At 36.2% G+C, this 68,479-nt stretch overlaps 2 protein-coding genes and 1 long non-coding RNA gene across 4 annotated transcripts; 1 reads left to right on the forward strand and 2 right to left on the reverse strand.

Annotated features, from left to right (window-relative positions):
• The first annotated feature begins 3,127 nt into the window (after positions 1 to 3,127).
• On the forward strand, positions 3,128 to 6,044 carry LOC141639588 (uncharacterized). The gene is made up of 3 exons (XR_012542590.1): positions 3,128 to 3,330; positions 3,422 to 3,476; positions 5,833 to 6,044. It is a non-coding gene; the product is annotated as an uncharacterized LOC141639588 (long non-coding RNA).
• Positions 6,045 to 7,350: 1,306 nt separating this feature from the next.
• LOC141639587 (WEB family protein At2g38370) lies at positions 7,351 to 10,290 on the reverse strand. The gene is made up of 3 exons (XM_074448673.1): positions 10,005 to 10,290; positions 7,933 to 9,443; positions 7,351 to 7,673 (listed from the first exon to the last, which is right to left on the reverse strand). Exons 1-3 carry the CDS (start codon positions 10,185 to 10,187, stop codon positions 7,601 to 7,603), a joined length of 1,767 nt encoding a protein of 588 aa, XP_074304774.1. The 5' UTR covers positions 10,188 to 10,290; the 3' UTR covers positions 7,351 to 7,600.
• Positions 10,291 to 37,309: 27,019 nt separating this feature from the next.
• On the reverse strand, positions 37,310 to 58,333 carry LOC141639589 (valerianol synthase TPS8-like). 2 transcript variants are annotated; one of them, XM_074448675.1, is made up of 7 exons: positions 58,046 to 58,333; positions 42,081 to 42,354; positions 38,997 to 39,315; positions 38,603 to 38,821; positions 38,254 to 38,395; positions 37,917 to 38,162; positions 37,310 to 37,807 (listed from the first exon to the last, which is right to left on the reverse strand). In XM_074448675.1, the coding sequence occupies exons 1-7, from the start codon at positions 58,163 to 58,165 to the stop codon at positions 37,499 to 37,501; spliced, it is 1,629 nt and encodes a 542-aa protein (XP_074304776.1). In that variant the 5' UTR covers positions 58,166 to 58,333; the 3' UTR covers positions 37,310 to 37,498. The 2 variants fall into 2 exon arrangements, with proteins under 2 accessions (XP_074304776.1, XP_074304775.1); XM_074448674.1 differs by having other exon boundaries at positions 38,955 to 39,315; positions 58,046 to 58,332.
• Positions 58,334 to 68,479: the final 10,146 nt, after the last annotated feature.

Raw genomic sequence — 68,479 nt, forward strand, 5'->3', positions numbered from 1 at the left:
AGTTGTGTTCTAGACTAATGCAAGCAATAAAGTAAAACAAGCAATAAAAGAGAGATGTAAACAAATGATTAAAAGTACTAGGATATCATGGGGTCATAGGGGATTCATGGTGTTGATCATACAAACATGTTTCCAAAGTTGCAAGCAATTAATGTTGTGGAGGAGTCGAGTTGGTTTATGTCTTACGGTTCTTAGGAAGAGTTGGGTCCCGGAGCCGAATCGATTAGATTGTACAACATCTACAAGTCGACTTAATTTCCTCCTAATCACTTCTATGCATGGTCTAACAAGACTCGAGTTGGTTTATATCTTACAAGTCAAGTTGAATAGATAAGAGATGGTTGTAAATGCAAGGATTCATAGGCTTAGCATTTCATCAAACATAATATGTGCATAGGTTGACATCACAACAAGCAAGCAATTTAATTATGAAAACATATTAGATTAAGCATGATTAATCCCATGTTGGTTTTCCCTAATTACCCACTAATCCTAGTTAAGAGACTACTCACTTATTATCATGGTAAACATGTCATTAATGGGGTCAATCATTACAACAAGTGTAAACATGATAATGGAATGAGGAAATAAACAATAAAGAGTAAAGAGTAAAAGGGATTATACCAAACTTGAGATGATGCAAATAACAAAGCAAGGAATAAAAGAAGAGAACTTGATTTATTGATGAAGGGATTAGTGTGTGATTTGTGGAAAGATTAAAGAGTAATCTAGTCTAATCTACTCCTAATCTAATCTAAGAAGAATTTCTAATATGGAAGCCCCCTTTGCTTATCATCAAAATGGGGTATTTATAGTAGTGCCTCATTAGGTTAACTAAGGCTAAACTAGTAATTAACATTTCTAAGTTCTAAGCAGGGAATCGCTAGTCTTTCGGAGAGATGGGCATCTTTGCTAAGGACGCCACGATCCGCTCGTCCAGGAGGTGAATCCGCTCGGATTGTTGCATAGGTGGACGAGCGTCTTAAAGGCTTGGACGCTCAAATTCAGGGCTTCTTGGACGGGCGTCTTGGCTCCTTGGACGCTCGGATTCTTCTTCAGAATCCTTCTCTTTGCAAATTCCTTATTCTCGCAATATTAGTCTTTGGTTCTTGCCCTTCCTTCAATACCCGTTCAACCAAGATCGTCAATATCCTTCCGAATAGGCTCAAGAGACGGGAATTTTCCGCCTAATTGTCTCATTTCCTATAACTCAAACACAAAGTAATAGGAAAGCAAAATAGGAAGCATTTGACGGGTAAAATGGCTATGAGACACTATAATAATATGAAAAATAGGTTCAAGTCGGGGACTAAATGTGCGCAAATAATGGTCACACCAATTCCCAATCGTCTCATAACTGACTTCACACTTGAGTGTGTAGTCCTGCCAGATCACTGCCGCAACAAATAATCAACACCGCCAGTGGGGGACCGCAACCTTGCCCATCTAAGCCCCGCTCATCGCAACGAGCAATAACCCATGTTCCTTAATGTGCACATCCCCTCTTGTGGCGCATTCTACAAGGGGCGAATCAAGGGCGTGAAGCCACTCCCGCAAGTGACTCCACTCAGCCGAGGACGCACCTCACAATCATAGTCAATCCACCACAACTCCAATACTCTATAATACAATAAACAACAATAATAATCATATCAATTAAATCACAACATCACATCTTAAATCAATTATGCAATAAACTGAGTAGGGACACTCTACCTTAGCACAGATCCGATTACGAGTCAACAATAAAAGCTAGAATCGCTCTTCTACAAATTCTCTACCTAACAACAAACACAATAATCCAATCACAACATGCAAAACATCCCTTTCCCCAATTTCAAATACTAGGATAAAACCCTAGAAGACAAAACTGACAAAAGTATAAGACTAGTGACTTACCGACGCAATCGACGCATTAGAGAAAAGAACACGGACTCACGAACAATCAATGATCTTGGGAGAGATTAGAGATGATTAGAGTACGTAGAAATGTTTTAGGTTTTGGTAAAAGTGAAAAATGAAACTGTTAATCGTAATTTATAACTCTAATCATCTTTAATCAAACCGCGGAAATAATTTCCGTCAGACCGGATACTCGGTCGAGTATTGAGAATACTCGGTCGAGTATTGAGAATACTCGCCGATAATTCTGGACGGGAGGCGACCGAAACACACGACGCATTACTCGGCCGAGTAAGCCCTATTCGGCCGAGTAACAGGATTTAGAAAAACGTGGTATTACAGTTTTCCACTTTCCCCGATTTCTAACTAATTTCAACTCATTTTCGATTCTTTTTCGGAGTTTGATGTTACATTTTCAAAAGCTTGACCCCTTTTAGAGTTTTAAAATGGACACTTTACTTTCAGTTTGGCTTTTCCAAAAAAAAAGGTGGATTATCTTTTTCTTTCGGTTTTAACGTTGATGGGATGTTAGGATTCGTTATTAAAGACGTCTAATAACTTGTCCTACGCTTATCGACGAATGATTTTGTTTTGAGCCGGTTTTTGACTTGGAAAGTTGGCGCTCTTGTGTGCACAGCAAGAGCAATTTCGTTCCATGGAAGGAGACTTATACTTTTGAAAACTCTCCATTAATGTTTTTGGAAGAATTTTGATTTTGGGTTTCTACAAATGATTTTGGTACTTGACCTTGTCTTCTATTGGAATGTTAATGTTCTTGAATGCGCAACGAGAACACTTTCGTTCCTCTGACGAGAAACTTATGCGTTTGGAAAGTTCTCCTTGAAACTTTTTGAAGGACTTTAATTTTTATGATATCAGACCTTGTAAATGTTTTGGGTTGTTGTTTTCGAAAAGCCCGGCTTTATCTTTATTACTTTTGTTTCTGCTTTCAAGTTTCGAGGACGAAACTTTTTAAAAGGAGGGATGTTTGTAACACCCACTCTTTTTGCGAAACTGCTTTAAAATACGTTTACCGCTTTATTTAATTAATTATATTTGTAAAGCATAATTTCTATAAAAATATGTATTTTAGTAGTATAATAATAATAATAATAATGATGATAATAATAATATTTTCCCGTCTTGAGTTTATAGTAGACTCGAGATGTAAATTCTAGCAAAAAAGACTCAAAAAGCAGGTTTTGACCAAGTTTGACTAAGGCAACCTACCCACTCATCCTCCTCCACCTACCCCCTTCATTTCCAACCCTAATTCCACCATTTTCCACCAACATTTCAGCTCTCCAACTTCTCTCTACCTCCATTTTCTTTCAATTACTTCAAATTCACAAAAAAAAACTCGTTTCTTGTCCGATTCAAGTGTTTTTCGCGCCTACTTCTTTCTCTCATCGCCCTCCATCTAAGCAGGTAAGAAAAATATCAACTTTCCTCGTCCCTACCTTATGACCGTGCCATTTATGGCACGTTTTCTCATGCTAAACCGCCTCTTTGTATGTAGGTGTTATTTTGGACGACCAGGAGTAATTTTGAGTCGAAAATGTGAAGAACAAAAGGTAACGGTGATGGGTTACTCAGTATTATGTCAATTTGTTTGTTAGTATGGTGTATTTATGTGTTGTGTTTCATTCTCATATGTTATAAATGGAATTTTAGTGAATGTGTTAATGTTGTGTTGATTTTGAGACGACTTTTCTACTAGTTTTACTTGACGATTTTGAGTAAAGATGGTACTTTTGTGTTCATGGTGAAGTGGGTAAATAAGTTGGGTAAATTATTTGGGTGAATACTACTATTTTCTTGTTCAAAATTTCGTCTCAAGACGGTCAAAAAATGACCAAAAACTGTGTATATGGAGCTGGACAGCCGTGTTTTGTACTCGAATTTTGTGTTGATTTTGTTGTCGGTTTGAGCCAATTTATTAGCTTCTATATTGTATACATATCCAATGAATTGGGTCACTTGTTTGGGCGAATTCCGTCTCGTATCATGCTTAAATTTTCATCTTATGACGGTATAACGAATTGTTTATACATGTTGTGTTGGGTTGTTTTCCTCTGGCTTTTGAGTTGCTTTTCGTTACTAATTTGAGTCAATTTGACAACTTCCGTCTCATTTGTATATACGTGGATGTATTGGGTTGCCTACATGTTCGAATTTCGTCTTGTTTACGCTTAGAAACCCGCCTTAATTTGGCCACGAAGTGGACTGTTTTGAGCTGCTGGAAACCCGTGTTTTGACTGACCAGCTTTCATAGAATGGCTATAACTTCCTCGTTTCTTGCTTGTTTTGGGCTTATGACCTACCGTTAGAACCGTAAGAGGATAAGCTATCACCTCCAATTGGGTTCACCTCATTATCATTTCTAGAACTCGAGTTATAATCGTTTGAAGTTGACCCTTGTTGTAGCCAAGTTCTAAACTTGTTGTTTTGAATTGGGATTTTGGTCCCCTGTTTTCCCCCTTGTTGGCCGGCACCACCACCTCCCTTGGCCGTTCCTGGACTTCCCTAGCAGTGGGTGGCTTGGGTGGGGTGGTCCATGGTTGTTTATGGGGTAGTTTTGAGCCGTATATGGGCCGATTTGGAGCATGTATGTATTACTTGTTTGGCGCCATGTATTAGTGTTTGAATTGATTAAATTCCGTCTCGTGTTTTATATAACGTAATTCATTATTTATCGTTATTTATATGTTTCTCACATGAATCGTAATTCGTTACTTATCGTTTATTTATGTATATTTCACATGACTTGTATTTGGATTATATACGTCTTGCTCCAGATTTTATATGAAGTAATTTATCTCTTATTGGCTATTTCTACGCTTTTCATATGTCATGTTAATGTGGAATTTATTATTTAAATTACGGTAAAATCATATGAAATGTCTAAGTTTATTCATAATATGTACTTTAATTAATTCATTCTCATTTATTTACCGTATTTCAATTATGGGTGATTTAATTTACTTGAATTATTGCATGAGCCGTATCCATGTGAAATTGCCACTATACTATACTTTTGCTTGACTTATAATTATACCTCACTTGTGTTGTTCTGGCAAGTGCGAGTCTAACCTATTTGTGCTGTTCTGGCAAGTATAGTTTATCTCTTTCCTTTTTCGCCTCACTTGTGCTGTTCTGGCAAGTGTGGGTTATCTCATTTTATTTCCGCCACTTTCGTGCTGTTCTGACGATTGGGGTACTCGATTTCCGTTCTGTCATCGAGTCTTGGATACGGGCTGTTCTGCCGCATGTCGAATCGAAAGTGTACAGTCCGAGAGCCTTGCCAGATTTATACTAGGACCGTATTATTATTGTAGTCCTACTAGGGAAATCTGAGTTTTAGAGAGTAAAAGTCTTGCATAGTTATGAGTCTTACATATGCCATTTACCGTGAGAATGATACCTTTTAATTGTTTGGATGGTAAGAGTCTTTTGGTCCTATTGAGCACTAGGGTTGAGATGTAAGCAACCTAGTATAGATATGATCGGCGGGATTGATGTTCTCATTCGTATTTTTGGTGAGATGCAAGCCTTAGGTACGCCTGTGACATTAGTAGCCACGTCCCGTCTTTGTATGTCAAAATGATTTCAAAGTAAATGGCTACAGTTTTCCTTCACGTGTATTATATTATTGGCCTCTTGTTATCCATATCACACGATATCTATGATTGACTTACAGTTGTGTCACCATTTATGCTGCATTGGTCGGTTTGTCTCACACGTATGTCTCATATGCCATTGTTCTTGTTTAACCTCACATGTATTGGATATTATTTACATGTATTGAATATTGACTATGCCTCATATGCTATAATATGTTTTTGTTCATCTGTGTTTTGATATAATATGGCTGGGAGGACCCTGAGTTACTCCCCACTGACCGTGGCATTCATTTTAATGAATGAACAGGTTGCAGGTTGATGCTTATTTGGGGTTTACGACGAGTGAGCTAGCGAGTGTTGTACTTACAACGATTGGCCCTACACGTAGTAGTTTCTAGTAATGTATAGTACCGTATTTGTGTGTTATCAAGGAATAGGAATCCCTTGCATTCATTTAATTAAGTTAATATTTGTATAAAAGCCTTTTTTTAACCTTCTGTTTCTTTATGTTTCATTGAACCCGCGCCTTATACTTTAAAAAGTTTTAAAAATTTCATAAGTTTCGCTGCTTTCTACTTGTTTTATATTATGTTTATCGCGGGGGTTCACAAAACCGCTTGAACTTCTTCGAACTAGGTGACAAATCACCAGATCTACCACTCTCAATAAAAAGCCCTTTTTCCGTCAGCACATGCAGCAACATCATCAACACACTTACCAAGTTTCTCATCAAAATATGAGACTTCCTCAATCAACGAATAAGAAACAATGGTATTTTGATCAGCATTATACGGCAATGTAACCACTGTGTCATCGTCAACATTAGAATCAAGTATTGACCCATAACCTGAGTAGGTATCAGCGGCCACATGACCAACACCTTGTATATATAAACAATAATCTAGAGATTTATGGTATGAAGTCTGAGATTTGGGAAGCAATTTCTAAATTTTTTTTATACATTAACACAAATTAAGGTTATAAAGTGAGAATAAATGGTGAGAAAGATGAAGGCGGTGAATATATGGTGAGAAAGATGAAGACAATGCGAATGAACAGCGACGTAGATCTAGAGAGAGGTTGATCGTAGATGAAGATGGAGAACGACGGAGATTAGAAGAGTTTTTAGGGTTTTTTGTATAGAAAGTTCTAGAGAGATGAAACGGTTGGGTGGTGTTGAATATAGAGAGAGAGAGGGGTATATGGGTATTGAATATGGAGAGATGATATTATATGAAAATATGGTGGGAAACGAAAAAAAGGGAGGGAGTAATTAGTTTATTGGTTGATGTTAATATAGATTATAAGAAAATTAGATGGTTAAGTAGTGACATTTTTTTTGTAAATATAGAAAAGCAATGAGGACACGTTGGTCATTTTTTATAGCCAAGAATAGAAAGAAATAAAATGGGTAGATCAAAGTAAAATGGCACAAGAAAAATGGGTAGATTGTTGTAGAATGGGGGGAAGTACATAAATGGGTAGAGGATGGATAAGATGATCCTTTCTAACGTGGACAAAAATATAGAGAGGAGGATAAACATGGTTGAAATGCATGTGGATCATAGAAAAGATGATATATCAAAAAACGAGAGAGTGAAGGAACAAATAAGAGGATTATACTATCCTCATTCCTCTGTATTGCTCATGCTCTTAGGATCGAATTAAAAAAAATTACTACTTTGGATTCTATTACTTTACTTTGCCTTCCTTTCGTTGTATCCCCCACCACCCTCACTTCTAATATCCTATGGAACTCAGTCATGGAAGCAACATCTTATTTTCGAAAAAAAGTAGAACATTGCCCTGATATCTCCAACAATAAAGAAGTTTGATTTACAAAAATAGAAAATTTTAAGTTGAGCTATTACGACAATTGCTATGAACTTACACATGCATACAATAATCAAACAGTCTCTAAAGCAACCTTGTCAATGATATCTTAAACAAAGAAAATTTGTGCACGGTGGTGCACCCAAGTAAGAACGTTACAGATGAATAATTTATAGATCATTTCTTAAGTCTAATAGTGCACATATCAACATGACAATCTTTTCTTCAGCATGCTCCAAGGGTTATATTTTAGGCGCAGCTAACTGCTCGACTTCTTGCAACATTCCTTTGCATCCGGAAGCGAGGAAGTTCAACCTGTTGCATAAGAATAGTAACAGATAAAATGATGAACGCCACAGTTACATTTTTCGCTACAACATTTACAAGTCTCACAAAATATAAGACACTAAAACACACTGACTCACAATTTAGCAATCCACACATTAAATTTACAACATCCTGAGATTAATTAGGACAACAAAGTAAAAGGGTTAACTACTACGCAGTTTACTATTAGAGACATCAGCGATCAGTTCACGTCATCAAGCAATATCCTCCAACAGATTACATTTACCTTGCAACTTTCTTTGGCTTCTGTTTCTGGCTTTTCTTAGGCAAGAGCACCGAAAATCGAGGAAAACCTAACTTCTTCCTTTTCACAAGAAGTTTCTTAGGATCTCCATCCCCTTTCTCCATCTTCCATGCAGATGATAGTTCAACATTCGGTTTTCCAAGCATTTGGCCCAATGACACCTTACTTTTTCTGGAGCTTTTTCCAGATTCGAACTCTTGAGTTATCAGAAGTTTATTGCTAAGTATTTGCCCAATTGACAAATTAGGCTTCAAAACCGGAGTATTGGATTCCCCTACAAGCGTGATACCATTCAGATCAAGCATCCAAGAGTCTCTCCTACGATTGGATGGGCATGGGTTTTTGAATTTGGTGTTATTTTGTATAGAGCGTCTTCTCTCCCCATTCTCGGATCTCCATTTCCTAAGTGCCTCCTCAACGGCTAGCTTAGCACTATTTGCAGCTTCGACTCGATCGAGAGCGTCTTCTAAAGCCTGCTTGGAAGTCTTCACTTCTTCCATGGCTTCATCTACTCGCTTCATGATATCCACTTTACACACATTTTCTTCATGTACTTGATGCATGGCCTCAAGGACTCTAAGATTAGAAGACTGTTCAGCATCAGAAGCCTTGCCCTTTAAGAAAGTATACTGTTCAAGAGTAAGAGTAACGTTTTCATTTCGTTCCTCGAGAACACCCAATGAAGAATTACTGCTCTTCTCTAAAGCCTTGATTTCTCCTATGGCAACAGATTCCGCTGCCCTAGCAGCTTCTTTCATTTTTCGGGCAGCAACCAATCTGAGTTCCGCTGTTTTTATCTTTGCCTTTGTCTGCTCAATTTGTAACATGACCTTCATGACTTGGGATTTGGCAGCCTCTCCTATTTTTTTATATTTTTCTGCCTCGGTATTTAACCGTTGCAGCTCCAACATAACATCTTTGCCGCCATGTGGACCTTCTTTAATACTAGCACTGTCAGATTCTTGTAGCGCTGACTTGGTTTGGCTAATCTCGTCTTCAAGAGATGAAATTTTCGATGTACTTGATCTCAACCTTTCACGGGTTTTCTCAAGAGCAGTCCTTTCCCTCTCAATCTTTTTGTTGTATAGTTCAACAGATGCTCGAATTTCAGCCAGATCGTTTGTTGTTTTAGTAAGGTTCCACTTGGCCTGCTTAAGTTCGATTAAGACCAAACTTGGGGGCGAAGCCAACCCAGGGTTTGAACTCCCTGGTAACTTCTGAAATGAAAGATTAGGATTATTCTCCTTTTCCTCTTCTTTTTCATCTCCTTGGGCAAAGGGCAGTTTCTCATAAGATACGTCAGTCATAATGTTCAGTTTGGCAGTAGCTTCTTCCTTTTGTAGCTTCAACCTAAGTTCCTCAACCATTAACTTGGTTGACTCAAGTTCCTTTAGCACCTCAAGTGTATCCCTTTCTTTTAATTTTAGCTCTTGGGCTAATTCCGCTGCCTGCTCCTCTACTCTTGCAACATCCATCTCTTCAGCATCACTTGACTGGCATCAAACGCAATTTAGACATGATATATAAATAACAAGCAAGTAAGAAATCAGGGATGGAGTTGGAGGATCATATTTTGCACAGGGTCAGCCGAACCTTTGAGACGGGACTGATTATCCAGGTTTCTGATCATAATCGAGTTTTTCTATTTGGATTTATTGCTAGAGCTATGCCAGGCACATTTTCAACCAAATTAACTCAACTCAAGACCTAATGCAACAAGTATATAATCCCTTTGTGCCACTCAATAGTTGGTCATCTTTGTATGAAATTTGTGACCGGAATTTTATACAATTATAACAATAATCCGAGACGGAGTGGGTCCAACAAGTTTCATACATATCAAATACTCCCTCCGTCTCAATCAATCATTTGTTTAATTTGTATTCCATCATGAAAGATATTTTAATGAAAGTTAAACAAATGATCTGAGAATAGAGGGAGAGTAATAAAAGTTTACATTTAAGTCTAACCAGTAATTAAAACTTCCCAAACAAAAACTCATTTAATTACAAGTTATAACAATTAGGAGTAGTAAAAGCAAGAAAAAGAATTACCAGTAGTTGGGAAATAGAGTTTTGAGAGTGAAGAGGTTTCCAAAAGCCAAGAGCACCAAACATAGAAACAGCTTGTTTAACAGACTGAAATGGTGCAGAAGTGTCAATCTCCGCCCTCGACAACATCCCAATTTCTTCAACTTGAGATTTCCCAATTTCTAGGGTTTCCCCTTCTTCTGCCATTATTAACCAGCAACCAGAGTATAATAACTTTCAAAAATTAAAAGGGAGATTAATTAATATATAAGCAGCAATGTATACTGTATAGTAGTGGTTGTTCAAGTAGTAAGAACTAGTATAGATCCCGCGCAAATGTGCGGTTTTTTAGATAAGAATATAGAGAATATAATAATTATACTATTGGTATTTAACTCCATTTGAAATTTAATTATAAAATTTATTATTAGTAATTTTGTGTTAAGGGTTAGAAAAGAGATTGTTCAACACTTTCCACTCTGTATAAGATTGTCGGTTTTACTAAAATTATTTTATTAACTTTGTTTTAATAAAACGTTGTTTTTAATTATATCACTATATCCTGAAGACGTTATATAAATAATTAAAAAAAAGTAATCAAAATTTAAGTTTTCATATAGTATGGAGCAAAGATGGATATTAAGTTAAAGTGTAAAAAAAATATATCATAAATAAAAATATTTATATCACATTGTACATATAATTAGTGCAATTTCATGTATGTAACAAAATAAGAATATCCGTTAATATGTCTATGCAAATTAAAAGAATATTATCCCTTTTTTAAATGGTATATAGAAATTATTTATTGTGTGAAATTAAACAGCATAGTCCAGTTATAAATATGATATTATGAAGCCCATTTATAACTTAAGTCAAAATTAATCAAGATGGCCCGGTTGTAGATATGATGTTATGAAGCCCATTTATAGCCTAATTCATTTAGGCGGGAAAACTTTAGAGATTTCTTATTCTTTTAGTTTAAGGGAGATGAATACTTGTTTCGAAGAATTTAATGAGAGTAGTGAGAAAGTGTCAAGTGTTGGGAATGGGAAAGGAGACATTAAAGTACAGTAAACAAAACAGTGTGTCGGGACGTGTTATGCTTTGTTAATTGTATTGTAACGTTCGATTTTATGAGTCAACGGTCGGTTTTCGTGGCATCTTTATTTGAATGTTTGTGAATTTCTCGTGTGGGCTTACAAACTGGAATCCTTTCCTATTTAGTGAAATCTCTTTTAAATTTTGATTGCATTAATTGTAGTCGTGGAGGAATTTGCATTTATTAAAGTTCTTCTCCCTACTATTACGAGAATAAAAATTCTTTTAGGGGTGTTTGGTTGGCTACTTTGGAATGGAATGGAATGGATTGAGTCCATTTAAGTGTTTAGTTGGGTGATTTTGGAATGGAGTTAGATACCCAATGGATTCTAACTTCACCCTAATCCCTTGGATTCCAACTCCATTCCTTCATGCTTATTATTAAAATGAACCAAACAAGTTTTTAAAGGAATGGAATTAGAATCTCATACTACTATGGTTTCTCTTCACATTCCATTCCATTCCTACCCGCTGAACCAAACGACCCCTTAGTTTTTCCGCTTAAAAGACTTCTTAGTTGAGCGTATTTTTCTGGATACTTCTAACATTACAAGATTTGATGGATTGTAAATTGTGGATCTTATATGTAGCCCATAATTTTGGACTCTACATGTCATATTACAAGCTAGATGAGTGAACTTGATTTCTTATAATTTAAATTTACGTAATTTATTTTCGTAGTACAATTTTTACTTATTATAGTACTTTTTACGCAATATTTTCCATTTGTGTAACCCTAACTAAAAAAAACTCAACCAAATTCTCTCAAGGCTGTAACAATGCGTCAATGCCTCTCAAACTAATCAAATACAAAATCTCAAATTATTCAAATACAATATCTCAAATCAATCAAATTGTTTCAATTATAAATGACAGTTAGTTTTGCTGAAGACGGGTCGGAGCAAGTGACGGGTAATGCCACTCACAAAACGGATAGGGGGGACAAGGTGGGGGCACCCCCATGTGCTTCCCTCTCTCTTCTATTTGGGTCATTTGTGAGAGCAAATGGTATCCGTAACTCCAAAGTGACGGATACGTGTCGTCTTCAATGAGATTTTATGTATAAATGATATTTATCATTAATTACAAACCATTGATCAGTTTAAGTTTTTTTTGGGATTTTTTGTTCTATTAATTTATTAGGGTTCATGTTTAATTGAAAATTGTAAATCAAGTATGTTGAAGAAAGCTTGGTGGTTGGCTGGCGGCGAGGATGGATGTTGGACGGGGGAAGGGGCGAGTTCGACGGGACAGAGGGTGGTGTCGCCGACGATGCGAGATGGTGGGGTCATTGGCAGATGGTAGTTGGTATGGAAGACATGCCGTTCGAGGATAGGCGTAGATTGGCCGGCAACAGGCCGAGGGGTTGTCGTTGCAGGAGCGCCGCTGAGGGAGGTTAGGTGGACGACGGTGGTAGGAAACGTTGGTAGTGTGGTAGTTGCACCGGTTTTGCATATTGTTTTTTTCTCCCATGCATAATATCGAGTAGGATGGCGGCAATGTGGGCGAAAAACTCTGGCGAGTAGTGGTGGCTGCAACTACTAGTGATGGTTATCGCCTATCGGTAGTTAACCCAGTACAATGATTATTTCTCACAAGTCATAAACTACTTTACATTGTTTATCATTTTGCAATACCGTAGATTAATCTTGAATTACACAGTACATTAGAAGAAGATATAAGAGAGATAGAAAGAGGTGAGAGAAGGAAAGGATTTGAACGGATGGAAATGAGAGGGGTAATTTCGTCAAAAGTGTACTGTAATGAGTAAAATGTGTACTGCGAAAATCAGGACCCTAAATTTATACTCCCTCCTATTCTATATTTTCTTCTCTATTTCCTAAAACGGATTATTCAGGTTTTCTTCCCTTTCTTATTTTGGATATTTTACTCTTATTTTATTCATCTCTCTCTCCTATCATTAAACCCCACCCAACTCTTTTACTCATATTTTATTACTTTCCTTAATGTTTTGGCCCCACAATTCATTATTTAACTCCTAATTATTCATCCTTTTCTCCTATCACCAACCCCACCCAACTCTTTTACTCTTATTTTATTTTTCTCCTTAATAACCGTGCCCACAAACAAGGGGAAGAAAATATGGAATTGGAGGGAGTATTATATTTATATGTTACCTCTTTTGTAAAAAATCTGTTGGAGCTGGTGTCCTCCACAAATTAGTGTGATAACATTTGTAAATCTCTTACAGGTTCACAAGGGTATACTTCGTATATTTAATCAGTTGATTAACGTTTACCTAATAACGGCTGGCTTGCTAGAAAGTTTGACGTTATTATCATACGAATGGCGGTGATCAATTTGGTCCCTAAAGGTCACACCTATAGGACGTATTTGAGAAATGTGGTTATAGAAATATAATTACATTGATGCCCAAAATGACTAAAAAGTTAGTCAATGTATTGATGAGATAATTATTTAATGAAAATTAAATAATATTAAGTTGAGACGAATTAACTGTCAATTCGTAAATTAAATATAATAAGTTATATTTAATTAAATATATATAAAGTTAGTTTGAAAGAATTAATCTGTTAAATCGTAGTTAAATATAATCAGTTGTATTTAATATCAACAAGTTGAATGTGTCATAGTGGTAATAGTGAGGGTACACAAGCCAAGAGGTCATGGGTTCGATCCTCACTAGATGACAATTTAACACACTTTATATATTTTTGGAAAGACCAAAAATAAGGAAATTCTATTCCTTATTTCGGTCAATGTTAGCCGAAATTAGGAGATATAAATCTTTCCTAATTGATTTCGAATTTCGGTCTATATAAAAAGAAAGGTGGAGAATTATTTCTAACCTAATTCTTTTTCTGACCTAGCCTCCTCTTTCTCATCACAAAAAAAACACAAAGACAATAAAATTTTACAGAAAATTTTAGATTGATTTCTAGCATAATCAAAGGGTATATCTTAGATCGTCTTGGGTGCAACTAATAGGTAAATATCAATTTTGATATTGTTCTTAGGCCAATTTTGCAAGGATCCGAGGTTAATTCTAAATCTTTTTACTTATGCTTATGTATTTTATTTTATGAACATAGATCAGCTTTATTATATCGTTATAATCCTTCATGTTAAAGGGAAGTATACAGATTATTTCCCACAAGTGGTATCAGAGCCTTTAGCTACGATTTTAATTTTGATGATTTTCATAAAATTTGTATGTAAACGATAAGATTTTTGAGAAGAAAAAAAAATTAGGGTTTCGATTTTTGGATCGAAATTTTTTATGCCGTTTTTTTTTTCCTGTTTGATGATTGTTTTTCATTCTATTTTTCATATTATAGTTTATAATCAGTTAAAATTATCATATGAAGAATTGGTAGTTTTTGATTTAATGCAGATTAAGTTAAAACCAAATGGAATCATCATGTTTATGATTAAAAGATTGTTTTTGCTATATAGTTTTTGGCATATAAATTAATCATGTTTATTATTTCATATGCTAATCATGTTCTAATAGCAAAGGTAAACAATTGATCATCAAATCTTGTTTTAGGGCATAATTGCCGCAAAAGGAAAAAAAAAAAGGCTGTTTTTTGTTAGGGTTTACGGAAAAAAAAAAATCCGTTTCATCTTGTTCACGTCTGACAAAAAAAAAAAAAAAAAAAAAAAAAAAATTCCGTTTTCTGTACTGTTCACGTACAGCAATAAAAAAAAAAAAAAATTTGGAAAGTTTTTTTTTCCCTTGTTTTTCCTATTTACCTAATTAGAATAGGAAAGGAGTTGTTTTTTTTATTTTTTTTTTCAGCCGTGTCAAATAAAAAAAAAAGGGACTTTTCGTTTTTTGGCCGAGTAAAATTTAGAGAATTGGATTTTTTTTCTTTATTTTGGCCAATTAGTTATTGTGAATCGGTTCACAATTTAATGATACCGAGTTATTTTAAAGCAGTTTAAAATTTTTGACGGATAGAATTCATATTACAAGTATAATATGGATTAAGTATGAAATTAATGTGATTAAATTGCGGAATTGTCACTTAATTCAATTTAAATAGGTGGTTTGGATAAATTAATCAACATAATTTATTTATTGTATTATGTATGTTTAATTTAATTTTAGTTGATGCTTTTAATAATGTTGAATGAATCGAATGAATGAATTTTATTTACGTATTTAATTTTGCAATCGGTTGTAATTTGTAATACTTAGTGTGGCCTTAGTCAATTATGTTTTCGTAATGAAGGAAACATAATTTTTATGTAATTATGAGATCTCGAATCTCCTTTATTTTAGTTTTGGGTTTTGAAATTAGAATGTAATAAATAGGTCAATTATGTAATTTTATTTAATGTAATTTCAAAGAAGACTAAAGATGAAGATTCAAGCTCACTCCCGCTACATGGATCAAGATGGAACATCAAGACAAGCTTCTCGGGTCCAAGGATGGATTCCAAACTTGTATTTATTGTTCATTTTGATAGGATAGGCCACACTAGGACTTTTACTGTTTTTTTTACGTTTTTCATTTTATTGCTTTTCATTCACATGCTAGTAATTGCATCATATTCCGCCTAAAACCAAACCACCTACTACTAAAATGCATGAAAATTGACTCATATAGGTTGTATGTTAGTTTTCATGGACATGCGAGATGTCACAGATCTTTAAGCCATCACCTTAGTTTAAATCATTCTCGCATGCTAGATTATAGTTCACTTAAAATGAATTAAAAAGTTGATGGGATCTTCCTCTAAAACGGAAATTGAGATTAGTCTTTATAAGGGCAAACATCTATGAATCCCTTCTTCGTCGGTAGGCCTAATATGACCCCTTCTACGTTGGGTAAGTAGTTGTGTTGACTTAGTTTACCTCAACATTGTAGTTCGAAGAGTTTCTCGTGATTATGATGGACTAAAGATAGTATTTACAGAAATTTATCGACCAAGAATTCTAACGGTAGAATTAGCTAAAAGGTTAGCTTATCAATTTACAGAGAATTGAGTCTTGGGGTCATTTATATAATTCTTGAGGGAGGTCAATTGTATAAATGTTTTTGAGTATTCGCGTTATGACATTAGTTCATTAGACTTAAAATAAAAACGATGCATACTTATTATTTTATTCTTCTTTCGCGATGTAGAACACGCTTATTATCAATAATCTTTGTTACAACAAATGGTGGAAATAACGCAATCCCAATGCCTAGTGCCACACTAGATCGTTCGTCCTGGCTAAAAATGTTTATGGACCAAATGAATCGGTCCACTCGATCGAAGAATGATGGGTCCAATTTTGCGGACTGGGAGGCGGCACTACGGAATGCGCCCGCTGCGCGACGGTAAGCTCGGGTATTTAATCGAGCCAATACCGGTCAACCAGGCCCAAATGCGGAGCCGACGAGTCATTTGCTTATAGTGACTTCGTTATGGAAGCGGGTGCGATAAAGAACGTACTCATCTTTGCAATGGAAACCAATTTGCAGAGACGCTTCATTGCCCAAGGTGCAAACAAGATTTTCACCACGCTCACTAACGAATTCTCAAAGGCACCGAGAATCGTTACATATGAGCATACCTGTCGCTTCTTTGATGCGAAACTCCAGAAGGGTCAACCGGTTAGCCCACACATTCTTCACATGATTGAGAATGTCGAGAAACTGAGTCTTGAATTGTAGAATGAGTGAGAGCATTGTCATTGACCGAATGCTTCATTCTCTTCACGATGGTTTTGCCCTTTTCAGGCGAACTACTACATGAATGACTTGAAAAAGAGTCCTCATGAGCTACACTCCCTTCTCGTACAGACCGAGAAGGATATGAAATTGAGTGGGAGCATGAAGCAGGATGTTCTCACGATTCACAACAAGAGTAAAGGTAAGGGCAAGGCTCATGGCGACCTAGCTGTAGGTAAGCCAAAGTTTAAAAAGCCAGGAAACGGTAAGAGTGCGCCCGGTGAGACTAGTGGCTCACAGGGCAAGACAAAGAGCAAGGGCGGTGACATAGAGTGCCACCATTGTCACAAGACTGGACATTGGAGGAGGAACTGTCCCGTCTACCGTGAGAACATCAAAGCAGGCCGTGTCGCTCCTGTTGGTATGTCATCTTATATTCATATGATTGAGATTAACCATGCAAGTTTCGGAACTTGGGTACTAGATACTGGTTGTGGTTCTCATCTGTGTAATCATTTGCAGGGCCTAAAGAACATCATACCTCTCGAAAAAGGTGATGTGGACCTGCGAGTCGGGAATGGAGCACGAGTTGCTGCTGCCTCGAAGGGGACATATGTAATCCAACTCCCTAGTGGTTTTGAGTTATCTTTAAATAACTGTTACTATGTACCCAGTTTATCTAAGAACATTATTTCTGTTTCCGTACTTGCTAAAGACGGTTTTACATTTTCAATAAAGGATAATAGTTGTATTTTCTCTTTTAATGAAATGATTTATGGCAAAAGCGATTTCCATGAATGGAATTTATATCTTAGATCAAACCACGGAAGTATTACACATGAATAATAAGAAATTAAAGGTTGGTGACAAAGATCAAACCTATCTATGGCATTGTCGAATGGGACACATAAATGAGAAACGCGTAAAGAAACTCGTCGATAATGGGACTATTCCCTCATTCGGATTTTCTGCATATGGCACGTGTGAATCATGTCTCATTGGCAAGATGACTCGAATTTCCTTCAAAGGTGTTGGAATGCGCGCTAGTGACCTATTAGGACTCATACATACGGACGTATGTGGACCTATGTCAATTACCGCTAGAGATGGCTATGTTGGGAAATGTGTCCTCAACAATAGTGCGATCACATGATTTAAATATCATTATTAAATCTCATTTTAAGAATACATGTGGGATGTAATATTTTACAAGTCAACTGGTCCACACATATCGGTAATGATTGGCTGACTAGAGTTTGACATTACTGTCGTGCGACGGTGGTGATCAGTTGATCCCCTTAGGTCATACGACTCATACCTATAGAGAAATACTCTTAATTGATTATTTAATTAATCGTATACCGATACGAGTTAATTAAATTGCTTAAAATTGACGGATAATTTTGTGAGTATAATTTACGTATCTTATTGTAAATATGATTAAATAAGACACGGTCTAAGTAATTGAATTGTTTTATTACTTAGATGAAATTATTGTTTACAGAAACAATTGAAACGAAATGAATAAATTATTATAAATACAGAATGTTGTAGTTTATAATTTGGAAACTTTTGGTACAAGTAATTACGAATTACTAGTCGATTTTATAAATGACATATTTTATGAGTATGTTGATTTTTAATATGTTAAAAATACATTACAATTTCATATGTCAAGTAACATGTCACATATGTTACAATTGACAAATGACAAAATAAAATGGAGCATCCATTTTATGTTGTATATGCCGAAATAATGGAGGGAGTATATGATATACATTGTGTTTTTATCTTGAGTGGAAAACACAATAATTATACCTAAAGGAGTAGCCATGCACACCTATGCTTTTGAGAAGAGCAAAAATAAAAGGTATTGGGCTACCTACCCAAGGCCCCCCCTCTCTTCTCTTTTTCGGCCCTATCAAAAGAAAGAGAGCAATTTTTCCTCTCTAATTATTCATTCATTTTTGTGATACAAAATACAATTTTCTAGTGTAAGAAAATGGATAATCTCTACAATATATGATTTTTCTAGAGAAATAAACTCACAAAAATTACTCCTCTCTTGACCGAAATATTCAAGAGTAAAATTACAATTTATATTGTGTCAATTTTATAGTAAAACTAATATTATTACTAGATCTAAATAATATTAGTTATGATGAGTATTCCTTGGGTATATGCTTTTGGGAGGGATTCTATACTTGAATCCTTGTTCTTCCATTTGGAGAGCTCAAGAACAAGTGAGTAGGAGAACTCACTTGTGCCCATAAGAACCGAAATTACAATGTAAGGGTGATTTCTTCTTTATTTTGCTACCTTGTTTGCATGCATAAGACCTTTATTTAATTTTATGACAAATTAATTTATAACATATATGAGTATGTTTATGTATATAGATCTACATTTCCTTCAGGCTATAGATATTTTATCACTTTCACGGACGATTTGAGTAGATACGGATATGTCTACTTAATGAAGCATAAAAGTGAGTCCTTTGAGAAATTCAAGGAATACCGAGAATAGGGGCAGAACCAAACGGGTAGAAAGATTAAAGCACTCCGTTCAGATCGGGGTGGCGAATATCTTTCAAATGAGTTTGATCAACACCTGAAAGACTGTGGAATCGCTCTACAGTTAACTCCACCTGGAACACCTCAATTAAATGGTGTATCCGAACGGAGAAATCGAACCTTACTTGATATGGTTCGATCCATGATGAGTCACACAAGTAGTGCTGAATCATTATGGGGTTATGCTCTTTGTCAGCCGCTCTTATACTTAACCGAAGTCCGTCTAAAGCTGTCGACAAGACTCCATATGAAATGTGGAAGGGAACGGTACCTAACTTGTCCTTTATTCGGGTTTGGGGCTGCGAGGCTTATGTCAAGTGGAGACACGAGGATAAGCTCGGCCCGCGATCGGTCAAGACATACTTTATAGGTTATCCAAAAGGAACATTTGGTCATTACTTCTATTCGCCAACCGAACATCGGGTATTTGTTGCGGCTAGTGCGACGTTCTTAGAGAAAGAATTTCTCGAGAACAAGTCGAGTAATAGAACCTTCGAGCTGTCGGAGATTCCAGAACCAACGACCGAGGAACAGATGGTGGAAGCTGTACCTCCAGCGATGATACGGTTAATATTCTGAGGGACCTAGGAGGTCGGGTAGAGACTCTCATCCTCGGACGAGATACATTGGTATGGTCGAGGAGAATGATGTTTTACTTCTAGAAAGTAATGAACCCGCAACCTATAAAGGTGCTATGGCCTGTTCCGACTCAAAGCTATGGCTCGAAGCCATGCAATCCGAAATGGACTCCATGTATGAGAATAACGTATGGGATCTAGTTGATTTACCTAATAAGGTAAAACCTCTACATTGCAAATGGCTTTACAAAATAAAGCGTTCTTTAGACGCGCAACCAGATATCTATAAGGCACGACTTGTGGCAAAAGGTTTCATTCAAGTGCAAGGATTGCATTATGATGAGATTTTTGCACCTGTAATCATGCTACGTTCCATTCGGATAATCTTAGCGATTGCCGCATTTCATGATTATGAGATTTGGCAAATGGATGTGAAAACCGCCTTCTTAAACGGTTATTTGGAGGAAGAGTTGTACATGGTGCAACCCGAAGGTTTCATAGATCCTAAACATCCTAAGAAAGTATGCAAGCTTAAGCGTTCCATTTATGGACTTAAGCAAGCTTCTTGGAGTTGGAATCATCGTTTCGACCAAGTGATAAAAGAGTATGGTTTCACTCGATCGGTCGAAGAACCATGCTTATATATCAAGTCGAGTGGGAGCATGATTGTATTCTTGATATTGTATGTCGATGACATACTCTTGATTGGGAATGACATTCCTCTCCTATCTTCGGTTAAAGAATGGTTGAAGAACCATTTCCAGATGAAAGATCTGGGTGAGGCACAGCGTATATTGGGAATCCGTATCTACCGAGATAGATCACGACGGACGTTATCACTTAGTCAAGAGTCTTATTTGGATAAGGTTCTTGAGAGGTTCAGCATGACCAACTCCAAGAAGGGGAACCTTCCTATGACGACCGGGATGCGATTGAGCAAGTCTCGATCACCCACACGCCTTTGAAGGTATTGAGCGCATGAGTCGTGTTCCTTATGCTTCGGCAATAGGATCGATCATGTATGCCATGATATGCACACGTCCAGGCGTGGCATATGCATTGAGTATGACGAGTCGGTACCAAAAGACTCCGGTGAAACACTTTGGATAATAGTCAAAAATATCCTCAAGTACCTACGGAGGACTAAGGATTGGGCATTGACTTATGGAGGCGATACTAAGCTATGCGCAACCGATTCTGTGAGATGCTAGCTTCCAAACGGATCGAGATGATTCATAATCTCAGTCCGGGTTCGTCTTCACTCTTAATGGTGCTGCGGTCATTTGGAATAGTTCCAAAAGGAAGTTGTAGCGATTCTACTCCGAGCTATTGAAATATGATAAGCATGTAAGGCACGTTATTTCCATGGGAATTAAACGTGTACCTGAGTTATAGTAGTTGATTATGAATTCGATACGTTATCTTTTTCATATACTATAACTTCATCGTTTTATATATAATATTATGTTTTTCATGTGGATTGTACTGACAACATTGAACGCCACAAAGCGAATGAATTACATTATATTTGTTTAGGTCCGTAATCGCCAATGTGAGTTGATAACTCCGGCTATTATATTGTGCAATCGATTGATGGTGGGTTCAACGAGCCATAAGTCAAACGGTTGGTGATCGATCACGAGATGCGAGATTATGACGATACCTCGTAGGACAATTTTTATTTGTGACAACGTAATGGAGTCCTAAATGTTTAATAACATTCGGTGCCAGGTCGTGGATAGGACATCCATTGTGTTCCTAGAGTCGATTCTTTTGACTATCAACTGTCTCTTGAGATTAAGGCAGTTTTTGGGTGACTTTGGTTTCTTTCTCACGGTCTCACCGTGAATCGGGGCTAAGTAGATTTTTAAGGTCATTTCATATTGTGCTTATGTCTCAGGATTTGAGTTGAGGAAAATATCCATCCCTTATCGGTATAGTTATTTCTCGGGGCCACTCGAGGAGTTGTAAGCGAAATGCATGGCCATGCTCGAATGTTGATTCGTTTATCAGTTAAGTTACTCTCTAGTCGGGAAAACCACTCTTGATACTGATCGCTTGTAAAATACGACCTTTGTGAATTCGGATTTGCAAATTGTTTTACATTGAGCGGGAGAAATTTTAAAGGATATGAGAATCGGTTATCGCACACACACTTGTGAGGACAAGTGGGAGTTTGTTGGAGCTGGTGTCCTCCACAAATTAGTGTGATAACATTTGTAAATCTCTTACAGGTTCACAAGGGTATACTTCGTATATTTAATCAGTTGATTAACGTTTACCTAATAACGGTTGGCTTTCTAGAAAGTTTGACGTTATTATCATACGAATGGCGGTGATCAATGGTCCCTAAAGGTCACACCTATAGGACGTATTTGAGAAATGTGGTTATAGAAATATAATTACATTGATGCCCAAAATGACTAAAAAGTTAGTCAATGTATTGATGAGATAATTATTTAATGAAAATTAAATAATATTAAGTTGAGACGAATTAACTGTCAATTCGTAAATTAAATATAATAAGTTATATTTAATTAAATATATATAAAGTTAGTTTGAAAGAATTAATCTGTTAAATCGTAGTTAAATATAATCAGTTGTATTTAATATCAACAAGTTGAATGTGTCATAGTGGTAATAGTGAGGGTACACAAGCCACGAGGTCATGGGTTCGATCCTCACTAGATGACAATTTAACACACTTTATATATTTTTGGAAAGACCAAAAATAAGAAAATTCTATTCCTTATTTCGGTCAATGTTAGCCGAAATTAGGAGATATAAATCTTTCCTAATTGATTTCGAATTTCGGTCTATATAAAAAGAAAGGTGGAGAATTATTTCTAACCTAATTCCTTTTCTGACCTAGCCTCCTCTTTCTCATCACAAAAAAACACAAAGACAATAAAATTTTACAGAAAATTTTACAGAAAATTTCGAATCTGGTCATAGAAAATTAATATGTTGTCACATGCAATTTTACAATATGTGTGTAAAATAATTGGCTATAAAGAAGTCTTTTTGCATGATTTATGGATTTTTGAAGAAAAATAGCATAAATAGTGACATTATTAGTGAAAAATTAATAAAACATAATCTATGACTTAGGAAAAACGTCTAATGTTACTTTTTATTATCTTTTTCAGATCTAAAATTGAAAAGTTAATGAATATAATTTTTCCATGTTTTTATGATTATTTTATTAAAAATCGATAAACCGCAACATTGTTTTTCCGGAAAATTTTCGAAATTTTTAACCTAAGATTTTGAACATTATGAGTGTCATGGTAATTTTCCAGAATGTTCATGAGTTTAAATTTCAAATTTCGAATTTATTTGAAATTTTGTGATTTATTTGAAGTTTATAGCTTATTTTTGTAATTTTTGGTCCATTTATGAACAATTTTATAAAATATGGGTTAATTATGGTCAAATTATTAGTGAAGACTAAATTTTGAGTCCTAAGAGGTTAGGGTAATTAACTTATGCATAAATATGAGTTTATGTATTTTTGTGATTATAAATATGTTAAAATCACGCAAATCCGTAAAAACCGAGTAATATACGATATTGGCTAATTAAAGGCGATTTAGCATAAAATTGAGCATGTCCATACATATTATAATGCTGCATTTTTCTTTATGATTGTCATAATTTTAATTTATGTAATTTTGAATTATGTAATTTTTACTTAGTATGGCCTTAGATTTTAATTGATATTGCCTGAAATGTATGGGAATATCGATTCGGTTGTAATTTTATTGTGATCTCGTATCACCGTTTTGTAATTTAATAGATTTATTTTATTTTAGTTACAAATGTATAATAGGAAATTATGTAATTTATTATGTAATTTTATTCATTCCGGAGTTCCCAAAGACGGATTTCTTCAAGAATGGCGATACATAAAGACGGTGTTACCTCGAGATGCGTGCCACAACCGAAGTTCAAGGGACCAATGGAGTTGGTTTCCGAATATGTAATAGTTAAATAGTTTTTCTATTTTAGGAAAGGCCATACTAGGATTTATTTATTTTTATGCTTGCATTTTATTTTATGTCGCATGCATCGCTAAATCGCCATAACTAAAACATGCATCCTATTTTATCGAGTTCATCGACCGTGTCAATTAAAATTATCGTAGTTCACCGCTTTAGTTCACTTAAAACGTGATAGATAATAAATTGACATGACCTCTCGCTAAAACAATCAATTGAGACATAGCCTTACCAAATAGTAGAAACCATGAAAACCTATTTCGCGAGGGAGTGCGCTCGGCCCCACCGGGGTACAAACCTTGTTACGTAGGGGAAGTGGGTGATAAATGTCTATCCACCGAATTCATGTTGATAAGGGATGTATCGGCCACACCGTGACCAAGTTAATGTGGGTTTGGATCATGGACACATTTATTCGAAATTTGGATTGAACTCAACAAAAGTTTTTGATAAGGGATGTATCGGCCCCACCGTGCCCTTGTCGAATGTGTTTTGGGCTAAAGATAAATGTTAATGTAATATTATCGACCAAGAGTTCTAAAAGTAGAATCGATTAAACGTTAATCCACCGAGTTATATTGACACTACTACAGATACAGGCTATAACAACGGTTGAAAACCGTTGTTATATAAAAAAGCGGACGTTGTTAAAGCGTCCGTTGTAAAAGGTTTTAACAACGGTTGGTTTTCTTAAGGAACCCGTTGTTAAAACTATTTAACAACGGTTTTAAGTATAAAAACCCGTTGTGGAAAGTGTGACTCAATTTTGGAGGGAAAGTTATAACAACGGTTAATTAACAAGGAACCGTTGTTATAACTAAAGACAACGGGTTGTATCTACATAACCGTTGTTGTTTGTTTTTACAAAATAAAAAAAAATTAAATATTACTAGATGCATGCATAATTACGGGGCCCGTTATAATTCCGATGCATGCATTATTCGCCATCCTCAGTATCTTGTGTGCATATGAATGGACAATATATGGAATGAGAAGGGTTTACATTAGATTTGAAGCAGGGAGATATGATGATTATGGCACAACTTCCTAAACATGCATATATTATATTAATTAAAAACCAACTCAAAGGACACATTACTTAGTATAAATACATACATTATCTCAACTATCACCATTCCATTATCTCACTATATTCAAACCCTAACTGCTAAAACAATCTCCAACCCCTAATTAATCTTTCAAACTAACAACTCCAAAGTTCATCAACAAAATGAACGATTACATCCTTAAAACTCTTACTATGACCGAGAAAAATACTAGCTTCATCCGCCGGTTGCTCCACATCGAGGACAGTTTTAGGAGCTATCTTGTGGATGCTCAAGCCGCACTCAAGGACGCCAAAAGAAATGGCTTGACAGAGCAGCAGTTGTTGCAGCTATATGACGATATAGCAAGCTTGAACGAAACCTCCAAATAGCTAAGGAGGAGAGGAGGGATATCATAGAAGAGAATAAGACTCTCTATGAAAATATAAGAATTGCATTTTTAGAAATGTAATTCTTTTTTTTAATTTATGTATTTATATATATATATATATATATATATATATATATATATATATATATATATATATTAATGAATTATTAATTAAGTTTATCATGCATTCCTCTCTATCATCTTACTTCTTCTTTGTTTTATTTTATTTAATTTGTTTTACGAGCTAATTAAGCGAATAATAACATAATAATGATCGATAAAAACCCATCATATATACATGCAAATGAAATAATTAAAAAAAGAAAACAATGACGATGAAAGACGATGAAACCAACAGTGACGGCGAGATTTACCTGATAATTAGAGAAAGTAAGAGACGATGAAATGAAACCAACGATGTGGCGAGATGATAAGTCGGCGATGAGAAAGAGAGAAAGAGAGGATGAGAAAGAGAGAAAGAGACGATGAGAAAGTGTGTTTCCTGTGTTTGTGTTTGTGTTTGTGTTTGTCCTGTGTTTGTGTTTGTGTTAGGTTATGTATGTGTTTTGTGGTCTGTAGTCGATCTGTGTTTGTGTGGTTTATAGTATGGAAAGTTTTAACAACGGTTGTAAATCAACAACCGTTGTCAAATAAGTTTTAAAAACGGGTTTAAAAATACCCGTTGTGATTACTTTTCACTAACTTTGCGCCAATTTTGCGCCAAATTATTAACAACGGTTGTTCAAATTTAACCCGTTGTTAAAACGTATAACAACGGTTATATAACCACACCCGTTGTAATTAAGTATAGTAAAAATCGCGCCATACATTCTACAACGTCTATTGTGATTTTTGTGCATAAACGTTGTTAAAGGGGCGTTGTAGTTGCCTGGATTTGTAGTAGTGTGATAAAGGATGTATCGGCCCCACCGTGCCTAAGTCAATATGAATTTGGGTCTTGGAATCATTTATCATAGTTGGGTAGAGGTCACTATGTAAATGCTATACTTGTTTTTCAAGTATTAATAAAACGACAAATGTTAAGTTTTCCACTATTCCGTTTTTTATATTGTTCTATTTCTTTACCACAATTCATATACGATATCACTTCGATTTTGATAACGAATCTCCATTAAAACATCGTAACTAAAGACAAAATTTGAATTTGCTTCTAAAACCTCAAACGAACCATTGCTAAGGATCTCTTGTAAAGAGTATAGATTAAAGTTATTCATTATCAAACAGGTTTTTGATTCTTGACTAACACTTCTACTTACAATGGACTATGTTTCATATGCTTAATTGAATTAAGTACCTTGAAGCGATAAATTGTTTTGGTGATTAGATTTTCAGAATTCGTAATTGACCAAAATAACGCAACCACTTCAATGAAAGTTTTAAGACTAAAACGAACAAATGAAGAGTAATCTTCACGAATTCAATTTTGTTTCTCAAAGCAAAGACTCATTGAAATGAGTGGGAGCATTCTCTTAAACCGTTAAGATGAGGACGAGGTTCAAGAAGTAAAGATAATAATGGAATTGATACAAGGTAATGTTAAAAGTAAAGTCATTGAGGAATGACGATACTAAACCTATCAATCCCGACCAATAAAGTTTCCATTGTCTTAAATGTTGGACACAAGAAAGGAAACTGCCCCAAATTATTGAAGAATCAACAAGTTAGTTGTGGGACATCTAATGGGACCTTCTTCTTTAAATGTTTATTTGATTAAACATAAATTTTGCTAGTACCACTTCGTCAATATTAGAAACCAGTGGAGGTTTTCATCATTGTACTTGATACATAGGATGATTAGAATATGACGACTAGCAACAATAATGTCGAGAGATAGAGTAATTGTGTACTCAATCTAGTTTTTGGATTTAAAGTTGTACTTAATTGTGACTATTAAGTGCATAAACTCTAAATAAGAATATAAACTTGTTAAGATCTAAAAAGGGTTTTCACTTTTGTGACCCTATACACCACGATTTGATGTATGGCTAGCCCATTATCAAGGTGATTATATTCTAAAACAAACTAGAATGATATATCATGTAGATGATGTAAGATTCAAATTGGTAACCCAAGATTAAACCTTAAATTTTGGAATGATGAACGTAAAGAGTTATCGAGTACTCTTGAAACCATTAGATTGTTAATGGTATATGCGTATCTTGTATTCAAAGCAAGATGTCTCATGCCTTTTGGTTGAAAAGGAGATCGAGGTTGTAAATCATCTATCCGAAATAGGTTGATCATTATCTTTTACCAACGATTTAAGTTGACACTAATATGTTCACTTAATAAGGTAAATAGAGAAATCTTTGAAGAATTTCAAAGAGTTCAAGGAATCACGATTTAGTCGTGATGGGATTATCAAAGTGAAGACTTTGATATAAGCCAAATGAATTGTGATATAGTATCACAAATTAATCTCTCTTAACACGCATTATGGGATAATGTATGATTGGATAAGAATTCAAACGCTATTCGATAAGGTTTGGACTTCGATCAAGTTATTTTGAGTTACTTGATTCTTTTGGGGATTTTATCATTTTGTCTAAATTATTTTTCCACTAAATCGAATCATATAAGATATGAAATGGTAAGGGTACCATGTTTGTAAGTTTTCACAAGAAACAAATGCTCATTTTTCCCTCTTCAATTATCACGAGTACGACGGGTTTGCGGCTCGTGAAGCTGTCTTTCTAAAATACAAGTTTATTTTTTAGAAGACAGAGTGGGAGAAATTATTCAAGAGCCACAAAGAATGCCACAAAAATTTTATGTCGCAAGAAACTGGTCTTTCTTGGCTACATGAGACGTTTTGTGTAAGACGTTGTTTCTTCAAAACCTAGGAGGTTAAATTCGTCACTTGTTAAAAATGATGAATTCATGCTACTTTTAAGAAAGTAAAGAGCTTATAACTTACAAAAGAAATTGTTTGATTCAAGTTGATTACTTCTGGAAAGTAATCGACAAAGGACTTACATAAGAGTGTTTAAGTCACAACTCAATACAAGGCTTAGAGCCATGAAAATCCGAAATAAAAGGCTTGATTAGTGACAAAGGGTTTAGCACTAATAAAGAGATATTTCATAGCAAAATTAGTTGCAAAGGGTTTTGCACTAATTGAAATGCTTAAGTCTATTTGGATCTTCTTAGGGATTGTGTTTCATTATAAGGTTATGAAATACACAGCAAGTGAATCTAAAACCCACTTCTTCAATAGAAGCAATGTATTCAATACATGTCATAAGTTTTATAGATTCTTGCAATCCTAAGATAATGTGAAACTTAAGAGAGGATCTTAAGTAGGACATCAATGAGTTAGAATCAACATTTTGATCATGTGATAAAACATTTCTCGATAAGTCGAGAAGTTGTGTTTATACATGGAGTTTAGTGGGAGTTACGGAATTTTTAATTAGTCCGATATGTGGATGACATATTGATCATTGAGAATGATTTAAGACTTTTGGAGTATTATAATACATCTTGAATATCCGGATTTATGAAGATAAATCCACATGATATTAGCGCCGATAAGGAGTCTTATGTTGATAAGATTCATGACTAGTTCAATTAAATTGAACATATTTGATTGATTTCATTTTTTGCTTCGCTGCCGAATCAATTAAAAAGAAATGATGTATAACACTTCATATGCTTTGAGTATGATGAATTGTTTTCAAAAATCGAATTTAAGTAATCTTTACCAAGTAAGTTGTAAAGATTACCCTTAAATATGCTTGAGAAGCATTAAAGAAGTAAAGCAAAGTGTTTATGATGCAATTTTGTGTAAGGGTGTTACACAAGTGACAATTGACAATTGACAATTGAGATTGCGCATGGTTTCCGACAAAACCATAATCAAAACACATTAAGATGGTTAAGATACCATTGTGGCTATGTTAATTAAGAAGTAGATTTTCTAGAATCGTTCTAGGCAATAAAGAACAATGAGAGATATTTATAACGGAAATTGAGTACACTTGCAATCATGAGATGTGCAAGAAGGATGAGTCCCGCACACTGTGAAAACAGTGTGAGCTATTCTTAGGCTAGAGGGCCTATGTCTTGATTGGATTTCGACACGTACTCAGAAAGTTTTGTAATGCAAATGTATACATTACAAAGGAAAACGAGTATGTAGTAAGGTTGAGTAAGGTACAAGAAATTGATAAAACCTACTAACCAAAGCCTTCTCAAAGGCTAAACATGATGAGTCATGTCATTTCAATTGAATTGAAATGAACAACTACGTACAAGATCAAATTAGATTATAGAACTTGAAATAGTAATCAGGCATTGACTATTCATGTGTGATAATCGCATTTGTCGTTCGAGTTTTATTTTAAAACTCTTTTATTATACTTTGTTACATCCAAACGGGTTGTGGAGACAATTGAACCCCATTAAAGTGAACACGGATTAACATTGTATTTGCCCATAGTTACTTGTATGAGGTGACGTCTCGAAGTGACTAGAGTGTGATGCGATTGATGGCAAGTTCAAGTGCCATAGAGTCATGTGAGATGACTAGTCGATCACATAGTCAGACTGTTAGGATCATTTTGTCGGGCCCTATGACCGCTTATAGAGTTCTGGCAATTTATATAGCCTGGTCGTGGCGAGAGCTACTATAGTATTCAAATGAGTCGATTTTTTGACTAAAGACTATTCGCCTAAGATGGCACAGTTTCAGATTAACTTTGATTTGTGTTACTACGACCTTCGTAAATGGGGTCAAATGGGCATATTTTGGGTTATGATGGCTGTGGCTAGTCGAAGAGAATGAGTGCGATAAGAATTGTCCATCCCCTTGTCAGGGTTAAAACAATATCTCAGGGCCACTCGAGGAGTAATGAACTGGAAATGCGTGGCCACGGTCGGAAGGTATCTATGATAGATAAATCCGGTCAAACAGTTATTCTCCAGATCGAGGAAACCACTCTCGATATGATCACTTGCAAGTATGACCTGAAAGACACCTTGCATTGAGTGGGAGATAGTAATAGGATAAGAGAATTGGTGACGCACACTTGTCGAGGATAAGTGGGAGATTGTTAAGAAATGTGTCCTCAACAATAGTGCGATCACATGATTTAAATATCATTATTAAATCTCATTTTAAGAATACATGTGGGATGTAATATTTTACAAGTCAACTGGTCCACACATATCGGTAATGATTGGCTGACTAGAGTTTGACATTACTGTCGTGCGACGGTGGTGATCAGTTGATCCCCTTAGGTCATACCTATAGGGAAATACTCTTAATTGATTATTTAATTAATCGTATACCGATACGAGTTAATTAAATTGCTTAAAATTGACGGATAATTTTGTGAGTATAATTTACGTATCTTATTGTAAATATGATTAAATAAGACACTGTCTAAGTAATTGAATTGTTTTATTACTTAGATGAAATTATTGTTTACAGAAACAATTGAAACGAAATGAATAAATTATTATAAATACAGAATGTTGTAGTTTATAATTTGGAAACTTTTGGTACAAGTAATTACGAATTACTAGTCGATTTTATAAATGCCATATTTTATGAGTATGTTGATTTTTAATATGTTAAAAATACATTACAATTTCATATGTCAAGTAACATGTCACATATGTTACAATTGACAAATGACAAAATAAAATGGAGCATCCATTTTATGTTGTATATGCCGAAATAATGGGGGGAGTATATGATATACATTGTGTTTTTATCTTGAGTGGAAAACACAATAATTATACCTAAAGGAGTAGCCATGCACACCTATGCTTTTGAGAAGAGCAAAAATAAAAGGTATTGGGCTACCTACCCAAGGCCCCCTCTCTCTTCTCTTTTTCGGCCCTATCAAAAGAAAGAGAGCAATTTTTCCTCTCTAATTATTCATTCATTTTTGTGATACAAAATACAGTTTTCTAGTGTAAGAAAATGGATAATCTCTACAATATATGATTTTTCTAGAGAAATAAACTCACAAAAATTACTCCTCTCTTGACCGAAATATTCAAGAGTAAAATTACAATTTATATTGTGTCAATTTTATAGTAAAACTAATATTATTACTAGATCTAAATAATATTAGTTATGATGAGTATTCCTTGGGTATATGCTTTTGGGAGGGATTCTATACTTGAATCCTTGTTCTTCCATTTGGAGAGCTCAAGAACAAGTGAGTAGGAGAACTCACTTGTGCCCATAAGAACCGAAATTACAATGTAAGGGTGATTTCTTCTTTATTTTGCTACCTTGTTTGCATGCATAAGACCTTTATTTAATTTTATGACAAATTAATTTATAACATATATGAGTATGTTTATGTATATAGATCTACATTTCCTTCAGGCTATAGATATTTTATCACTTTCATGGACGATTTGAGTAGATACGGATATGTCTACTTAATGAAGCATAAAAGTGAGTCCTTTGAGAAATTCAAGGAATACCAGAATAGGGTACAGAACCAACTGGGTAGAAAGATTAAAGCACTCCGTTCAGATCGGGGTGGCGAATATCTTTCAAATGAGTTTGATCAACACCTGAAAGACTGTGGAATCGCTCTACTGATTAACTCCACCGGAACACCTCAATTAAATGTCCGAACGGAGAAATCGAACCTTACTTGATATGGTTCGATCCATGATGAGTCACACGGTAGTGCCCGATTCATTATGGGGTTATGCTCTTTGTCGGCCCGTTCTTATACTTAACCGAAGTCCGTCTAAAGTCATCGACAAGACTCCATATGAAATGTGGAAGGAACAGTACCTAACTTGTCCTTTATTCGGGTTTGGGGCTGCGAGGCTTATGTCAAGTGGAGACACGAGGATAAGCTCGGCCCGCGATCGGTCAAGACATACTTTATAGGTTATCCAAAAGGAACATTTGGTCATTACTTCTATTCGCCAACCGAACATCGAGTATTTGTTGCGGCTAGTGCGACGTTCTTAGAGAAAGAATTTCTCGAGAACAAGTCGAGTAATAGAACCTTCGAGCTGTCGGAGATTCCAGAACCAACGACCGAGGAACAGATGGTGGAAGCTGTACCTCCAACTGATGATACGGTTAATATTCCTGAGGGATCTAGGAGGTCGGGTAGAGACTCTCATCCTCCGGACAGATACATTGGTATGGTCGAGGAGAATGATGTTTTACTTCTAGAAAGTAATGAACCCGCAACCTATAAAGGTGCTATGGCCTGTTCCGACTCAAAGCTATGGCTCGAAGCCATGCAATCCGAAATGGACTCCATGTATGAGAATAACGTATGGGATCTAGTTGATTTACCTAATAAGGTAAAACCTCTACAGTGCAAATGGCTTTACAAAATAAAGCGTTCTTTAGACGCGCAACCAGATATCTATAAGGCACGACTTGTGGCAAAAGGTTTCACTCAAGTGCAAGGATTGCATTATGATGAGATTTTTGCACCTGTAGTCATGCTACGTTCCATTCGGATAATCTTAGCGATTGCCGCATTTCATGATTATGAGATTTGGCAAATGGATGTGAAAACCGCCTTCTTAAACGGTTATTTGGAGGAAGAGTTGTACATGGTGCAACCCGAAGGTTTCATAGATCCTAAACATCCTAAGAAAGTATGCAAGCTTAAGCGTTCCATTTATGGACTTAAGCAAGCTTCTTGGAGTTGGAATCATCGTTTCGACCAAGTGATAAAAGAGTATGGTTTCACTCGATCGGTCGAAGAACCATGCTTATATATCAAGTCGAGTGGGAGCAAGATTGTATTCTTGATAATGTATGTCGATGACATGCTCTTGATTGGGAATGACATTCCTCTCCTATCTTCGGTTAAAGAATGGTTGAAGAACCATTTCCAGATGAAAGATCTGGGTGAGGCACATCGTATATTGGGAATCCGTATCTACCGAGATAGATCACGACGGACGTTATCACTTAGTCAAGAGTCTTATTTGGATAAGGTTCTTGAGAGGTTCAGCATGACCAACTCCAAGAAGGGGAACCTTCCTATGACGACTGGGATGCAGTTGAGCAAGTCTCGATCACCCACGGCCTTTGAAGGTATTGAGCGCATGAGTCGTGTTCCTTATGCTTCTGCAATAGGATCGATCATGTATGCCATGATATGCACACGTCCAGACGTGGCATATGCATTGAGTATGACGAGTCGGTACCAAAAGACTCCAGGTGAAACACACTGGATAACAGTAAAAAATATCCTCAAGTACCTACGGAGGACTAAGGATTGGGCATTGACTTATGGAGGCGATACTAAGCTATGCGCAACCGGTTACGCAGATGCTAGCTTCCAAACGGATCGAGATGATTCATAATCTCAGTCCGGGTTCGTCTTCACTCTTAATGGTGCTGCGGTCAGCTGGAATAGTTCCAAATAGGAAGTTGTAGCAGATTCTACTACTGAGCTATTGAAATATGATAAGCATGTAAGGCACGTTATTTCCATGGGAATTAAACGTGTACCTGAGTTATAGTAGTTGATTATGAATTCGATACGTTATCTTTTTCATATACTATAACTTCATCGTTTTATATATAATATTATGTTTTTCATGTGGATTGTACTGACAACATTGAACGCCACAAAGTGAACTGAATTACATTATATTTGTTTAGGTCCGTAATCGCCAATGTGAGCTGATAACTCCGGCTATTATATTGTGCAGTCGATTGATGGTGGGTTCAACGAGCCATAAGTCAAACGGTTGACTGATCGATCACAGATGCGAGATTATGACGATACCTCGTAGGACAATTTTTATTTGTGACAACGTAATGGAGTCCTAAATGTTTAATAACATTCGGTGCCAGGTCGTGGATAGGACATCCATTGTGTTCCTAGAGTCGATTCTTTTGACTATCAACTGTCTCTTGAGATTAAGGCAGTTTTTGGGTGACTTTGGTTTCTTTCTCACGGTCTGCAATGAATCGGGGCTAAGTAGATTTTTTCGGGTCATTTCATACGTGCTTATGTCTGCAGGATTTGAGTTGAGGAAAATATCCATCCCTTATCAGGTATAGTTATTTCTCTGGGCCACTCGAGGAGTTGAATCGAAATGCATGGCCATGCTCGAATGTTGATTCGTTTATCAGTTAAGTTACTCTCTAGTCGGGAAAACCACTCTTGATACTGATCGCTTGTAAAATACGACCTTTGTGAATTCGGATTTGCAAATTGTTTTACATTGAGCGGGAGAAATTTTAAAGGATATGAGAATCGGTTATCGCACACACACTTGTGAGGACAAGTGGGAGTTTGTTGGAGCTGGTGTCCTCCACAAATTAGTGTGATAACATTTGTAAATCTCTTACAGGTTCACAAGGGTATACTTCGTATATTTAATCAGTTGATTAACGTTTACCTAATAACGGTTGGCTTTCTAGAAAGTTTGACGTTATTATCATACAGATGGCGGTGATCAACTGGTCCCTAAAGGTCACACCTATAGGACGTATTTGAGAAATGTGGTTATAGAAATATAATTACATTGATGCCCAAAATGACTAAAAAGTTAGTCAATGTATTGATGAGATAATTATTTAATGAAAATTAAATAATATTAAGTTGAGACGAATTAACTGTCAATTCGTAAATTAAATATAATAAGTTATATTTAATTAAATATATATAAAGTTAGTTTGAAAGAATTAATCTGTTAAATCGTAGTTAAATATAATCAGTTGTATTTAATATCAACAAGTTGAATGTGTCATAGTGGTAATAGTGAGGGTACACAAGCCACGAGGTCATGGGTTCGATCCTCACTAGATGACAATTTAACACACTTTATATATTTTTGGAAAGACCAAAAATAAGAAAATTATATTCCTTATTTCGGTCAATGTTAGCCGAAATTAGGAGATATAAATCTTTCCTAATTGATTTCGAATTTCGGTCTATATAAAAAGAAAGGTGGAGAATTATTTCTAACCTAATTCCTTTTCTGACCTAGCCTCCTCTTTCTCATCACAAAAAAACACAAAGACAATAAAATTTTACAGAAAATTTTAGATTGATTTCTAGCATAATCAATGGGTATATCTTAGATCGTCTTGGGTGCAACTAATAGGTGAATATCAATTTTGATATTGTTCTTAGGCCAATTTTGCAAGGACCCGAGGTTAATTCTAAATCTTTTTACTTATGCTTATGTATTTTATTTTATGACCATAGATCATCTTTATTATATCGTTATAATCCTTCATGTTAAAGGGAAGTATACAGATTATTTCCCACAAAATCATCATTTATTTATTATGTAAATTTTTGTTTTAGCAATACGGACTATTTTTTTAAGGATGTAAAATCAATTACGTATTTTTTTATTAGAAATAAAAAAGTGAAAACATTATTTTAATAATTCGTAAATCGTCTTTTTAGATGCGCGGAATATTGTTTTTACCGCTTTTTTTTAAGGTTAATACGCGTTTTAAAAAGATTATACAACTAACTTAATAATCCCCCTACTACTAAGAGAATAAAAATTCTCGTAGTTTTCCCGCTTAAAAGACTTCTTCTTAGTTGGGCCTATTTTTCTGGATACTGCTAACATTACAAGATTTGGTGGATTGTAAATTATGGATCTTATACGTAACCCACTTTTTTCTATCTCATATATCAAAATAAAAGCTATTAATATCCCACAATTTTGGACTCTACATGCCATATTACAAGTTAGATGAGTGAACTTGATTTCTTATAAATTTAAATTTATATTATATTTATATATTACCTCTTTTGTACGAAATCATCATTTATTTATTATGTAAATTTTTGTTTTAGCAATATGGACTATTTTTTTTAAGGATGTAAAACCAATTATGTATTTTTGTATTAGAAATAAAAAAAGTGAAAACATTATTTTAATAATTCGTAAATCGTCTTTTTAGATGCACGGAATATTGTTTTTACCGCTTTTTATTTTAAGGTTAATACGCGTTTTAAAAAGATTATACAACTAACTTAATAATTGTACTATTAATGTCATAAATTAGTTGTATGCGACGGTATAAAATTATTGTGTTATTTTTAATAGTAATAAAATAACTTAACTTAAAACGTCTTCTTATGGTAGTAAACTTTTTTTTTTTCTACCTCTTATTAATATTATATTTAATAAATTATAACATTAAATTAAAAGCACACTTCATTTATGCAAATAGTTTAATTGACAATGTCTCTTTATAAAAGAAATCTAAAAAGTACCGTGCTATAGTACGGGAACTACACTAGTTCCTGATTAACTAGTAAGGTTGGCAGTGGGTCCAAAAGCCGACCTGGATTCGCCAGGTTAGACAACGACGTGGGTTTGGGTCTCATCTTTTCAGACCCAACCGGGTTTGGGCCTAGGTTACAGGACCTGGACCCGAATCCGATCCGTAGACCGTATGTAGTGTTGGTTGCTTGAGGCGGTTTTTGGCGACGTGGCCATCTGGCAAGCCCAAAGAGGCGCGAGCCTGTTGGCGACACAAGAAGGTGTCCTGTCATTTTCGCAAATTTGGATTTTGCTCTTTGTTCTATCCTAGGTTTTGTTAGGATATGTTTTGTGGTTCATACCACTGCACCGTGTACAATAGCATGTGGGTGTTATGTGGGGTGGCTATTTTGTGTGCTTGACTCGTGTTGAGTCGGGATTTGAATTTTGAGTCGGTTTTGGGTCCGGTGTCGGTTTAGACTATAATTAGTGTCATTACGACCCCGTCGTCGTGCATAAAACGCTTTAGGTATTTTTTAAATGTTTTAAAGTGTTCCTCATTTTCGAAATCGTTAAACAAGTTTTCCGACGCATTGCCATACAAACTGTCGGTTAAAGCAGCGATTTTCGAAACATGATATAATCCGAAAACCATCGGGTGTTTGTTGGATTCTGCAGATACAGGTATCTACATAGTAATAATAGAACGTATAGCCAACCAAATTAGCCATAGAGCTCATCCCGGTGAAATAGTTTATGAAGTAGTCTCTTTTATTTAAAATTTTGCCCAAACATTCGAGAAATAAATAAAACATCTTAAAATAGAAGAGTTTGTTGCAATCATATGCGCTACACAATTGTTACCCAAGCAAATACGCACTTCCACACACAAAACGCGAAGTTAAACAGCGCAAGGAGGTACAATATCGCAAATACATTTTTTAGTAAGTCACACTGTCACAGTTAAACGACAATTGGACGAAGATAAGTTGTAATTATGTCTTCCTTGATAAGCTTCTCTGAATAAGTATAGCCATCAATAACCTTGTAGAGCGCGTCGACCACACGCGCAAGGTTGAGAATTCGTTTAAGCACGGGCCTTGGGAGATCGTCCTCAGTTGGATTAGCCTTGATTAGGAATTCCTCATTAAGCTCTTTCCATGCATCTTCAATCATTTTGTTAAATATTTTAACCACTTGTTCTCTACTCATATTATGGTCCTTCATGTAGCACTCTACACCGGAGGCAACGTGCCCTCTTGCTTGCTCCTCCTGCTCGATTAAATGGATTTAGTAACAAAATTGCAGGTTCCGACTTAAAATCCTGTTATAACGGTTTCTAAAAGCGACAGAATTAACGAAAATGTAATGAATATTGTACCTCATGACTAACAATGTCATCCATAATGCCAATGACCTCACAAGCTCTAATAGCCTTGGGAGCTCGTGGAATGATTTGAAATGGTTTTTCATCAACAATTTCATCCATTCCCATAATAGATGAGGTACTAAGAATTTGAGCAACCCCAGTTATTCTAGCATTCACCATGTATTCCTCAAATGTTGGTACATATTTTGCCTTAAGCCACTTCGCCTCTGTATAGTAGCTTCTTATCAAATCCAGAACCTGAATGTATATATAGATCTAGTAAGTTTACAGTAATCTCTTCATGATAGAATTAAGTAATCAACTACAGCCTACAGGCAGCAAGGCTTACGCGATTTTTGGCATATTCAGCAGCATATGGCTTTCCTTTCTTGGTCATCTCCTTTGCAAAATGTTCATAATTGTCATACACAAATTGGAACACTAATTTCATGTATTCTTTCGGCAATTGGTTCATTGCACTCAAGTCCCACCTGTTCCTCGCATTGTAATCATTAAGCCGAAAATGAGCAAGTGAAAAGGTACAAATACATTAAATTACGAAAAAAATACGTGTCTGATCCTTTTCTTTTAAGGTAATTAGTTTCAGTACCACAGGATGACACTATCTCAAATTATTTCCAAACATAAGCATGACAATACATAAAGATGTGTATGAATTAAAATTGCATCATTTGTACCTTTGAAATGCCTCGGTGAGTAGCTGGATTTCCTCAAAGGTAGCAAAGGCATCGTACGTATCATCTAATATAGAGATGACAAGAAGAACTCTTACAAGTAGCATCCTTGCTTCAGAGTATTGAGGTTCAAAGTACATTGCTGTCGCCCAGAAATGACATTCAACACATCTCTGTCTCGCATAAGAAAGCTTTGTTTTGAAATCGAACTTGTGCCACCACCTGTAGTTTAGATGTGTATGAATTAAAATCGAATTCGGAAAAACACATGGATACACCATAGAAAATCCCAAAACATATATAATTAAAAGAAAACAAAAAATGAAGAAAGAAAGAAAGAAACAAACAAACAAACTTGAGAATTTGGGTCAATTCCTTGCGATACAAAAGTTGCAACCTATTGAACTCGAGCTTAGCAAGCTTGAGAAGAGCTTCATTACGATGTTCATCATCCTCATAAAAAGAAATATAATGTCGGCTTTCGACTCTTTGAATACCAAAATGAGAAACTTGGTGTAATGCATGGCGTGCTTGGTCCGACATTGTTGCAACAGATTCAAGAAAATGAGTAGTAAAAGTAAGAGCTTCATCAAGGATAGGTTCCCCATTTAACCTCAAATGGCATGCTTCATATAAGCTCACCATTCCTTTTATATCACTCTTTAAGCTTTCTTTCATCTTCCCGCCTTCATTATCAGTGAACTTCTTCAACACATCTGATTATTTTAGCAAACCTTAGTATCATTGCATTAGTAACCAAATGTAAACAATTACGGAGTACGATAATTGATCGGAATTAACTACGGAGTAGGGTCAACTGATTAAAATGTGAGTGAATAATTATAGGTCTCATGTTAGAAATTTTAAAAGTTATATCTCATTTGTCTCAATCATTTGTTTACCTTTAATTAAAATATCTCTTACAAAGAATAAAAGGAGTAAAAAAATGAATGTAACGAGAGGAGTATATAGCTTCCAGAGTCAAATTATATAATTTTTATTAGTTATTATCTCTCAAATAAATAACATCAATTGGTCTCCCTTGTGACGGGTTACCATTTGTGGCGGATATTTTGTGAGATAAAATGGTAACAAAATGGGTTAGTGGAGAAAGGGGACCACATGAATAGTGTTGCAGAGAGAGAAAAAGTGGGTACATTGTGAGGTAAAATGGTATCCGTCTTCAGCTTGTGACGGATATGTCATGTCTTCAATGAGAATTTGTGAATAAATAATACTCCCTCGATTCCAGAGTCAAATTCTCATATTTGAAATTTAATTTGGCATTATAGCTTCGGCCTTCCAGTTCTAAGTATGCGAACACATATGACCAAGGTTTACCAAATACTCCCTCCATTCAACTCCACTTTGCATATATGCTTTATGCACAGATATTAAGAAAACTATATTATAGTATTAAAAGTACAACAAATGGATAGAAAGTGTTAGGATTTTGTGTAATTTGTGGGCCTTAATAGTGGAATTATAGTATTATAGTAATAAAAGTATAACCAAATAAGGAAAGGTGCAATGTGGAGTTGAATGGACGGAAAAGGAATACATGCAATGTGAAATTGAATGGAGGGAGTACACAACGGGTAAAACAGTCGCTTTATAGATTCGCTCGTTATTAAATAAAGAATATTAAATATCATTATTATCATCATGTGGTAGTATTTAACCTGATAATACCCGTGTTAAGCAAAACTTACTACTTATAACCCCATCTTTTTAAAGTGTAGTATATCAGAATTTACACATCCCAAAAATTGCAATTCCCGTAAAATGGAGGTTGCAGCTATCTTATCCCCTAAATAATTCATCATCAATTCACATTGACAACGATAATGGACATTTTTCGTCACAAGTTGAAGACGGGCCAAATATTATGTGACCACTTATAACAGATTGTTATAGCTTAGGAAACTGATCTAATAACTTTTTATCTAAAAATAGTTATATCTTTGTCTTAAATGGGTCACATTTTACCGATCTTCCGATTGTAATGAAATGTCACAGTTTTACGCAAGACTTACCGATAATCTACCTAGTATAAAAGCTAGGTTCTTTCCTGAATTCCTATTGGTTGCTTAAATTCAGCATTGGTGGGCCCCTACTAAATTTTGGGGAATTAATTACCCTCTCTCCACATTTGCTGATATTTTGGTGTTTAATTTCCGTCTTGAACAATAGTTGTTATTATTTCCGTCTTGAATAATAGTTGTTATTTATTCCGTGTAAATATTCTACCGACTAAAAAAAATCTACATACAAAATCGATTTAAAAAACAAAATTACAATAAATTTCTATGATAGCTTGACAAAAGATTAGAAATTATAAGTTATGTCGACCCCTACCAAAATTTCACGAATGAATCGATTTAAAAAACAAAATTACAATAAATTTCACGAATGAATCGCTCTCTACATTAATTAATTAACATAAAAATAACAAAAATATGAGAAAGATCAACACTTTTATTGGGTTTTCACTGATGATCATCAAACAAGCTTCCTCCATTTCTTTTTACCCCTCTTTTGCATTAAAGATTTAAAGGGTAAAAAATCCACCAGAAACTTAAGTTAAAGAAAATAAGAAAAAGTAGTGAAAAATGAAAGACAAAAAGACTAAAAAGGTGTTTTAACAACTTAGATTAAATTTGGGGGCTAATTGATTTGGGAAAAATGAGTTATATTGTTTAGAAGAAGTCAGATTAGAGTTTTTGTTGTGGAAAATGTATCATTTTGTTTGTTGCTGGAGAGAAAAAAAGAGAGACAATTGAAGAGAGAAATAATGTTGTAAATTCTTTAGGTTTACGGAGGGAGTAGATGAGTTAATTTATGGGTCTAGGTTTACTATGATTTTATATAAATTTTGGGCTATTAAGTTATTGGATCATTTACTAAAATGGATTTATGAAGATGGATGGTTATTTTTCTTAACTCTTTTTAAATATTTGGGCCTTATATTTTTTAATGTTAGAAAATGTTATACGGAGTATATCTATTTTCACTTCCGTTTATATTTATTGTAAAACATAAATAATATACTTCGTGTCTTGCATTATATCATATGAGTGCATCACTATCTGATGTGTTATTATTTATTTTTAATATTATATTTGAGTTATATTAATCTTATTTTAAATTATAGTTATGTGCAACTTTAATTTTATATTTATGCATTTCGTTAAATATTGGATAATTCAATCCCGTGCAATTTTTGCACGGGAATAAAACTAGTTCATTGGAAATGAGGGCTTTTTTGTTGCCTGACCACATAGAAACATTTTTGGCAAATTGTAATTATAATGACACATAAAGTAACAACATTTATTAACTGTTTATTAAATTGTGAACATTTGAAATTTCCATTACAAGCCAAGAAATACTTTAAAAATTCAAACACATACGATTAAATTATGGTGTCAAATATCGCAAAATGTCAAACAAAAGGGGAAAAAGGAAGTATGGGCATTACCACAAGGCAATTTGTATCCATGTTGTCTGAAGATCCGGAAATATGAAGCAGTTGTGCGCAAATCATAGTCAATGTCGAAATCATTTCTACGAAGTTCTTCAAAAATTTGACTAATTGATTCATTGATTTCATTCTCATAGAAATAATAAACTCCTAAACGTTCAACCGCGTCAATCAACTTCATTTTCTTCTCTAAATCACTTCCATTTTCAAGTAGCATTTTTCTCACTTCTTCCTTCACTGCCTCCATTTCTTGTTCATAATTTTCCATCATCTATATTATAGCAACACACAAATAATGACGATGGGATTAAAATACCTAATCTCTTCCTTCATATCCAATCACACCATACTTTGTTTTTTAATACGGAGTATAATTCATTAGCGAAAAAAAATTTCAGAATTTTTCGCAATGTATATGAGAAAACATAGTCATGAAATACCATGTTTAATTCACCATCATGAGTACAGTGTAAAAATTATACTCTGTAAATATTAAAAAGCATTGACATGTGCTTAAAAAGCAAACGAGTATTTCAAATTGAATGAAGGAAATGTTAAGAAGTACGGAGTATTGAACATTTTCCTATTTAGACGCATGGTTTACATTAGAACTTTGTACACATACGATATCGGTAATATCCTTTGTAGTATTTCTTTTGCGACAGACCAAAACAGTACTCCCTCTAATTCAGGGTTTTCTTTCTCTTTGATGTGGGCACAAGATTTTAGGAGATGATTAAAGAATTAATAAAGAAAGATGGTGAGGTTTGTGAATTTGAAAGGAATGAATAATTAGGAATTAAATAAGGAATTGTGAGTTAGGTGGGTTTGGTGATAGGAGAGAAGGATGAATAAAATAAGAGTAAAAGTTGGGTGGGGTTTGGTAATAGGAGAGAGGGATGAATAAAATAAGAGTAAAATTTTCCAAAATAAGAAAGGGGACGAAAACCTGAATAATCGTTTAAGGAAATAGGGAAGAAAATAGTGAATAAGAGGGAGTATTTATTAAAAAAATGATTTTATTTTGAGAAGTAAAACAAAAAAGTTTTAAAAAAGAAAAAATACTCCGTTGTTCTAGCCCGTCGCAAAAGAGAATATCTGTTCGCCCCGTTTGGCGGATATGGCAATGACAATCTAGCGCAAGGAATGTCGCAAATGTGACATTTGTAAGTAAGTGATAAGATGATTTTAACAAGTGTTAAGGATGGATGGATATATAGGTGATTTGGAGCGTAGTAAAGGAGGGTTTTAAGTGGTAATTATTGGATATTATGCCCTTGAGTGAAGCCCCAAGCCATGCAATCAATGAATCAAGAATCGAGTCGAGTCTAAAATCCATTCTTACTTTAGAGTCAAGTTAAGTGGTGACGACTTGACATACAAAAACAAGAAGAAAATGAAGAATTGAAGTCTTAATTAGTTTCACAAGGTTGACTTCAAAAGCATATCTAAAATTCTAGAGCTTTGACTAACGGAAGGCTAATTGGAGGTGAAAAGCTCATGTTCTTAGCTTTTCAACAGCAAGTCGCATGCCTCATTCAAATAAGAAACGAGAGATATGACTCTTACAAGTTGGTCGCCTACAGTTTAGACGTAGAGTTGGCAAATAGGTCATTCAGGGTTTTGGTCACGCCAATTTAGGCAGGTTATTTTGGGCCTGCCACACATTTCGTTTTGGGTCGAGTCGGGCCAGGTCATTTCGAGCTCGAATGAATTTCGAATGTCAAGTTGTTGGGTCATCTTGGGTTTGTATTACTTCGGGTCGAGTCGCTTCGATCGGGTCATTTTCGGGTCTGGATCTTTTTGGTCGGGTTATTTTTGGGTCAATGGTTAAATCACTTAAATTAGTATTAATTTAACTCACGTAAAGTATTTTACAAATTATTAATTTATTATGTAACGTTGAAACTAATAAACCCTTTATTTTGGTATCTGTTACATTAATATGACTTATTACTAATAGTTTTTGGTAACTTTAGGTCCTTCGGATCACTTCGGATCGGGCCAATTATTGAGTTGGTATAAACATTGAAAAAGACTTTATGTGACAATGTGACATGTACGTTTTTACCAATAACAAATTTTGTCGCAAAGGTTTTTGTACATACTAAATAGAATGAAGTTCATACCACGAGTTCTAGTGGGTATAAACAATATAGTAACGAGAATGTATGTGCCATATCGTATGACATCCACATGAATATTCACTACAGAAATAATGATATTAAACATTTGCATAATAAAATACATGAGAAAGAAAAGAAAAGATGCTTCTTTTTTTTAATTATTATCTCTCAAATAATTATTGTATACTTATTTATAGAACATTGGTCCATGCATAACTAACTATGGCCTATTACTTATATTTAAAATTAGGGTTTTTTTATAATTACTACCTTTGTACTATACTGTTTTAAGAACTACTACCAAAATAATTTTCGTTTAAAAACTACTACCAATAAGTTTGATTTTTTTTTTTTTTAAAAAAAACGCTGCAAATCTCATCCAAACCCAATAAAACATAATCTGAGCTATTTATTTTTGAATTTCCATCTTAAGTAGTAAATTTTATCCTTTAAACCATTTACTTTGATGAAGTTTAAGCAACTTTTTTACCTTGATTATGTTAGACATGTGAATTAGATGAAGTTATGTTATAGTGATTTTGCCCCAAAATGATTGGCAAACGGTAGTGTTAAAGGATTAGATTTATAACTTAAGATAGAAATTCAAAAATAATAAATGGCTGATATTGTGTTTTATTGGGTTTGAATGATATTTGGTAGTGTTTTTTAAAAAAAAAAATCAAACTTACTAGTAGTAATTTTTAAATGAAAATTATTTTGGTAGTAGTTTTTAAAGCTGGGTAGTAAAAAGGTAGTATTTATAAAAAAAAACCCTTAAAATTGTATGTATTTTATTTGAAAGTTTTAAAGTTAAACCTAAAATACTAATATTTGAAAAAGATTAATCTAATCCCCCTTATATATTAAAAGAATAAGAGCTTACTAAAATTTTTCCGTCTAAATGAATTATTCTATAATTAGACTTTATCATATCTACAAGTGGGTCATACTATTCCATACAATAAATAACTCTATTCCATTTAAAAAGGGTATAATGTTTTTTCATTTTGCATAGACATATTAATAAGATATTTTGATTTTGTTACACAAATAAAATTGCACTAATTAAACGTATGATGTGATAGAAATATTACACTATTATTATTTGTAAAACTAAATATGGTGGCCACGAACACTTTTTAGCAAATATTTTCTAAATAATTCTACTATTCCGTCTTTTAATACAAACTTATGTACTAAAAATTAATAGTATTCATAGATATTTTACTTCTAAAACGTAAAAACTTACGAATTATATATTTTTTCTTATTTCTAACTTAATATCTATCCCTACTCCATATTATGTGAACATTAAATTTTGGTTAGTTTTTTAAATGTTTTATATAACATATACGGAGTACATAAGTGTATTTATTACAACGCAAATCGTATCTGATTGTATTACATATATCATTATTTCAAGTTTATATTGCGCCTTTAGCAGAGATAATGATATAACAACAATATTTTTAAAAATAAAGTTAATAATATAATTTCAGTAAAACTGACAATCTTATTTATTAGGAGTAAAAGTGTTAAACCTTCTATTTTCTACCTCTTAATACCAAACATTGCTAATATTAAATTTTATGATTAAATCCAAATGGAGTTATACCAGTGGATTAATTATTAAAGTCTCTGATATCTCTATCTAAAAAACCGCGCATTAGCGCGAGATCTATGCTAGTTTTATTTATAACTAAAAATATTAATTAAAACGTATCAATGAGGGCTGTCGATCGAAAAGGGTGCTTAATGAAAGGAAGAGATTGCTGAAGGAAATAGCCGGCTTGTTGCGGCAAGAGGAGATTTTTTGGCGTCAGAGGTCGAGGGCATTATGGCTTAAGGATGGTGACAAAAATACCAATTTCTTTCATCGTAAAGCTGATCAAAGGAAAAAGAAGAATCATATTGCTAGACTTTTGGATGACCACGGTGGTCTTCATGAAGGTACTGTAGCTGTTGCTAATGTTGCGAAGGGCTATTTTGAGCAGCTGTTCTCGTCAGGTGGTGCTAGGGTGGATGAGAGTTTTCTCGATGTGGTAGCTGATCGTGTGACACCTGAAATGAATGATATTCTGTCTGCGGATTATAGAGAGGATGAGATTGTTATGGCACTCAACCAGATGCATCCTCTTAAATCTCCGGGACTTGACGGTATGAATGCTTTATTTTATCAAACATATTGGCATATTGTTGGTCCTTTGGTGGTTAGGACGGTGTTACTTATTCTTCGGGGTCAGCCGTTTCCGCCTGGCTTGAACAGAACTCAGATTGTCTTAATACCAAAGAAGAAGGCGCCGGATAAAATTGTTGATTTTAGGCCTATTAGCCTTTGTAATGTCGTATATAAGTTGGTGTCTAAGGTTCTTGCAAATAGGATAAAAGGTTTCCTTGGTAGTATTGTTTCTGAGAATCAATCTGCTTTCACCCCGGGCAGGTTGATTTCGGATAATATTTTGGTTGCTTTTGAGCTGTTTCATCAGATGAAGAATAATAGGAATGGTGATGGGCATATGGCATTAAAGTTGGATATGGCAAAGGCGTATGATAGAGTTGAGTGGTATTTCTTAGAGCGGGTGTTACGCCGGATGGGGTTTGCGTCTGGATGGGTAGATAATGTGATGAAGTGTGTCTCAACGGTAACTTTTTCTATCAAGGTGAATGGTATGTTTACAGAAGACTTTGTGCCGAGCCGTGGGATAAGGCAAGGAGATCCTATTTCACCTTACTTATTTATTTTGTGTGCGGAGGTATTGTCGGGACAACTTCGGAAAGCAGCTGAGGATGGTTCAATTAGGGGCATTAGAGTGGCACCGGCTGCACCTACGGTTACGCATTTGCTGTTTGCAGACGATAGTATTCTGTTTGTTCGAGCGAGAGAAGCAGAGGTCCGGAAGGTTAAAGGGATTCTTGCTAAGTATGAGGAAGCGTCGGGGCAGCTTGTGAACTATAATAAAACTTCTGTTTCTTTCAGTAAATGCACCAAAGCTGCGAGGAGAGGGCAGGTGGCGGGTTGGTTAGGGGTTCGAGTAGTGGATGAGCATGATAAATATTTGGGGCTCCCGACTATTGTGGGTCACTCTAAACAGGTTATTAATCGAGTGATTAGAGATAAACTGTGTCGTAAGTTGCAGGGATGGAAAGGTATGCTGTTATCGAAGGCAGGGAAGGATGTTTTGATAAAGGCTGTCGCCCAATCAATTCCGACCTATGCTATGAGTGTCTTCAAGCTTCCTTCGAATTTTTGTGACGAGCTTCGGTCATTAGTTTCTCGATTCTGGTGGGGCTCGGAAAATGGCAAGAGGAAGATCCCATGGATTGCGTGGGATAAGTTATGCCAGCCGAAGTGTCTTGGTGGGTTGGGTTTTCGAAGTTTTACCGAATTTAATTTAGCTTTGTTGGGCAAGCAAGCACTCCGGAGAATGATCAGCGATCGAGAGTGCTTGATGGTTCGGGTTTTGGGAGGTAAGTATTTTCCTAATAAATCGTTTATGAAGTCCGAGCTTGGTACAAATCCAAGTTACACTTGGAGAGGTATCTATGAGGTAAAGGAGGCTCTTATGGTTGGATTACGAAGACGTATTGGTAATGGCCTGAGCACTCGAGTTTGGTATGACCCATGGGTCGCTAAAACGCGGACGCGGATGGTACTCTCGCCGCTGGCTGGGGCTGATGACAACCTCTTGGTTGCGGAGCTGATGAATGTGGAAGGTAGTGCGTGGGATATGGCTAAGGTGCGGAAGTTCTTTCACCCGTTTGAGCATCAACGTATTCTGAATACTAGAGTTGGTGGGAATGGGGAGGAAGACGAGTGGATGTGGGACTTGGAGAAGGATGGGGTGTATACGGTTAAGTCTGCTTATAAGGCGTTGATGGGTGATTATGGTATTGATGAGGGACAGTCGGATGGAGCTGAGTGTGGATGGTTGTGGAAGAAGATTTGGCGTTCTCGAACGCTGCCGCGGGTTAAGATGTTCTTTTGGCAGTTTTGTAGAGAGGCGATTGCTTCGAAAACGAATTTAGCTTCCCGGATGTCACAAGTCGATATCATATGCCCGGTTTGTTTGAATGCTGTCGAGGACTGCCTCCATGTTGCTGGCGGGTGCGGTTATACGGCTGGGGTGTGGGAAGGGTTAGGAGTGGACTTGAGACCGATATGGGGTTATGAGAGGGTGAAGGACTGGGTAGGGGATGTCTTGGAGGAGCTCGATGGGGAGGATGTTGAGGTGTTTATTACGGGTGTATGGGCAATTTGGGAGATGCGCAATAAGGTTGTTTTTGAGAATAGGGTGGTACGGGTGGAGGATGGAGGGGAGATGCGGGATGTGGCGGAGTCGGGGAGAACCGGGGGAATGGAGTATAGAGTGCGGGATAGTAGGGTGGTGCCTGGGGAGGTCCTTATCAGTGTGGATGCGGGTGTCAAGGAGGGTGAAGGTATGGGTTTGGGTGCGATTTGTCGGGATGAGAATGGGAGTTTGTTATGGGCATGGGAGGGGCGTCGTAGGGAGGAGTATGAGGCAAGAGTGGCGGAGGCAGAGGCTGTTCTAGTTGCGCTCCGACAAGCTCAGAGGATGAAGCATCCAAGCGTTCGTGTGGAGAGTGATTGCAAGACGGTTGTTGAAGCCCTTCAAGGTCGCTGTTCTGGGCGTAGTGATTTTCATATGGTTATTAGTAATATTTTAAATTTGTGTGTTGAATTTAATTCCGTAGCTTGGTCTTATATTCGTAGAACTTCTAACCGAGCAGCTCATATGCTCGCTCATTCTTGTACTGTGGGTAAAAGTAGGTTCATCGTTGGCGAGTCTATCCCTCGTCACATCGTTGAAGTTGCTAAAACCGATTTATCTATGAGAGTATAATCCTACCGTAGGATTTTTCAAAAAAAAAAAAAAAAAAAAATATTAATTAAATGTCGTATATCAATGACAATATTTTTCTTCAACTATAATAATAAAATATTCAAACAGGTCGCACAAATTGTGGATATTACCTAGTGATCTTGTAATAACTATATTAAAAGCATCTTCATAACAACAAGCTTCACCTCTCGTACTTTTTGGAACAAATTAGATTAGCTATGGAATTTCTAGTCCGAGTGTTCGGATGGTGGTGGTAGGGGCGTCGTTGGTGGTGAATTATGAGTGAAAATTACCCGAATTTTTTTTTTCATTAATAATGCATATGCAAGTGGATTTATTTAACTTTATATTTTTGTTTATTTAGAGGTGTGTCGTGGAAATCAAATGTCAAATAAAAAGATGAATATGATACATAATAATTCACATTATCTCTTAGGAGAAAAAAATTCTATTTTGCAATCCTTCGTTGCCGTCGTTTGTGTACTTTTATTTTATTTTATTTATTTATTTATTTTTACTTTTGGGCGTTTTAGTCTTTTGTTTACCTTCCAATTGTCATTCAATAACAATAGTTAAAAATAGCCCCTCCCTTTGTCTTGGTCTTCGTGTCAAAAATAAATTTAAACAAATAAACGGGACAAAGGAGAGTATATACTTCGTACTAATCAACGGAAGATGCTACGGTTACACTGGTGTACGGAATCTTCCGTACACTACCAATAAAATTTTGACAAGTGGTGGAATATAATATTTAGTTATGGAGGAAATTTGGAGAGACTAGGGAGAAATTATTTTCACAGTGAAGGAAATATTATTTACCAAAATTAATGATAATAATCTAAAACAAACATAATCTTTATTATCTTGCTTAATATTCCACCCCATAATAATTTCGCTTACTTTTTATTTAAAAAAAATTGTTGTGATTGAATGCCAAATTCCACAACCCAATTTTAATCCGATTAAACTCCGACACCGAAACCCTTAGACACTTCTGCCGCTTTTTTTTCGGAACATATAGGAGTTCCCTCATCTTCCCCATCGACCTATCCTTTGAGATGTTTAGTTATCTTCTCTCCCTCGAATTTTTAGAACTTAGGAATGTTAGTTGTTGCGGGAATGCGGGATGACCCCAATGGTGGTTGTCGGCGTTCGTGGTGGTGGATAAGGGTGGGCATAATCCGGTCCGGACCGGAAAAATGGACCGGTTCGGACCGGAATCTAGTGGACCGGAACCGGACTTAAAAATTCCGGTCCGGTCTCCAATTCACCATTTTCCAAGATTCCGGTTTCCGGTCCGGGACCGGTATTTTCCAGTCCGGACCGATTTGGACCGGAATGCCCGGAATTAATGTTATTTGCATTTTTTTCTTAAAATTGTATTTTTATTCCGGTCAATCGGGTCCAACGGTCCGATTCTGTCAATGGACCGAAATTTTTGGATTAGAATTTGAAAAAGTGGGTAATTCCGGTCCAACAAGTCGGTCGGTCTTGGACCGGAATTTTTCCGGACCGGTCCCGGACCGGAATTTTTTTAATCCGGTCCGGTCCCGGTCCATGAATTTTGTCGATTCCGGTTCCGGTCCAAATCAGTTCCGGTCCGGTCCGATTTTGGACCGGTGCCCAACCCTAATGGTGGACAGGGGGAGCCGGGAGGAGTGGTTACACTTGGTGTATATAATCTTCTATACACTACGAGTAAGGTATTTCGTATGTAGAAAAGTCAACAACAAAAAGAACTGGTATGACTCAAATAACAAAGTTATAGTACAAAAAAGGACGTCACATAATCTAAAGAAGAGGAAAAAGCGCGGCAACAAAAAACATCAAGCATATAGAGTCACTAGTTGTACTAGGATCTCTCTTTTATCCGTGTCGATCTTTTATTCTCGTGTATTGTCCATTCATTATTTGTACATGTTTATATACTCTTTAGCATTGCTTGTAAGACCATAATGAACTTAGCACATTCAATATATCATTAAATTCTCTCAAATTCACATCATTTCTTGTTAATGTCTTCCAATTCCTGCAGAATGTATCAATGCAATATGGTATCAGAGCCTCAGGAATGAGGAGACTGATAACCATACAAGAAGTGAATTTATCCATCTCAAGAGCATTTACTCATCTTCAACAACTTGTACGAGTATTTGTCTATTTATTCAGTGGTTCCTGCCCTTCAAACTCAGAAACAACTTGACTGCATAACCTCAACAACACAATCTCAACAAAATGGTGAACACAACCAACACAACAATTTCTGAAAATCCTCCTCACAACAATGAAATTTCCAACAACATTGTTGCTGAAAACTCTTCCAGCTCCTCCATTCACTATGGATCCAACAGATCCACTCTACCTGCATCCAGCTGAAAGTACTCACCCTATCATGGTGGATACTAAGCTGTCAGGCATTGAGAATTATCTAGAATGGAAGAGGCAAATGGAGATTGTCATATGCTCCAAAAGAAAACTAGGTTTTCTGACTGGTGTGGTCAAAAGGGCCACCAATGATGCTTTCAGAGAATCTGCTTGGGACACCTGAATCGCTTGCTCATAGCCTGGATCATGCACAATGTTGAGTGCCGATCAAGAGATCTGTCATGTACACTAAGACAAAAAGAAGATCGGGACTATCTTCAAGGTCAGTTCTCTGTAAGCAATGGAGCAAGAAAGTTCAGGCTCAACAAGGAACTTGATGAGCTTTCTCAATGTGAGAAGACTGTCAATGAATACTTCACTGAACTCAAGATTCTGTGGCAGAATCTTGAGATCATGAGTGATTGGCCACCAATCACACAAGTCACCCCTAAAGTTAATGCTTGGTTGGATGCTCAACTGAAGGAACAAGAGGAGAGAAAACTATTCCAGTTCTTGAATGGCTTGAACGCGTCCTACGCCACCATGAGAAGCCATGTGCTTATGATGTCTCCACTACCAACAATGGAAGAAGCAGCTGCAATTTTTCAGCATGAAGAAGCTCAGAGAAAGAACTACAAAGGTAGTGAAAAATTTGAAGCTGAAACCATAACATTCTATGATGGCCAGAGTCAGAAGGAACCTGATGCTCATTCTGATCAGTTACCACCTGCACCAACCTGCCCTCTATGCAAAAGGAAGGGTCACACTAGGAACAAATGTTGAAAGGTGATTGGATATCCATCTGATCACCCTGTCTCCAAGAGATATTCAGAGAAATCTCAGGCATACAAGCAGAGAGGTGGTCATCAAAGTTCAGGATCCAGAGGATTCAGGCCAGGAATGCACAAGGGAAAGTACAACTCTGGTGTTCAGCATGGAAGAGGCCAGCTAATGTTGCTATGGGAGCTGATCAGGGAGATGCTAGTGGTGACACAATTACTCTGACAACACAACAGTTTGAACAACTAATGAACAAAGGAAAGGGCACTGGTTACCCTGACTCAGATGATGAAATGGAGGTGAACTTTGCAGGTATGGTCTCACTGAACTATAATTATGCCTCCAACTCTTTACATGAATGGATCATAGACTCTGGTGCTTCAGATCACATGGTGTCTGATCTGAGCATACTGGACAAAGTAGTCGAATTAAAACACAAAGGAAAAATCAATCTACCTAATGGGAAAACAGCTACTGTTTCTCATATTGGCACATATAAATTCACTAATGACATTACTCTGAAGTCAGTATTCTTTATTCCTGACTTTACACATAATCTTATGTCTGATCAAAAACTAACAAGAGATGAACAATGCTTTGTTGTGTTTTATGCAAACCTATGTGCCATACAAGAGTCTCATTCCAGGAGGATTAAGGCACTTGGGAGAGAAAGGAAAGGTGTCTACTATCTATTAAATAATGAAAGGACATCACACCCAAACCTAGCTAATGTGTCTATCAGGTTGAAAGAACCTGAATTATGTAATGATAAATTAAGTAGTGTTTCTTCTAATCAAGGGAATGAGTCAGGGGGCATAATTTTCAGTCCTTGTAATGCACCTGACAAACTATGTACTGAATTGCCAACTATGAATGATAAGGATATTTGACACTTGAGATTGGGTCATGCGTTTGATAATAAGATTTAATTCATATCAACTGTACCACAATGTTCATTAAATTGTCAAAGAATTTGTATCACCTGCTCTATGGCCAAGCAAACAAAATTGCCTTTCCCTCTTAGAAATGAGAAGGCTGCTGGCATCTTTGATCTGGTGCACACTGATGTGTGGGGACCCTACAGGAAAGAAACAAGGGGCAAACACAAATATTTTTTTACTCTTGTAGATGATCATTCCAGAGCCACTTGGGTATATCTCATGAGACACAAGTCTGAATCAGCTCAAATTCTGGTACAATTCTACAAATTTATCAAAAGACAATTTGGGAAAGCCATTAATCCTGAGATCTGATAATGCCTTGGAATTGACAGAAGGGGACAGTAAGAAATTTCTTCTCTCCAAGGGCATCTTCCAACAAACCAGCTGCATTAATAGGCCTCAGCAAAATAGAGGTGTTGAGAGGAAGCATAGACACCTACTTGAAATCAGTAGGGCAATAAGATTCAGTTCAAGCTTACCATTATCTTTTTGGGGGGATTGTGTACTTACAGCCACTTACATTATCAACAGATTACCCATACCCTTACTGAACAATAAAACTCCACATGAAGTATTGATCAATAAGATCCCTGATTATTCCAGGCTAAGGGTCTTTGGTTGTTTGGTTATGGTGTATAATCCAATCAGAGACAAGGATAAGTTCCAGCCAAGGGGTATCCCATGTATTTTCATAGGATATCCTTTATCTCAAAAAGGTTATAAAGTTTATGACATTGTCAACAAGACTACATTTGTCTCCAGAGATGTGAAATTCCATGAGGGAGTCTTGCCTTGTAGGATTAAGAACTTCCATCAATTCCTCCCTTCATTGCAATCAGGAAGTCCTCCACCCCAGTCATCTCCAACTACAGTTGCTCCAGCTCTCTCCCTCTTTGATGCTACAACACCAGTTGACTCATCTGGTATCCTTGAACCAGAGCTGGAGTAACCCCGGGAGCGGTAGCAACTACTACACCACCACGAACAACCCACCGGACCCATCAGCAGAAGGGCACCGAGTGGTCTAAGGACTACATTGTAAATAATCTGTCATGTCACCCACAACAAGTAACCAATGTTGTGCAACCGCACCTCCATAAACCTTTTGTTGGTCATGCCGGTCTAAACACCACTCCTGCTGATTCCCTTACTTATCGGGAAGCTATTCGGGATCCAAAGTGGATTCAAGCCATGAATCTTGAATTGAAAGCATTCCGTGACAATAACACACAGGCACTCACTGACTTGCCTAAGAATAGAAAAGCCATAGGATGCAAGTGGATATACAAAACCAAGTACAATCCAGATGGATCCATAGAAAGGCATAAGGCTCGATTGGTGGTCCAAGGGTTCAGGCAAATGTATGGGATTGACTATGAGGAAACATTTGCCCCAGTGGTCAAGATGTCACAGAAGAGCCCTTCTTGCTATCATATCAATCAACAACTGGGATACTTGTCAAATGGATGTTGCAAATGCTTTCCTACATGGGGATCATACAGAAGATGTCTATATGAAGATGCCACAAGGATATTGTGATGGAACTCTCACTGTTCCGGGATAGGGGAGTGTAGACCTCAATTCTTTGAAGGAAAAGTATGCAAAGCGTTGAAGTAACTCTATGGCCTCAAACAGGCCCCAAGGCAATGGTTTTCCAAACTGTCCAATGCTCTTCTTAGCTATGGATACAGACAATCACATGCTGACCATTCTCTTTTCATCAAGCAACAAGATGGACACACCACTGTAGTCCTCATTTATGTTGGTGATATGGTAATTTTTAGAGACTCTCCATCTGAAATTCAAGCCCTCAAGCAACATCTCAGCTCATCCTTTCATATGAAAGATGTTGGTGAACTCATATACTTCCTAGGATTGGAAGTTGAAAGGAGTGAAGCTGGTATATTTGTCTCTCAAAAGAAGTACCCTCTGGACCTCCTCAAAACATTTGGGGTGGATAAATCCAGTATTCGTTCAACTCCTTATGAATCCAGTTATCAAGCTTGAACCGGGGAAGGGAACTCCTTTACCACATCCCGATATTTCTGAGATAAGCTGGTTGGCAAACTCATTTATCTCACTATATCAAGACCTGATATTGCCTTCTCTGTCCAATTGTTAAGTCAATTTCTTCAAACTCCCACATCTGATCACATGCAAGCTGCTAGAAGGGTGCTGAAATATCTCACATCCAGTCCAAGTCAGGGGATACTCTTTGGTAGCAGCTCTGCAACTCATCTCACTGCCTATTGTGACTCAGATTGGGCATCATGTGCCTACAGTAGAAGATCCACCACTGGTTACTGCATTCTTCTTGGCAACTCACCTATTTCTTGGAAATCCAAAAAACAATCAGTGGTTTCACGATCCTCTGCTGAGGCAGAATACATAGCCATGGCCATGACTACTTGTGAAGTCACATGGCTAGTTCAACTCCTTCAGGACTTAGGCCTTAAGCACCTTGGTCCTGCCCATCTCAAATGTGACAATCAAGCTGCTTTGGCCATTGCAGCAAATCCTGTCTATCATGAAAGGACCAAACACATAGAAGTGGATTGTCACTTCATCAGAGAAAAGATCCAACAAGGCCTTATGACTACTTCTTACGTCAACACAAAGGAGCAAGTGGCAGATATACTCACTAAGTCATGTCCTATTGCTCAACATAAGTACTTACTGTCCAAGATGGGAGTTTCATTTCCACTCCACTCTCATCTTGAGGGGGAGCGTAGAAAAGTCAGCAACAAAAAGAAATGTTATGACTCAAATAACAAAGCTATAGTACAAGAAAGGACATCACATAATCTAAAGAAGAGGAAAAAGCAACTGGCAGAGGAGCAAAGATCCAACAAGGCCTTATGACTACTTCTTACGTCAACACAAAGGAGCAAGTGGCAGATATACTCACTAAGTCATGTCCTATTGCTCAACATAAGTACTTACTGTCCAAGATGGGAGTTTCATTTCCACTCCACTCTCATCTTGAGGGGGAGTGTAGAAAAGTCAGCAACAAAAAGAAATGTTATGACTCAAATAACAAAGCTATAGTACAAGAAAGGACATCACATAATCTAAAGAAGAGGAAAAAGCAACTGGCAACAGCAAAGCATCAAGCATATAGAGTCAGCTAGTTGTACTAGGATCTCTCTTTTATCCGTGTCAGTCTTTTATTCTCAGTGTATTGTCCGATTCATTATTTGTACATGTTTATATACTCTTTAGCATTGCTTGTAAGACCATAATGAACTTAGCACATTCAATATATCATTAAATTCTCACAAATTCACATCACTTCTTGTTAATGTCTTCCAATTCCTGCAGAATGCATAAATGCAATATCGTATTTGCTAGTTTACTACCACTCCTCCCGGATCCCCCTGTCCACCACCACGAAACGAAAAAATAGGTGCAATGGAATACACAATCAGACTTGTTTTTTGTGAAAACTTACAAAATCATACTCCCTTCTCTCAAATTTTGTTTTTTCTATCCTACTTTTTATTTTGGGGATTCAATGAATTATTTATTTTAACCTTAAAATTAAAAGGAGTGGAGATCATAAGTGCAACGGAATACAATCAAACTTTATTTTTTGGTTAAATTTAGAAGAAATAATAATTTTAAAATAAAATTTAAGAGGAGAGAGAACAATAAAATTGAGATGTTTGAGTGTAATACGATATATCATCCGCGATTAGTCGATAAGTCGATTACATCATCCATCAATCCATCATGTACCTCACTAACTTTTGAAAAACGAAAAAAAAAACTCACACGGCAAACTAATTATGCTCGTGTAAACTAATTTCGTTATTATAAGTAAGTTCTTTTTTCCTTTTATGGCTAGAATAACAAATCATCGGAATCTCTAATACGGATGTAATAATTAGCAAGTCTCCCTTGTGAAAGTTATATCCGTTATGCTATGATGAAGTTAATCTTATTCATGTGGGTAAATAAGATAAAACAAATTGCTATTCGCTAGACACTCTGCTTTTATCTTATCTACCCCACATAATACTTGAATCTTCGAAAAATTGCGATGGATATGCCCGTCACAAATTCTCCAAATGAGAATTTGTGTATAATAATACGGAGTAAATGAGAAAAGGCTCATAAAGTAACTAAGGGCTATTGCAATGAGTTTCTTGAGTTTGTTACAAGAACTTTATTTGAGTGAATTTGTCTATTGTGACAAAATGTTTGTCCTTGATAAACTTGGTTTGAAAATAAGAATCAAGTTTATGCTATAAAAAAATGACAATGAATATATATACTTTATTTAAAGTTCTTCCATTATAAGTTAAAGTTTTAATTTTATGGAGTTTATCAAAAAAATAATATAAAAAGAAAGAATTTTATTTTAAAAATTACCATTACACTTCAAAAATAGGCCCTTCGCCAATCTAAACGATGCAACCGATATGTATGGCCGTAGGGTCACTCCCCTCGACATGTTTCAAATATTTTTTGTAACGGCCCATACCACCCCTAGACTTCCCTAGCAATGTTTTTAAAGCAAAAAATATATTTGAAGAAATATTATTTTTAAAGAAACATCTTTTAGTAAATTATTGATTTTTTTTGGGGGAAAAAGGATAATATTAATAGAATGAAGCGAGTATTGTAGTTAAGATAATCGAACCTTGTGACGGCTATATCGGTCACAAGTCACAAGCTTGTGACACGTTAAATATCACCCACATGGGTATAGATAAGACAAAAGTAGAGTATCTAGCAAGGGAGTTACAAATAATTTTTCTTTATCTATCCATGTAGGTTTTATTTGATCCGTCACAAGCTTATAAATTATGACGGATAAGTATCCGTCATAAATGAGAATTTGTGAATTAGAAAACTTGGGATAAGAAAGGAGGAGGAGAAGTTACCAGCAAGTCTTGAGGAGTGAAGCAAACGAAGTTCTCACCCCAAATATCAGGTGGGAAATGAGCTAATGGTCTCTTGCATTCAACCTCTTGAGCTTCAAGGCATTCCTCTACGGACCCCATGCAGCGTAGTTATGATATAACACTCACACACTGTGTCTCTCTGATCTGTTTTCTTTTCCAACTAAATGAATGCAAAATTGGTGCTTGTTTTACGGTGCTTATTTCATTTCATGCAACCTTTCCTATTTATAGGCCCTTCTTGCCGTGTTCCAATTTTCCTCACGCCCAATATTTTATTTATATGGAGCATTTGCTTTTCACCTTTAGAAAATATGGGAATTTAAGAGTGCTGCAAAAATATTGCATGGGTTTGCCTGTTGCTGTTCATAACTTGTCGGGATGTTTCTGATTTTACCCTACCCTAACTTGTCGTACTGTTCGTGTTGGATCGGGTCATGTCGAATATAGATCATATCATGTCATGACTATGTTGAGTCGAGTTCAAGTATTTATGGGTCGGGTTAATCGGATCAAATCTTAGCTCGAGTTCGGGTCAGGTCTTGCTCGACGCGAGTCATTGTCGGGATGGGTCACTTAGATAAATTTGTCGGATTTTGGGTTGGATTTTGACTTGATCAGGTCATTATCATTAAGTCGGGTCCTTAGTCTCCAAGCAACTTCAAACCGACCTACACCCATGCATTCCCCTATAAATTAAATACTCCTCATTGTACTCCTTTCTAGGGTACGCGAGAGTCCACCCCTTCTTTTCTCCCTTAAAACTTTATACTCAACTTCTAAAGTAAAAAACCGACACGTGTTTGGACCCACCGATCCAAAACACGAGTTTTAAACATTATTGTTTGGTACCGTCGACGTGCATTAAATAACTTGTCTGGCCTACTTGACCAATTACATTTGACAAACAACTAAAAACAACACTCTTTACTTACAAAAGTTTAGTTTTTAATATCGAGTTTTCCCGACTTACAAGAACACTCTTTGTCGATTTATCGTTAGCATCAAAGTTTGAGGGTGTAAACAACCAACTTCTTTCTTGTATTTATTGTTTTCATGATATAAACAACACAGATGATGCAAAATACGATCCAAAACATAGGAGAAACGAGCCAAACTTCGACTTTTACCAGGAATCAGGGACCCTATTACCACGCTAGGGCCCCGCGCTGAATAGGCTACCACAGTGCGTTGAACCATGTTTGCTCTCGTTCTTACTTTATTTCATTCCTTTTTTTTAACTTTTTTTTTCTATTCCTTTCTCTCTCTTTAACTAGTATCGGTGCCCGGCTACGCCAGGGCGAACTTTATTTACCATTAAAATTTATTTTCAATTAAATAAAACTACTTTAAAGTTGCATAAGTCATATATTTATCTTTAATATATTTTTCTATGTCATATCTTAAAATTACGATGAAATAAATTATGAGAAATTCACTACTCCCACTATTAATATTTTACTTAAATCGATTAATTAATTAATTGTTCATATATACTTTCTTTTGTTGCTAGTATTGTTACTTTTATTACATTCGTTATAACTACGCTTACTTTCACTACTCCTGCCGTAATTATTGTTACTTTTCACTCTCGCCGCATGAATATTGATAATTTCACTACTCCCGTTGTTGCTTCTATTACTTTCACTACTCTCCTTGCTAATATAGCTACTTTGACTATTCAAATGAGTGGTACACTAACATATTATTATATCCAATGTTAGTAGTGATATGCTAGCACAATTATTTTCACTACTAACATAATTACTTTTACTATTTAGCCATACAATTTTAAGAGGTTATATATTTATATAAATATATTACATATATCCACTAATGGAAAAAACCATATTGCGTCAATTGTAGAGGGTCTTTTGCGTTGGTTTTGGACTGGCGTATATCGAGGGGTCGTATTTGCTTTGCGTCAGTTTTGGAACCGACGCAAAAAGTTCAACATTTGCGTCAGTTGTGTTATAAAAACCGACGCAAAAAAAGCACCATTTGCGTCAGTTGTGTTTTAAAAACTGATGCAATAAATATGTACAACCAACGCAAATAGTCAGTTCTTAAGATCTGATGCATTTTCTTTACTTTATGCGTCATTTAAAGAACTGACGTATTTTCTTTATTTTATGCGTTATTTGTTATCATAACTGATGCAATTGATATTTTTTGTTTTAGGGCCAATTCATTTTCTCATTTGCATCATTTCTTTCAAGAACCGACACAATTTATTAATACTTTTTTTTATATAAAAATTTGTGTAATACCCCGTATTTTATATAATAAATTAAATGGATATTATTAATTATTAATTATTATACAATTTATATTACTAATTATATCAGGTTATTTGATTGAGTCGATAATGACGTTGAGCTATCGTAAGTTAATTGAGACGGGTTTAATATGAAATTCGAAATATAAGCTGACCTATTGAGCTGGCCCATTAACTGTCCAGCCCAATTCACCCTAAGCCCATTAAACCTAATTAACCATAACCCTAAACCTAATTAACCTAATCACTACCCTAATCCCTACCTCATTTCCGCCTCCCTCTTCCCTCAGCCGCCTCCCTCCTTTCTTCAGATCCAAACACCATTTTCACGCAAATAGAGAGAGAAAGAGAGTGAGCTGTGTGTTGACGGTGCAGCAAGGACGAGCAAGGGACTGGTGTCGACGGCTGTGGGTGGCCGTGGTGGCTGTTGTGGTGGCGGCAAGGTAAGGAGTTAAACTCCCTTCTCTGTTTTTGTTTTATGTCGAGTTTTGGCGGTTGTTGTGTGTCTTAGGGAGGGGATAATGGTGGCTGGTGTTTGGGTATACGTAAGGGGTGGTTAGTGACGAGTGTAGTGGTGGCGGCCATGGTGGTTATTGGTGGTGTTAGCAACAGTAAAAGGCGGCATCGATGGGGGATTTGAAACGGGTTTTAAATGGGTTTTCGGGTGGGTTTTAGGTGGTTAGGTTTGGGTGGTGCCAACGTCGACTAGGGGGAGGTCGACAAGGTGGCGCCACCGTGTCTGGGTTCGTGGGATGACGGAGAGCAAGGTCGTGGTGGTTGGCAGGGGTTAGGGTGTTGGCTGCGGTGGTGGTCAGGAGAGAAAAGGAGGTGTTTGGGGAGGCACGGCTGTGAACCAGGCCAAAAGACGGCCGTGGTTCACCTCGCCGGCGAGGGTCGACCCCAGTGGGGGTGTTTGCTGGTGGCTGGGTCAGAGTGGGTGTTGGGTCAGGTGGTTGTCGCGGTGGTGAGGTGGCCTGTGGTGGTGTGTGTGCGTGTGTGAAGGGGGTGCGGGCTGTTTTGGTTTTTAAACGGATTTTTCATCATTTAATCATTATATTAATTAAAGACGGGTTGTTTGAGTTGTTTGTGTGACTCGGGTTTTCCTTAAATCGTTTAATTCATTAAAATGGTTATTTAATTTAATTCCGAGTCATCTAAATTAGTTATTTAATTTAACTCCCGAGTTATTTAAAATGTTCAGAGACGGTTTTGAGTCGGGATTGTTGAGTTGTCCAATATTTGATTCGGGTTTTCTTAATCGAATAATTCGTTTAATCTTTTAATTATCATATCGGTTATTTAAATTAATTCCCGAACCAGTTAAATAATTCAAGTCGGGTTTTGAGTCGGGTTGGTTAAAAGAGAAAAGTTACTATATCGGGAAAGTTTCCATTTTTAGGAAGTCCTATCATTAATAACCCTCTATGTCGGGAACGGGAATAGTTAAGTAATTGTTATTATTATTTATCTTTCAGAGAACGATTTTGTGATGGAATATTATTGGACATCTGTCCATTGGCTTAATCGCTTAATTGGATTTGTCGGCACTTTGAGGTAGGGAAATACACTTGTCCTATTATCGTCATTGTTGAATTGTGTTGACTTGATTCCTGGTTGTTGCTTTACGTTATCATTTATATTCGGAAAAGTGATTGACTGATTTGATCGTACTGAGCATGATATCACAACATCGGGTAACTGGCATGATTTTATGATTCATCAGTTCATTGATTTATATATATATATTGCATCACTTTCTTTTGAGCATTCATATGCATTGGAGTTGGAGGATGGTGTGGTGGTGATGAGATCGTGATACGATGTGATGTTGTGATAAGGCCCAGGCGGGTTCGCAGACACGCCCTGGATAACCTCAGCTGTTGAGCTGGTATATCGACGACGGTCGATTGATAGTCTGCCGGGGATCGGTATGGCTGGGCGTTCCGGGTTTGTGTGTGGTTGAGTTGTGATGGAGATGGAGGTGACGGAGTATCATGCATATCATATTTTATTGTTTTATTGTTTTCCCTACTCAACCTCGCGGTTGACCCTGTGTATTCGTGAACACCTGTGATGAACCGTTTTATGGGGAGCAGACTTGACAGGTTTAAAAGATAGGACGGGAGCTTGATGGGCGTGAGACACTGGATCAGACGACCTAGTAACTAGATCAGCATCTAGAAGACTTCACTTTTATTTACGTCAGTTCTTGTAATTTGAGTTGAAAAGAGTAATTGTAATAATTAAGTTAACTATTATATAAATTGCCTTGGAGTTTAATTTGTTATTCACTACCTCGGGAAACCGAGATGGTAACGGCCCGGTTTATGAGGGAATGTCTTGACGAGGACTTCTTTTATAAACCGGGGTGTTACAAAGTGGTATCAGAGCGAACGATCCTCAGGCCTGAACCAATGAGCCCAATGAACATAGGATGTGTCTAAATAAAATGAACCCCGGGATAGAACTGTTAGGAGCACACTACGGTAAGGTATGAGTTAGGGGCCCCCTCACACCGAACCAGTGGTCCTCTCAGTTGAACCGGAAACCATGAGGGTATACGAGAGAAAGGGTAGAATAGTTGCTTGAGGATGAATAGGAAATTCATATATCGTTGCCTAAGTATTACCTGAATGATACATTGATTATTGCTTAATCAAGTCGATGTATGCTTTGAGACCCATATATTCTAACCATTCTGCAGGACAACGCTACGGTAAGTATTTTGTTTGAATGATGTGTTGATAGTACTACTATGACTAAGTAATATGCGGTTATGTGATCCCGAAGCCATGTTAGTATAGTCTTGTGATAGTAATAAGAAACACGATAGAATTTCATATCTTTAGTCATCACAATCGTGAATTAGATGTAATGAGTAGATCGAGATTTGAAGGGATTCTACGGGATAGATATTTACGAAAGTACAGTGTGAGATTTAAGTTAGGATGGATTAGTATCGATAGTATAGTTGTAAGAGTTTGGAACATAGAAAACGAATGACATAGTGATCAAAACACGTTTTGGTTGATGTACTCTTCAATTGACCTTGCTACCAATTCTTTTCTGTTCATTACCCATGGATAAAATTTTTACGAGAGATAGCCCCGTGAGTTAGTGTTCATTTGACGTTGGTTTCACGCTTATAGGATATACAGACTAGGAGTAATTAATATTTTAGTAAACTGTGGTTAGGAAGTTCCTGTGCAGTGACGTTTTGACCAACAATTTTGTAAAAATCCTCATTTAAAGTGTATTAATAATTTTCGCATAATTCCCACTCAATCGATCAAAAGAGTCGCATATGTTTTCAAATTAATAAGCCACGAAAAATCGTGATGTTTCAATATTAAATAATAAATTTTGCAAACCGACCCAAGTTTTGGACCAATTGCTGTCACATGTTTGTTGGACCAACTGAGTTGTAAAATTCTTTAAAAATGGAATTCTTGTGCTTTAAACCTAATTATTTTTCCCTTTGTTTTTAACTCACCGTGTTTTATAAAAATAATATGAATCAAGTTTTAATCGAACAGTTATTATTCGTGATTTTTGGAAGTTACAACGTAAATCAAAACATTTAAAATGTGCGTTCTATGTTGAATTTTCATACAATTGTTTGGTTAATTCACGAGCTTTAGTAATGTGAAATTTTAATGTTTTATATGACGGTAGTAACACGCATGTTCAGTAATTAAGTATCTTAACAAGTGATAAAATTAAAACTTAGTTAATAACCTTGTTGGCATGATAGTATGAGTAAAATTTAATAGCTTTAATTGATTTTTAATCAAGAGTGAAATGTTTATACGAGTCCAGTTGTTTGCATACGTTAAATACATTTGGCATGTTGTAATATCTCTGGTGTGTCCATAACATTTGCATAGTGGTCGGATATATATAAATATAAAACTATACTGTCATATCTTGGTAAAGTGATGGCGTTAAAAGTCAATTTGATTGTTCTAATATACTCGCATGAATATTATAATAATTATGTTTAAAAGTTACAAATGAGTGGTAGTAATGATTGTGTCTAAATGTTCACACGTGGAGGTTGTCATCTGAGAGCCAAGGTCCTTTATGTGAGTCTGTGTACCTATAGTTATACCTATTGATTTCATTACGTTAAACTATTTCAGTTGAACCTAAAACCTATAACATGATAATAAGCAGTGTCGTTATTCCTTATTGAATGTGTTCGTTATTATATCGTCATAAGATGCTAAAGTGGTTCATGCAATTGTAACACGACATTCGACATATCTATATTCTCGAGTCGTTACTATCAATCATATTTTAATAAAGAATGTTTATGATAATGAGATTGGCAATTATAATGGGATAACCCTTTTTAGGATTCACATGATATGCATTGTTTTAAATGATAGTCGTTATAGTTACGTTTAATTGAGCCATGAATATAACTGAGTAAAGAAGTGCAACTAAAATCCTGATGATTAAAGTAATAGTCGATCATTAATAAGGATAGGGCTGAAACGAACAAGATGAAACTGTAAATTACGATATATGAGTCGACACCTAAGCTCGTTTTATTTAAAGGAATTGAATTAAGTGTATCTGATTTTGGGTTTCGTAATAAGCTGTAAGTGGATTCTATGACGGCTCTGTTATAAGATTATGTTAAGAAATTTATTCACCGTCCAGTATGGAAGTAAAGGTTTTGAAAACAAAGTTAAATTTTGTCGGGTGGGTACAAATTCGGAAGGAGTCACAAGTAGTCGGTAAATTTAGCATGTTGTTGTTCATGTATCAAATTGGTGAGTTGTGGTTAATTACGAGTGTCAAAACAGGAAATGTAATGTGGTGATTTAAGTGAGTTGTGTGTCAACATGGTACGTTAATATTAGCATGACAGGTAACGAATAGTTGTAAAAAAAAAATGGTGTAGTTAAATACATTTAATCCTTTATGTCATGATGTTGGGTGCAGTCAAAATATAATCAAAATCAAGAACGAAATTTTTGTATGATAGTCTGGTAGGTAAACTTTACAATATCGTTGTTTGCTCGCTTGTTTGATTTGACCAATAAGTTTGTAGAATTGTCAATCAAGGTGTATTCGTCGTTCGTGAATAAATCCCAAACCCTTTTGTTAGGAGGATTAAGAATATTTCTAAGACAATAAGTACTACGAAACTGACTGTCTTCATTTTATCGGTGATTCTGTGTCTTGACCTAAATCGGTACAATTAAGAAAAGGAAAGTCAGATCGGACCTATTAAGTTATAAATTTTCAAAAAAAAAAAAAAAAAAAAAAAAAAAAAAAAAAAACGAGTTATCAATTGTTGACCCTAATTCTTTTCGGGTGTTGATTGATTCCCTATGTTTCTAAAGCACGAGATTACAATGATTGGTGAGATGAATAATTACTAATGATCTTACTGGTAACGGTAGCTTTCTTGAGAGAGCTTGCATATCGATTGTCTTTGGTAAGGATGAGTTAACTTAAGTGCGAGTTGAGAATCTTTTATCCTTTTTCAGTTGTTAGCAGTCGTTTGAGAACTTTGTTATAATAATGAAGGTTACGAGGACGTAACCATGTTTTTACAGTGTTCTCAGATGAATATTTAGTTGTTATACATTTGTGTTCTCAGGTAGTTAGTGGTTGTAGTTAGTGGGTTAAGTAAAGACGAGTTAAACTTCGGGACGAAGTTTACTTTTAGGAGGGCAGAATGTAACATTCCGTATTTGTTATGTTAATTAATGTGTCAAAAGTGTGTGTTAACCGTGTTAGAAATGCGCGACGTCCGTAGGTACGATATGCAATACCCTTCTGAGGTTTGGGTACGGGAGCGAACTTCGGGACGAAGTTCATTTTAAGGGGGGAAGACTGTAATACCCCGTATTTTATATAATAAATTAAATGGATATTATTAATTATTAATTATTATACAATTTATATTACTAATTATATCAGGTTATTTGATGAGTCGATAATGACGTTGAGCTATCGTAAGTTAATTGAGACGGGTTTAATATGAAATTCGAAATATAAGCTGACCTATTGAGCTGGCCCATTAACTGTCCAGCCCAATTCACCCTAAGCCCATTAAACCTAATTAACCATAACCCTAAACCTAATTAACCTAATCACTACCCTAATCCCTACCTCATTTCCGCCTCCCTCTTCCCTCAGCCGCCTCCCTCCTTTCTTCAGATCCAAACACCATTTTCACGCAAATAGAGAGAGAAAGAGAGTGAGCTGTGTGTTGACGGTGCAGCAAGGACGAGCAAGGGACTGGTGTCGACGGCTGTGGGTGGCCGTGGTGGCTGTTGTGGTGGCGGCAAGGTAAGGAGTTAAACTCCCTTCTCTGTTTTTGTTTTATGTCGAGTTTTGGCGGTTGTTATGTGTCTTAGGGAGGGGATAATGGTGGCTGGTGTTTGGGTATACGTAAGGGGTGGTTAGTGACGAGTGTAGTGGTGGTGGCCATGGTGGTTATTGGTGGTGTTAGCAACAGTAAAAGGTGGCATCGATGGGGGATTTGAAACGGGTTTTAAATGGGTTTTCAGGTGGGTTTTAGGTGGTTAGGTTTGGGTGGTGCCAACGTCGACTAGGGGGAGGTCGACAAGGTGGCGCCACCGTGTCTGGGTTCGTGGGATGACGGAGAGCAAGGTCGTGGTGGTTGGCGGGGGGTTAGGGTGTTTGGCTGCGGTGGTGGTCGGGAGAGAAAAGGAGGTGTTTTGGGGAGGCAGTGTGAACCAGGCCAAACGGCCGTGGTTCACCTCGCCGGCGAGGGTCGACCGGTCAAAGGTGGGGGTGTTTCTTGGTGGTCGGGTCGAGTGGGTGTTGGGTGGTGGTTGTCGCGGTGGTGAGGTGGCCTGTGGTGGTGTGTGTGCGTGTGTGAAGGGGGTGCGGGCTGTTTTGGTTTTTAAACGGATTTTTCATCATTTAATCGTTATATTAATTAAAGACGGGTTGTTTGAGTTGTTTGTGTGACTCGGGTTTTCCTTAAATCGTTTAATTCATTAAAATGGTTATTTAATTTAATTCCGAGTCATCTAAATTAGTTATTTAATTTAACTCCCGAGTTATTTAAAATGTTCAGAGACGGTTTTGAGTCGGGATTGTTGAGTTGTCCAATATTTGATTCGGGTTTTCTTAATCGAATAATTCGTTTAATCTTTTAATTATCATATCGGTTATTTAAATTAATTCCCGAACCAGTTAAATAATTCAAGTCGGGTTTTGAGTCGGGTTGGTTAAAAGAGAAAAGTTACTATATCGGGAAAGTTTCCATTTTTAGGAAGTCCTATCATTAATAACCCTCTATGTAGAACGGGAATAGTTAAGTAATTGTTATTATTATTTATCTTTCAGAGAACGATTTTGTGATGGAATATTATTGGACATCTGTCCATTGGGACTCGCTTAATCGCTTAATTGGATTTGCTGGCACTTTGAGGTAGGGAAATACACTTGTCCTATTATCGTCATTGTTGAATTGTGTTGACTTGATTCCTGGTTGTTGCTTTACGTTATCATTTATATTCGGAAAAGTGATTGACTCGATTTGATCATCGAGCATGATATCACAACATCGGTAATCGGCATGATTTTATGATTCATCAGTTCATTGATTTATATATATATATTGCATCACTTTCTTTTGAGCATTCATATGCATTGGAGTTGGAGGATGGTGTGGTGGTGATGAGATCGTGATACGATGTGATGTTGTGATAAGGCCCAAAGGGTTCTGCAGGACTCGCCTACTGGATAACCTCATTGTTGAGCTGGTATATCGACGACGATCGATTGATAATCTGCCGGGATCGGTATGGTGGGCGTTCGGTTTGTGTGTGGTTGAGTTGTGATGGAGATGGAGGTGACGGAGTATCATGCATATCATATTTTATTGTTTTATTGTTTTCCCTACTCAACCTCGCGGTTGACCCTGTGTATTCGTGAACACCTGTGATGAACCGTTTTATGGGAGCAGACTTGACGGGTTTAAAAGATAGGACGGAGCTTGATGGGCGTGAGACACTGGATCGACGACCTAGTAACTAGATCAAAGACATCTAGAAGACTTCACTTTTATTTACGTCGATTCTTGTAATTTGAGTTGAAAAGAGTAATTGTAATAATTAAGTTAACTATTATATAAATTGCCT

The sequence above is a fragment of the Silene latifolia genome, unplaced genomic scaffold (assembly GCF_048544455.1).
Source record: "Silene latifolia isolate original U9 population unplaced genomic scaffold, ASM4854445v1 scaffold_462, whole genome shotgun sequence".
NCBI classification, from domain to species: Eukaryota; Viridiplantae; Streptophyta; class Magnoliopsida; order Caryophyllales; family Caryophyllaceae; genus Silene; species Silene latifolia.

What these genes read in the sequence shown, in the direction of transcription:
- LOC141639587 (XM_074448673.1), bottom strand. Translation starts at nt 10,187, where the DNA reads ATGGCAGAAGAAGGGGAAACCCTAGAAATTGGGAAATCTCAAGTTGAA. An exon ending in ACTCTATTTCCCAACTACTG is followed by an intron (nt 9,444 to 10,004) that starts GTAATTCTTTTT and finishes GTTTGATGCCAG; the next exon opens with TCAAGTGATGCTGAAGAGAT. An exon ending in AAGCCAAAGAAAGTTGCAAG is followed by an intron (nt 7,674 to 7,932) that starts GTAAATGTAATC and finishes CTTATGCAACAG; the next exon opens with GTTGAACTTCCTCGCTTCCG.
- LOC141639589 (XM_074448674.1), bottom strand. Translation starts at nt 58,165, where the DNA reads ATGGGGTCCGTAGAGGAATGCCTTGAAGCTCAAGAGGTTGAATGCAAG. An exon ending in CTCACCGAGGCATTTCAAAG is followed by an intron (nt 38,396 to 38,602) that starts GTACAAATGATG and finishes TGCGAGGAACAG; the next exon opens with GTGGGACTTGAGTGCAATGA. An exon ending in ATGACATTGTTAGTCATGAG is followed by an intron (nt 37,808 to 37,916) that starts GTACAATATTCA and finishes TTAATCGAGCAG; the next exon opens with GAGGAGCAAGCAAGAGGGCA.